Consider the following 72,089-nt stretch of genomic DNA (forward strand, 5'->3'; position numbering starts at 1 on the left):
TGCTAGCACGCGCGCGCGCACACACACACACACACAAATAAAGCAATCCTCAAAGATGGAAAATAACGGGCTCACCTCTTATTGGTAGCTAGTCACTTTAGAGACAGTGGTGGATCTGCCAATACATCAACCTCGAGCCATGTTTTTACCTAGGGGCATGTGAAAGGGTACCAACCCTTGGCCGACAATGGTCCCAAGAGACTCCTAACAGACTTCAAGCATAAAACTCAGAGGAAAAAAATTAAGTCTTGAGGATAGTCCCATGGAGCAGAGATGACACCACGAGTTTGGTATAACTTGAATAAATAAAAAAATAAACTAGAAATACATTACTTATATACATTATATGATAAAAATGTTAAAGAAAGGCACATGTTGTATTCAAGCATGTTGGTGAAAAAGTGAAACTAGTCTTCAAAAGAGCCCATGTGTCCATCCTAATGATTTGCTTAAGACGAACCTGATCTCGAGAAATAGGTCCAATCGAATAGAAGTATTCCACCTACCTCAGATCACTCTCAAAGGCATCCCCAGCCGCAAAAAAACCACATTGCAATGACTTAGCCAACTCTTTAAAAAGAGAAAGATTCTCGTCACACATTGCACTTAGATCGTCCTTAGTTTTATTCTGCTTCTCCTGAGACTATTTTAAAGACTTCTCCAACTCTTCTATCTTTTCCTGGGAAAGCTCTAAAGACCGGTTCGTTTCTTCTAAATCTCACCTCTCTAAGTCTCCCCTTGAACAAGTTGCTTCACCTTTTCGACTAATGAGTCAGGATACTCACAAGGTTGCATGGTCGCGTCTATAGCTAGAAACAAATTTTAAGCACCACAAACTTCATCCAAGTATGAATTTGCTCAATGGTAAGATCATTAAACCATTTCTCAAACCTATTCATCTCTTAAGGAAGCAGTCAAGCCTCTGCCTCTATTAATGAAGGAGATCATATAAGAAAATCTCTCCCCGACCAGTGGCATGAAAGCTAGGACAGTTAATGCTCGACGGGCATGGTAAAACAATTCGACCAACTCCCTTTGACAGATTTCTTCAAAGAGCCTTGAGAAGTAAGAATAATCTTCATCAGACATTGAAGAACAAAGTTCTCCACCCATCCTCGGACTCGAACATGTCAGCAACACAGAGTTTGGATCCACCCGCATAGATGACCACCCAACGACGGGCCTAGTCCAGAGAAACTTACGAAGAGGTCTCCCAACTTGAACCTCTTCTAACTCAATAATGGATGTCATCCTTTCCCCATTCCCTGACTAGGAGATAATAAAGTTTCTTATGCCACGACATGGTTAGGGGAAACTCGGGTCTTCTCTCGAACGCAAAGAAGAGTAATTTATACAATTTGGCGTATAGTCGGGTCGGAAGGGGTACTAGTAGGTAGGAATGAGAATAGGTCAAGTTGACCTACAGGGGTCTATAGTTTGGCTTATTTAAGGTTTGAACTATTTAATAAAAAGACTAGACTGAGGCTTTTTCAAAATCCTATTTAATTAAACAGGCCAAGCTTAGGCTATTAAAAAACACTATGAAGCCTTATATGTCGGCCTGTATATGCATATATTTTAGAAAATAAGTTAAATAGTATATAAAGACCTTGTTGTCTGTGTAAAAAAATAGGTAAAATAGACTATTTGAAAGCGTTAATATGAAATAGGCTTTTAGACCAGAGTAGACTTTTAAAAAGTCCAGGCCAAGCAAAAAACTCTATAATAGGCCATAGACTAGGCTCGGGTCTTAAACATTTATTGTAGGCCAGGCCCAGGCCTTTTAAGGTCTTGTTTGACCTGGCCTATTTCCACCCTTATCGACTGACATGCTGAAGGTAGAAACTCTTCTGGTAGAAGGCGTATTCGGAATTCCGACCAAAGCAACAATGACCTTCATCTCCTTCCTTAATTGTCGCATGACGTCTTCATTCTTCATAGCATCTTCATAGACAAGGAAGATACTAGAAGATATTCAGCGGATAGAGGATAAAGGGATAAAATCCCAGGTCCACTTACCAAATTTTTTTTTTGTTTTTCTCGTCAGATTTAGTGTCTACCAGCTAGCGAGTCCGTACGCGCCTTTTTAACCGAGTTCTGGATGCCAAGACGAATGGAACAACTCTTTCTACATAAACAAGTTCCTGGTAGAAGTCCACCAACCAAGTTTTCAAGTATAATTTCTCCTAAGACAAGTCTTCCTCCCGATAGAGATGCATCCTGGCTCCTGCTAAGAAGTGGATTTAAGTCCAATATTTGTGAAAGGCATTCACACATGTAGATGAAACACCAGGCTCCATTTGTAAGATCTTCACATGAGCTTCCTAATTAAAATAAGCGGCCAAGTGGAAGTGTCCCTTGAAGTGTTTCATGCTGTTAGAGTGAGTCTAAAATTATTTAAACAATTTGCCTTAGAGAAAGCAGACGTGAACCATTTGCAAACTTGACACTATTTTGTACCTTGAAGACGTGGAAAAGTAAAGTCACAATTGGCAAAAACAAAATCAGTCTTAAGTTAATTTGTTCAATATTTGGATCAAGGGTTTTAATAATAAAAAGTGTAACGAGCTGTTACATTGATTTATAATGAAAAAAAATTGTGATTAGTTTTTCAATATGTTAATAACTTTAATAGTTAATGTTAACTAGAGAAGTTAACATAGTAAGAAACAATGACGTAGCTATTGAGAATAACCCAATTACATGTTTGTGGATAACAACAAAAACTCAATCTTAAGGAAAGAGATTGTTGCTACTATACACACATTAGTATATTATATCAATTTATGGATTTTAGCTTTTGCTAGGTTTGTCTACCATGAACATTAGAACAAAGATTTTAAAATATTACGTGTGTAAAAGAAATGACTTGACACTTAGTTTATCTTTGAAATCGAAGTCACGTAACCATTTTTGATTGATTTATTGTCACCCAACTTCCTCTAATATTTATATATTTTCCATGAGAGAGTGAACCATCATAAATATTATTGCCCAAACCCTTTTAGTATTATCTAACTCGACCCATTTACTTATGCAAGAATGATATAGACTTCAACTTAGGTTAGGTGATCTAGGTCACGAGTACGACACATGGACTAGGTCGCCATGTCTTGAGATAACTCTGTGTATGTGTAATCAACCACAATGCCTTGTGAATTTAGGTCACATTTTTAAAAGCCAGGAAAATAGTTTCAATACTCAGCGTTTCTCACTAGATCATGACAGAATATATATATAACAATCTCTAGGGTTGGGTTCAACATCATGTTCGTTACAAATCATTCACATACAACATTTGTTTGACTTATCTAATGCAAAGTCCATATTATTGTACTCACAGTAAATACATTTGATGTCCATCATAGGGATCTGATAAAACATTCTCGGGCCACATACTTTAAAGAGTTTTATTGACCTAGTCATCGTGCCCTTATGTTGGTATACGAATTTTCCCCGATTCCCAATGACCCAACCATCAAGATCTATTACAGAAGTTAATCAATCAATTTTCATCCAACAAACACAACAAGGTGTCCACCACAATCCTCTTAAACATGTATCAAGGGCATTCCTAATTCTTGTGATATTATTTAACATGTTTCAATGAAGTCACGATCAAGGTGGTGAGCCTTATTCAAGAGATGTTTTTAGGAGTGTTCCATAATGGACACATATCTGAACATTTCAACGAATCCCTCGTCCAAAAACCGGCAAAAGAAATTATAGAAAAGGCATAATGTTATGTAAATGGTGAGGAATGTAACAAAGAAAAAAGAGCTAACGATATGAAGGAGAAAAGCAATGGTGGATTTGACACCTTCAGACATTGCATGAATAATCATCCACATCTAATAGAGAGCAAGGGACGTTCAAACCTCCTAGATGGAATGTCCAAAACTACACTTCATCAAATACCGAACGAGAACAAATATGACTAGAAGTTTTTCACACCGAGTCTATTCCCCAACTAAGAAGAGATAAAGAGCCAAAAGAGACAAGAAGAGGATTTCATATTCATTACACTTCAATATTATAGCTGGAGGGTTTTTCATAGGATGAGAGTCAATTTCCTCACGCGAGAGGTATGCCCCTCCTAGTTATGCATGTCATTGATTTGCCTTCAAAGCCTATGCCATCTTATGCACCCAAGGTCACTTTCTCGCACAAAGTCATCACTTGAATTATATCTAATGAAGATGGCCTCATGGTCAACAATGCACAAATGTTCAAATGACACATAAAGCGAGTATTCATAAACATCTATAGTTATGTCGACATCCATTATGGAGACACCTTTGAAAGGTTGTAGATATATCCAAAGCATTTGAAACCCTTTAAAGGCTCATTGGTAGATTTATCAAGCAAGAATACATAAGTCTGATGATACATATCCATCAAAACCACTTTCAAAGTGGGAGAGAATGCCAAGACCATCAAAGTTAGATATCTTGTGGTAAACACCACTTCCCCGTACAACACAATCATAGAAAGCCTTGTACTCGATGTCTTCAAGGTGGTACCATAGACAACAAGAAGACTAAGAGGTGTCCAGGAAATACTATCAAGATAATCCAAAAATAAAGAAGGCGATAATGGCTTCAACCCCACTACCTAAACCAAACACCCACAAAATTAACTTTGTAAACCTGGACCCGAGGGAAGAATACGTGAAAGATAGAATGGTATGTATTCAAGACCTAAAAAGAGGTTCAAATAAGGCCTAAAAGTTTCAAAAACATAAAACTAGGCACTTTGCGTGAAGTTCTTCTGATATGTCTGGGATAGACACATATTATCAGTCATAACCTCGTTCTGAATTCCACCATCAAGCCATTCATACAGGAAAAAAAACTAAAATAGTGATGGTGAATAACTGTTGACGAGGAAGTGAAGGAGTTGAAAGAGGCAAGATTCATAAATGAGATTAAATATCCCACATGACTAGTTAACATAGTGATGGTGAATAAGTCCTCAACGAAGTGGATGATGTAAATAGACTCCAACGATCTCAATATGGCATGTCCAAAGTACCCATATCTCTTATCTAATTTAGACATGTTAATTGGTGGGGGCTTCAAGGTACAAAATGCTAAGTTTCGTGGATGTATACTAGAGGTACAACAAAATCAAGATGATTCCCTTGGACACGTCCAAGTCTTCCTTCATGACTAACACTTATAATTTTTATTACAAGGTGATGCAATTTGGCCTTAAAACACCATCTGCACCTACCAAAGACTAATGAATGTAGTGTTTTTTGAGCAGATAATGATGAATTTGGAGGTATACATTAATGACATGATAGTAAATACACCATGAAAAAAACCATAATTAGCATTTGGAAGAAATCTCGAGATTTTTTAGAAGGTATAACATGTGCCTGAATCTGGCTAATGCTCATTTGGAGTACAAGCAAGGAATTTCTTGGGCATAATGTTAAACATAAGGGGAATGGAATACAACCTATACAAATTCTAGGTTATCATTAACATGATAAGCCCAACAACAATAAAAAAAGGTTTGAGAGATGATAAGGAAGATAACTCCCTTATCTTGCTTCCTATCACGTGGAAACGACATTGCTTTCGACTACTTTTCCCGATAAATATATATTAAGCTTTACACAATAATCTAAGGTGTCACTAACAATAAAACCTTTAACAAAACAAGCATTGAACAAATACGCAACAGGAATATCAACGGCATACAAAACATGTCATTGCACGCTCACCTTCACTTAGGGTATCATTGTGGCGGTATCGAACTTATTTCAATTAAATAAAACAACATAACTTAGACATTTAGTCTCAACTTCAAAATTATATAAACTGATATCAAAATATAGAATTATCATGATCAACTCTAAACAACTTCAACATAAACCAAAATAAATAATTAAACTCCAACAAAACATAATAAACAAACAAACGTTCCCAACCCCAATGTTATAAGATCAGAGCAAGACTTCTAAAACAACGATGAAACTAAACGAAGTAACTCTAGGAGCTAACTTCCATTTACAACAGCAAACTCTACTCCTGAGTATCTGCAAGATGTCCATGATGGAAAAAATAAAATAAAAGGGGGTGAGAAACAACAAACCAATATAAACAATGTAAATAATGCTAAGGTAGAGAATACACAATAAACACACATCCATCAACAACATACTCTCATAGCTAAATCATGGCAACAATTACTTAATCACATCCAATCATCAACATCATGAACAATCAACTACATATGCAATCATGTATGCAAATGTACTCCACAACTGACTCATTATGCATGCGATACCATTTATGAATAGTCAGGTTTATCTTGCTCTTGATCCCCACCATAGGACCAAATAACACCAAATCGTTACCATCACCATAGGTAACACTTCATCGATTCTCACCTGAAACCGACTACTCGCTCCCGATCCCAATCATAGGACCAGAGCACACCAAATCATTCCCATCATAATAGGTAACGCTTCACCAATTCCCACCTAAAACCCGCTACTCGCTTCTGATCCCTACCATAGGACTAGAGTACACCAAAACTGGATTGAAGCCCGTACACTATGATGCATGACTTTCAATAACATGCATTATCATAAAAGGTTCACCAAAAGAATTCCCACACACATGTCACCATTTATGCATCACATCATTCATCATACAAAATAATCAATTCATGTTACAACATAAATAAACAACAACAAACAACAGAAACTCATCAAATGCAACTTCATACACATTCGTTCATGTTACTTCACCAAAACAACAACACATCATCGTATAACCATAACAATTCACTAACCGATCATACAAGTCAAAAAAACATTGCTACAGTAGACTAAGGTTTATAACTCAATTAATTCAGAAATCACCACCATTAGGCATCTATGTTTGTTAGCTTTCCAATGCTTCGAACGACGTCTCATTTGGACATACGTAACAAAAGTTAGGGCCAAAATCGTCGGACAATACAACAGATTACAAAACAGGTATTCTGCCAGTTTGGAGTCGACTTCATGCACGTATGTATCGATACATACTGCTGTTTTTCTCAAAAAAATCATATTCTATTGGTTTGGAGTTGACTCTAAACATGTATGGGTCGACTCCGACTGTTGTTTTTGCCACACAAAAAACCAGATTTCCATGCCCATGGAAGGTCTTTTACTGTTATGAAACTATCCAAACACTTCTTAACACAAAAATAACTTATTTCAAATATCTATTTTCTCATAATCAAAACCCCACTCTTGTTAAGCCCTAATTCTCCCAATTAACATATCAACTCAATCACCAATTCATGAACTCGTCATCAGTTAACATCTCTAAAACCTTCAGCATGGAAATTCTATCATCAAAATTAACAATAATTTTATCAATTCATGAATAACACTCAAACTTTCACACCTTCATCAATGGTAAAACTTTATACACACATATTTATGATAGTTCGTACATGGATTCATCATAGTAACACATATAAACACAATATCCATCAACAATTTCTAAAAATTCATCATAAACCACTAATAAGAAGAAAAACCTAAGAACCCTAATGAGGTTCAGGACTCCTCGTCTCTACCCCCATCATGCAATACACCTATTTGGTATCCCTTTCTCCTCCCTAACCTTAAATTTCTAGCAATTGATAATGAATCAAGAAACTTCTATGGCTTTCCTCTTCAAAATCCTAACTTTTGCTCTTCTCCCTTCAAAAGCTCTTTCTCTCCTTTTGCCTTTTTCTCAATTTTCACGTACTGATGAAACTAGGCTAGTTTTCTCTTATTCCCAATATATCCTTAGGGTTTTCTACACACTTCTTTCTGATTACCTCATTAACCCTTAACTTTCTTAATTCACACAATTCCCCCAACTCCCTAACTCCTTGCTCCCCTTTATTTATCCAAATTCTCACAAATAGCCAAATTCTATCACTTTACTATTTATTTAATTAATTCAAATAAAACATTATTTATTCTAATAATTAATTAAAATTCTAATTAATTTTAAACAACTATACCCAACTCTTACTCTCTTTATACCTCTACCTCAAGGACACTTACCCCTACAACCATATAACAACTAATTAAAACACCAATCAATCAAATAAAATTATAAATAATTAAATTTAATTAATTAATTGAATTTTGGGTGTTACAACTCTCCCCCACTTGGAAAAAAAATCGCCCTAAAAAATTACCTAAAGGAAATAGAGTCGGGTACGACTCTCTCATCTGACTCTTCAGCTCCCAAGTTATGCTTCCACCAGTTGGTCCTCCCTATATATACTACCTTCATAAAGGCAATATCCTTACCATGCAAATGTCTCACTTCCTGATCCTCTATCCGCATGGGCAATGTCTCAACATCCAGGTTCTCTCTCACCTGTATATCATCCACTTGAATCATATGAAACTGGTCTAGAATGCATCTCCTTAACTGAGACACATGAAACACATCATGAAGATGAACAAGCGGCGGTGGCAAGGAAATCCGATAGGCCACTTCTCACATCCTCTGCAGGATGTGGTATGAACCAATAAAATGCGGCGTAAGTTTTTGAGTTTTTAAAGCTCGACCAACACTAGTTACTGGAGTAACTCTTAAAAACACAATGTCTCCCTCTTGGAACTCAAGTGCCTTCCTCCTTTTATCATGTTAACTCTTATGGTGACTCTGCGAAGCCTTAATCTTCTCTTGGATCATCTTGATCTTCTCATAAGTTTTTTGCACAATCTCAGGTCCAATTGTCATACCCCAAATTTACCATACCTCTTATACAATTTTCATGGGCCTACTGCACATGCATGCATTCATTATTTCATCATCATAATTTCATTGAACATTCATAACCAAAGACATATTACACGGACTCAAGGCATGGTGTTTGCACCTGAGGAAAAAAACTGGGGTTTTCCGGTTAAAGCTCTAGAGAAAATACCAGTAAAATAAGAAAAATTCAATTTTTGGTCTGTGTAATCGATTAACCAAATCATGTTAATCGATTACACCTGCGCAGACAACATCAGTAACTTTTTTTTCACTCCAAAATGAATCATTTTTCACACATTTCAACCCCTTTGCTTCCCCTATAAATAGGGATACTATTTCCCATTATTTACCATGCTTTCTAGCCCCAAAAGGTTGTGTCCAAACATCATTCAAACCCTCTTCTCTAAACCTAAGTCAAAACAAAAAAAAAACATTCTCCCCCAAAAGTCACCTCCCGCCAACTTTTTTCCACTTCACTTTTTTCCCTCAAAACTTCTCACTCTCTAACACTCACAACTCAGCCCCTTCACTAAGTTTCCACCATAAATACTTTCATCCCAAACCTCTTGCTTCACATTCAAGCTCAATACCAGAACAACCTAGCTTTTTCATATTTTTGGATAATGATTGTAGCTTTAACTTTTTAACTTTTTAGGTTCTATTTTGTATTGAAAAATGGTTGGTTGTTCTTGGTTGGTCTTTTGAGAGGGTTTAGAGTCAAGCTTGCAAAAAAACGATTAAGTTTGGTTTACACATTTTTTTGAGATTTTTTTCTCTTACTATCTTTATGTTCACCTTTTTTAGTCTTACTTTGTGTTTGTTATCATTTGCTTTTTATTGTTGACTTGTTGTTACATTGGTTTGGTTGATGAAGTCTATTAGATCACGCTCATGGTTGCTTAGAGTTGATAAATCTTCCATGTTTCAAACCTATTAATGATTGATCAATAAATTATTCATGATACTTTGAATCATTGATAGATTGCCTATATTTCAACCATATTTGAGTCATTTGATGCATAGATGAAACCATTTTCTTTATATTAACTTGCTAATCCACTAACCATTAACTACTAACTACTAACTTCTAACATTTATATTATTGCACTTTGTTTCCTTGCTACTTATTTGCTCATAATTTATTTTATTGTTCATTTTATTTTATGTACTTTATGTTTATGTTCATTATTATCTCACCATATATCATTTACATTATGCTAATTTATTTACTCTTTTACTATCTTGCTAAATAAATAAAAAATGTAAAAACAAATCATAATTATTTGAGTGACATAATTTGTCAAAGTATTGATAGATGCACTTAGGATTGTATAATTTTCTTTGTTACAAATCTATTATTAGATGATTATTAATCATCTTCAATACTTTGCATTAATGATAAGTTATCCCTTAATGTGTCATATTTTGAGTTTTTGACCTATTGATAGATAATCCTCAAAATATTCATTTTACACATATTACTAACCACTAATTATACTTCACTAAATTTGTTTATCATTAACCTTTATTATTGTGATTTTTGGTACTATTAACTTATTATTTATTTTATGTCATTTATATTCACTAACCATTATTATTGTGATATTGTTATTTTTTATCTTGTAATTTACTTTTATGTCATTACCTTGTAATTTATATTCAAGTACTCATTATCATCATCATTGTACAAACCCACCATGCATGTTTATTTACTTGTTAATTATTTTATTGTCATCCAACATTAAAAACAACAAAAACATGATAAGACCAAAAATATTCACTCCACTCATTAATCACTTGGACTTAGAGGATTCCATTTAGGACCTTTGCTTGGAGACCTTCCTTTACTCTTTTGTGATACTTTGTAAACACATGGATTTTCATTCGCAACTTACATTCATGTTGTAAGAATGACATCATGACACCACCTTAGGGGGACATGTTTGTAAGACCATTATCCTCTGTTTAGCTTAGGTCACTTTTGCACACACAAGGCTTTCTCTTGGGCTACCTTACAATGAGACCCTTTATTTTTTTGTTGGTTACTTTGCATTCATGTTGCATAAGCCAAATTTCATAATCAAATAAACCAAACCCTTGATTCAATGTCAAGTGGCATTTTCATAATCAAATTCAAAAAATACAATAAAATTACGATTATTATTGTGCGCCACGAGTCTTAAGTGGTGGAGAATGAGTAACAATGGAGAATTCCTACCCTTACTCTGATTATTTTGGATGCAAGACGCTTGGATTGTTGTCTAGAATAATCGCCTCCACCCATAGACTTTAGTACAATATAATCACAAATATTCTTTTCATAAAACCCTTATTCAAGGTAAAAACAATACAACTCATCAAACTCATTTTTGTGCCTTAGGACATCATTCCGAAAACCTTTTTCTTAAAGGTAAAATCAGCCAACCCAGAAACATTTTCTATTACGAACTACAGTGCTCTGATTCCTCATCCCCGAATGAGTGATACGTAGGCACAAGGGCCCAAATCCTTAGCGAGCACTATAATAACAAAAACATCCCCTCTTTCACACATTCTTCTTTTGAAAAATAAAACAACAATGAGATAAATCCCCATGTATGTAAAACAACCCAAATGGTTCCCATGGAGTACCATGGACGTGAGGGGTGTTAATACCCTCCCCTTGTGTAACCGACTTCCGAACCCAAATCTCGGTTGTGAGACCGATTCTTTATCCCCTTTTAGTGCTTCATGTGCGCGTATCTTTTGAGGGTTTTATCGACTATTTCCCCTCGTATCTCCGATAGAGGCACACAATTTTGAGATCCTTATCTTTCATTTATTTATTTCACCTTTTTCAAAATGGCAATTTTCAATTTTCTTAAAAAAATCTTTTCAAATCATCTTTTCTTTCATATCAATAAAAGCATGAACCTTAAATCGTGCAGATCGCCCCTGACAACCACCAATGACAATTCTGTTATGGTCTCATACGACTTTTACAACCTGATTAATCAAGTCGATGAAGATTGTGAGGAAGAGGCCGAGCTCCCCGAAGAATTGGCAAGACTGCTCAAGCAAGAGGAAAAGGTCATCCAACAACACGAAGAATCAGCGGAAGTGATTAACCTTGGGACAAGCAAGGAAACAAAAAAATTCTAAATCGGCTCCGCTCTACAGGACGAGGTGAAGGCAAAATTGATCAAGCTCTTGAAGGAGTATAAAGATGTGTTTGCATGGTCATACCAAGACATGCCCGACCTCGATACTAACCACTGTAAAGTATAACTAATCTTAATATCTATGATATGAGCCAATTTAGTCAGTCTATCAGCATTCACCAAAATAGAATCACATCCCTTCACCGTCTTAGCAAACTTGTTACAAAATCCATGGAAATTCTATCCCACTTCCATGCCATAACACTCAATGGTTGCATCAGACCCAATGGCTTCTGATGCTCAATCTTTGACTTTTGACAAGTTAAACAAGCATAGACAAACTCAACTACTTCCTTTTTCATTCCTGGCCACCAAAACAATGTCTTCAAGTCTTGATACATCTTAGTGGAACCGGGATAAATACCCAACCTACTCCTGTGACCCTCCTAAAAAATATTCTTCTTAAGCTCAGGTGAATCTGGTTCACAAACCTTGTCTCTGAACCTCATCACACCATTCTCATCAATTTCGAAGTTACCACCATATTCTGATTGATTAACACAAGTCGATCAACCAATCCCACATCGATCTTCTGACCCTCTCTGATCTCTTCAAGAATACCACTTGTCAATTTCAACATACCCAACTTCACACTACTATGAGTCTCTTCACATATCAAACTCATGTCTCGGAATTTCTCAATAAACTCTAACTTTGGAACCATTAACATTGACATATGCAAAGACTTCCTTCTCAATGGGTCAACTGCAACATTAGCATTATCTGGATGGTAACTCAAGTCAAAATCATAATCTTTCAGAAACTCGAACTATCTCCTCTGCCTCTTATTCAACTCCTTCTGATCAAATAAATATTTCAAAATCTTGTGATCACTAAACACCTCAAATCTGAAGCCAAACATGTAGTGCCTCCAAATCTTCAACACGGATACCACTGCTGTCAACTCAAGATCATGCGTAGGATAATTCCTCTCATGAACTCTCAACTTTCTAGAAGTGTATGCTATCACTTGACCATTCTGCAACAACACAACTCCTAGACCCATCTTCGAAGCATAACAATATATAACAAAGGACTCACTTGGATTCGGAAAAATCAAAACTAGAGCAGACGTCAACTTCTTCTAGAGTTTTTGAAAACTCTCTTCACACTAAACATTCCACACATAGGCTTGACCCTTTCAAGTCAATTGAGTCAAAGGCAATGCCGGCTTTAAAAAACCTTTGATAAACCTTCTATAATAACCAGGCAAATCAAGAAAACCTCTTATCTCTGTAACAGACTTCAGAGTCTCCCACTGCAACACATCATTTATCTTTGATGGATAAAACATTATACCACCACTAGAAATCACATGACTAAGGAAAGTCATTTCCTTCAACCAAAACTCGCACTTAGACAATTTAGCATATAACTTCTTCTCTTGCAAAATCTCCAATACCAAACTCAAATGATATGTATGTTCTCCATCTTCCTTTGAATAAATCAGGATATCATCGACAAACATAACCACAAACTTGTCTAAATACTGATGAAAGATCATGTTCATATACTCTATGAATGCACCGGGAGCATTAGACATACCAAATGGCATCACTGAATACTCGTAATGACCATATCTCGTCTTGAAAGCAGTCTTTAGAATATTTGCAGGCTTCACACAAATCTGATAATAACCGGATCTCAAATCAATCTTGCTGAAAATACAAGCACCTACTAACTGGTCCATCAAGTCATCAATCTTCAGAAGTGGGTACTTTTTCTTAATAATTACTTTGTTCAGTTATCGGTAGTCGACACATAACCTCATACTACCATCTTTCTTTCTGACTAACAACACTGGTGCGCCTCACGTCGAAACACTAGGACAAATAAACTTCTTCTCAAGTAACTCCTTCAATTGCTTCTTCAGCTCGCCCAACTCTGAAGCAAACATTTGGTAAGGAGTCATTGACACCGGACTCGTACCTGGTACCGAATCTATAGAAAACTCAACATCGCGCTCTGACGCAAAATCACTAATGTCTTTAGGAAACACTTCTGAAAAATCACAAACAACCGGCATATCACAAACTACTCCATTTTCTTTGGCTTCTAACGAGGCTAACATCACCAACACTTGCTTAACCTATACAAAAATATCTTCATCTTCAACAAACTTCGAGAACATCACTGACTCACCAAACAACTTGCACTCTTGCAAACAGTGACACAACGAACAACCTCTCCACACCTGAAACATCTCAGAGAAGCAGAAGCTTCTCCCCAACTTGTTTCAATCTCGCTCCTATAGGCAAGCGGTTAAAGAAATTAACGAGTATGATAGTGTTGCACACACGTGTCACATACTAGGGAACAACAACATGAAAAAAAACTGGTCAGACGGACCGACCTACTCTGATACCACTATGTAACACCCTAAACCTCAATACTTATATATTAACCTTTACACAACAATCTAAGGTGTCACCAACGACAAAAACCTTTAACAAAACAAACATTTAACAAATAAGCATCGGAAATATCAACGTCATACAACACATGTCATCGCACACTCACCTTCACTTAGGGTATCATTGGGGCGGTATCGAACATATTTCAATTAAATAAAACAACATAACTTAGACATTTGGCCTCAACATCAAAATGACATAAACCGATATCAAAATATGGAGTTATCAAGATCAACTTTCAACAACTTCAACATAAACCAAAATAAACAATTAAACTCAAACAAAACATAATAAACAAACAAACGTTCTCAATCCCAATGTTACAGGACCAGAGCAAGACTTTTAAAATAACGATGAAACTAAACGAAGTAACTATAGGAGCTAACTTCCCCTTACAACAATAAACTCTACTTCTGGATTCAGTTGAATCAAGAAATGGTAGATTATGAAAATCGTAAGAATCAAATAATTATTTTCACAAACGGCGTCAATGTTCTGCTTCGGAACTAGATGATAATCAGATAGACTAAATTTACGGTATGTCATGGTGGTTCAAGATTTCTGATGCGGTGGAGAGGGATTGACCTGCAATGCTCGTTAATAGGCAAAAAAAGTGGAATTTTTATAGAGAAGATTTTTTGAATACCTTCATTAAAATAGCATAATTTCTTCTTTGAATACGACAAATAGTTAACAACTAAATATTTTGTTAAGTGGTATAAAATGCGGTCAATCGTCAGATTAATTTGAATGGTAAGAAAATTTTTTGTAAGAGAGTTCACCTGTTTAGTAGTAGAATGAAATCCACATCTTTAGCGCATGGTCTTTTACGATTCACCGATACTGGACTTCTATGTTTTTGGACCTTGCGACTGGTTATAACAAATTTTTATTAAGTTAACATGAACTATTTAAGTTATTAACATATCACTTAACAGGTTTTCATGATAAATCAATGTAACAGCGCGTTACAGTTGGATTATCAAAACCTTCATCCAAATCTTGAACAATTTGACTTAAAACTAATTTGTTTTTGTCAAAGTGAGTATAGTAATTTATTTTGACAGAAGGAGTGTAATAAATACAGATCCTAAAAACTTAATAGTATAGTAATTGCAATGGTGTCTGCAATAATAAATGAAGTCAAAGGAGAGTGAGTACTACTAATGATGAAGCCTGATCTTGTGGGCAACTACACAAATAATTAATCAACCAGCTACTATTTTGGACTTGTCAGATATCTTCTGGTATCACACCACTTTTATTGCATATTGTACTATACTTGCAAATTTTTCTTCCCCCTTTATTACTTGTTGTTTACTTTTACTCCTCTCTATGAACCAACCTTGCTTCCACTAATGCATACATATAAATAAAATGGGACCCTTGTGTAAATTTCCAAATGCATATTGCTAATAAAGAATCCTAGGAGGAGGGATGAGCTAAGGTAATTACAAATTGCAAAGGACAAAGTTAGGGTACAAAAACATTGCCAATTCACCTTGTTATGTTCTATGCATATATAGTGATCTATCTTTCAATCTACTATCACGAAATTGTTCAGTTCTATTACACTTTTGTACCATTGTTTTTGTGTATAGTCTTGTTGGTTATGAGGGTAGTTTGAAAAATGTAGACGAGAGAAACCAACTAAGATGCATTGGACCACTCACGTGACACAAAAACATGACCATTCTAGATGGAACCTACAATTAGAAAGGTTACAAAACAGAAAATGAGTCGGTAGTGTGACATTAAATATACATATTTAATTGAGCAGTGGCAGTAGGTGAAAGCAAGTAGAGAGAAGACATGGATGGAGCCTAGACCAAAATGCACGACCCTACTACACTGTTCTCTATATAATTGGTAAAAGTTTTTTGTCGTTTTCGAAACCGATTAATCTCTCCTATCATGTCTTTCCATTTTCAACTTTCACGTTTCACTTGTGTGTTTCTGTCTACACAAATATAATTTGAATCTCAAAAGCCACATCAACGGGCTTGTTTTGCGCTTCAATTCAAGATTTTGGATTTACGTTGCCTCTATTACAAAACATTATACTAGTACTATGCTTGTTCTTGTGTTGTTGTCTCCATTGTGGAGACTGTATAGATTCTTTGGTCGAGTTTTTCGTGTTCCAATCTTACATTTCTCAATCATGGAGAGTAACAATAACATAGGAGTAACATTTAATGAACATAAAAGAGGACAGTGTATTAATGTTACAACCTTGTCACATTTCCATCATATAACTATTGTAACATATTAATAGGATGAACTTTTGACATAATAAATCTTAACCACTGCATTTGTTTGTTATCAAAACAGTGATTACTTTTTAACTTTAACATGATGTTAAATCCATTCACCTGTTATCATAAAACATGCCTAACTTCCTTCAATCGTGTGCTTATGACAATGTGGTGTACAGACAGAACCTCGCAAAAAAACAGCTGCATTACTGTGGTAGCAGGCAAGATTTGGCGGGCATTAGTTTTAGACATAAGATAAAGATGAATATCCTGCAACAAACCCCATATGTTAGATTTATATATTGATAGTTTAAGCGACTGTGAAACACTTAAATAGAAAATATAAGATGTTCTAGAAAATTTGAAAGAGTATCTCTTGTTATTCTGTTATAATCTTTTATAACAATTGTTAAAGAATAGGAAATTGAAGAGTTGCTCTTTGTCTCAAAATAAATTTGTTTGATCGAAGTGGATAAACAAATTTTTTTGTATAGATATTCTCGCTCATGTGAATTTGCTAACATTCTCTTGTGTGTACATTAATTTTGCTTAAGGTATTAATGTGGAAAGTGAAGATGCAAAAAAATATTAACTCGATAAGGGTGTGTAGAAGCATTAAAGGGTGAGGTATTGATGTTTGCACGCCCTACACAAACGGAGAAGATCAAGATGACTGATAAGGTCAGAAGTGTCATTACCTTTTGCCTTAGAGATACAGTTTTAAGGGAAGTAACTAGGGGAAAATTTGTGGTTCTGATGTGGATGAATTTTGAATCATTGTATATGATCAAGTCTTTAACTTATTAGTTGTGTTTGAAACAATAATTTTACTCATTTTGAATGGTAGAAAAAATTAATTGTGGATTGACAAAAGTTCACAAGATCGTTGATATATTAAAAAATATTGAGATGAAGATTGAGGAGGAGGATAAAACTCTACTATGGTTAATCTCATCATCCAGATCATTTAAGTCCTTCAAGAATGCTCTTTTTTATGGTAAGGACTGTACTATTACCTTGGATGAAGTCCAGGAGGATGCAAGGTCCAAAGAGTTTTCAACGATGAAAGAATTAAATATTAACGATAATGGTAAAGGCTCAAGTGTCTAGAGTAGGGAGTGAAAGTAGAGGAAAGTCCAAATCTAGAGGTTTTCATAAGTGAAGGTTAAAATTATTTATTTGTTTGAAAACTAGTCACTTACAAGAAGAATTCTCCCTATAGAGGATCATGTAACATTTGTTCAGATTGCAGTTGTCTTATATAAGGATATATGGTTATAAAGGTGTTGGTGCGCTAGTGTGACGAGTTTGGAGACTGAAAATATTTAGGTCATGGACATATAATGCTATTATCACATGTGCTCAAGAAAATAATACTTTGGAAATTTGGTGCTAAAAGAAGGTGGAGTTGTTCAACTTGGTGACAATAAAGCTTGCAAGGTTCATAGTGTTGGTATGATTAGACTAAAAATGTTTGATAACTATGAGTCCCTTCTACGCAGTGTACAATATGTTCTTGAGCTTGAGCAACAAAAATTTCCATAAGCATGTTTGGTGATATATACTATTGCACTAGAGTTGAACACGAGGTGTTCAAAATTTGCAAGGTGCATGGATCATGACTAAAAGGTCTAAAATACATGGGTAATATATTTTAGATGGTTCGACTATTATTGATCCTGCATCATTATCAAGTGAAGACTTTTATGACAAGAACAAATTGTGGGATTTGAGATCAGGGCATGTTAGTGAAAGATGAATTGACAAGGACTTGGAGGTTTTTTATAAAAAATTTAATGAAATTTGCATGAAACAATGTATAAAGAGGCATAGAGTCGTTGTTAACATGTTTTTTGGAGTTGGATTGCCAAGGAGTTTCTGGGGTAAGCTTGGTGGTAAAGTAACTTACCTGATCGACAAATGTTCATTCACATTAATAGATTTCGAGATGCCTATGAAGGCTTGGAATAGAAAACTGATAGACTACTCTAATTTGAAGGTCTTTAGAACTTTTATGTTTGCGCATATCAATATAAATCAGGTTGTTACTAAGGATGTGAATTATGTCTTCATTGGTTATCCAAAAGGTGATAAGGGTCACAAATTGTGGGATGTAAAACTTGGAGGATCAAAGTTCATAATAAACAAGTATATTACTTTTAGTGAGACACGTAAAGAAAGAAAGAGTATGTAGAAACGAAAGGATCATAAGCTATAATTGTGAAGACTCCATTTTAGGTGAAATTTCTTGTTATGGAGACTATGGATGATAAGGAAATCGAGACTCTTGATATTAGTTCTAGTGAATAAAAATTTATAGTGGCTCCTGATTTTGATTTGACTTGTGATAGGGTAGGGAGCGAAATTGTCTCATCTCGTGGATATGATTGTGATGATCTTGTTTGTTATTGTTTGAATGTGGCTGAAGGGTTGCAAGACTCAAAATCAATGATCTTCAAGGAGGCATTAGAAAGCAAAAGGAGTCAAAAATAGTTGAAGGCGGTGAATGGTAAAAGGAGTTCACTAAAAAAGAATCATAATTGTGGGTTTCCTAGACTACCTCAACATAATAGGATGGTTGAATGCAAGTGCTTAGATCAAGGTTCGAGTATTGTTTGAACTTGGTCAAATTCGTTGAATAATGATTCAAGATTTTAGGGAGAGCAACAAGGTGATTGATGGTTAGATCAGAATCATCATTGGTTTTAAATTCAATGTGGAGAACTATGGAGATTGGCTTAAAACCAATTTGGAATTTCACAAAAATGCATTGTGTTTGACATAAATGCAGTGTATTCTAAAACACAATGTGCCTTAGAGGAATACATTATGTTCTTGTGTTTTTTTATAAACACCCAACATCTCTCCTGGCACCTATAAATTTCGTTTTTCAACCTGTTTATGAGCAAGAAGGAATAAGTGTTACAATCCTAATGAGAAAAACTTAGAGAGAGAGAGGGGGTATCGATTCTTGGAATTGAAGGCTAAGAACTGGAAGATCTTTGAAGGTATCAAAAAGGATTGGAAAAAAAATTAAATACATTTGGTTTATGTGATTCAAATATTCACAATTTGAAATATTAAAAGACACTTTGATAAAAAGTAAGAAATACTATTGAGAATTTTAAAGACTATTTTCTTATTACTATATTGTAATCTCTTGTAATATCTTTTTAAATATAGTTAATGAATTTTAAGATAGTGAGAGATGTTTGAATAAATTGTGTGTTTAAAAGGCACTACAGAGACTGTATTATATATATATAGAGAGAGATTACAACAAATTACATGCTATAATCGATGTGGGACTATTTTATATACAAATATTCTTAACACCCCCCTCAAGCAGAATCCTATATGTCATATGATCTGAGCTTGTTACAAATGTAATCTACTCGAGAACCCCTAAGAGACTTCGTAAACATATTAGTTAATTGATCTTTAGATTTTACATAATCTATGGTGACTTCTTCTAATACTACCTTGTCCCTTACATAATGACATTCTATTTCTATGTGCTTGGTATGTTCTTGGAAAATCGGATTAGATGCAATGTGGAGTTTTGCTTGATCATCGCATATGAGTTTTGTGTTCTGAAGATCTCATATCCTAAGTTCTGAGAGTAAATTTTCCATCCATGCAAGCTCACTTGAGGCTGCTTTCATAGCATGGTATTCAGCTTCAACATTAGATAGTGAAATTGTATTTTGTTTCTTGCTTCCCCATGATATCATATTACCTCCAATTAGAATACAATAGCCAGATGTGGATCTCGTATCCAACGGTGATCCAGCCCAATTTGCGTCTGAATAAAAAATATATTAGCATCACCTTTATATTCATATAATAATCCTCTACATAGTGCATTTTTTTATATATCTAAGAATTCAAATGACTGCATCTCAATGACTATCACAATGAGCGTTCAGAAATTGGCTCACAATGCTCACCGCAAATGTAATATTTGGTTTGGTGACTGTAAGATAGTTGATTCTTCCCACAAGTCTTTGATATCTTCCCTTGTATTTCAATGGCTCCCCCTGACCCAAAAGAAGCTCTAAGTTTGGATCCATATGAGTATCAATAGGATGACAATCAAGCATACAAATTTTACTGAGAATGTCTAAGGTATACTTGTGATGGTTGATTGCAATTCCAGATGAGGAAATGGCAACTTCAATACCTAAGAAGTATCTGAGTGAACCCAAATCTTTTTTCTGGAATTTTTTGAAAATATGAGTTTTGAGTTGTTGGATACCCTCATTATTGTCTCTAGTGATAACAATGTCATCAACATAGACCACAAGAAAGATGCGTTCACTGGTGAAGGAATGAAGGAAGAAAACAGAGTGATATGCTTCACATCTAGTCATACTGAATTGTATCAAGGCAAAGCTGAAGCGACCAAATCAAGCATGTGGGGACTGTTTCAGCCCATAAAGAGAACGACGAAGCCGAAAAACAAGTTTAGAATTTCCAAGAACAGTAAAACTTAGAGGTTGATCCATATAAACTTCCTTCTCTAATTCTCCATGTAAAAAGGCATTTTTAATGTCCAACTGATGAAGCGGCCAATGATGAATAACAACCAATTCAAGAAAGATACAAACTGAACTAATCTTTGTCACCGAAGAAAAAATGTTAATGTAATCAAGACCAAATATTTATGTATATCATTTGGCTACCAAGCAGGTTTTGAAACGATCGATCTGACCCTCTAGTCCAACCTTCACTGTATAAAACCATTGACATCCCATTGTAGTTTCTCTGGAGGTAAAGTAATAATGTCCCAAGTGTTATTTGAATGAAATGCAGACATTTCTTCCATCATCGTCTGACGTAAATTGGGATTAGTCATAGCTTCATTTATAGACTTAGGAATAAACATAGAATCCAAAGTAGACACAAAAGAGACATAGGAAGTAGAGAGACGGTCAAAATTTAAAACACATACATATTTAGGATTAGGATGATGAGATCAAATACCTTTTCGTAGTGCTATTGGAAGGTCAAGTACATGTGAGGTAACTGGAGGAGCAGTTGGAGCAGGAGATAATGTTGGTGGATCAACATCATCTCTAATCTTTGATGCACAATGTATTTGTTGCTGGTAGACCTGTAATGGAGGTGTAATGGGTGTGGGAATGATGTAAGGGATATCTCTAACATATTAAGTACAATTTTTATCTGGTGACACAAAGCCAGAGAAGAACGGGGAACTTTCAAAGACTGTAACATAGGAGGAAACAATGTATCGTTGAAGTTGGGGACAAAAGAAACGATATCCTTTTTTGTATACTTGAGTAGCCTAGAAAAATACATTTGAGAGATTTGGCAGAAAGTTTGTCTTTACCTGGACTGAGGTCATGAACAAAGCATGTGCAACCAAAGACGCAGAGATGAATGAGGTAAAGATCATATTGCGGATTCAAGATAGAGTATAGAATCTGATCTTGAAGTACTGATGAAGGCATTTGGTTGATAAGGTGACAGGCTATTGTTCGCGAATATTATGAGTCTATCGGATTAACTAACTGCAAGTGTACAGTTTATCGTGTAGTTTTAAAAGATATCGACCCCACGGAGATCAATAGCCAAATCGATCGTTTCTAATTGTTACGGTGTTTATCTAAGGCAATTAAATTAAGAATAGAAAAAGATGAAATAATAAAATTTAATGAATGTGGATAAATAATACTAGAACGTGGGTCACATCAATTAACAGTACTCTTGATTGTTTCTAAATAGGATTACTGTAAGGAGCAATATTTTCTACCTTGAAAAGAATTCAATTAAACAGAAACTTTCGCTTCCACGTATTCAGAACTGGATTTTACTCCTTAATTTATACCGTCCATTGTCATATATAACTGGCGCTTATCGCGTTAAAGTAGTAAAACCTATTTTAAGGAATTAGACTCTTTACTCATTTGAAAAGTGATTTTGATTGGTAAGTTTAAATAAAAAGGAATTAGACTCTTTACCAATTTTAATCTTTAGTGTCAAACGACTTTCGATCTTACCTGACGTTATCACTATCCCACGTTCATAGTAACAAATCAGATTAAGTTCGGAAAATTTGCGTTAAAACCAAAATAGCCCACAGTTGTAATCCTAAAGAAATAACGGACAGAGTGTCATCAAATGACAGTCTTCATATTCTAGTACAGACAAATTAGCTAGACATAATTACGGTAAACAAATAGGCATCTGGTTTGGACTTAGAATTAAACACAACGACTGATTTAAATAAAACAGTTTTTAAAAGCAAAAGAGAGGGAATTAAATTAGGGAAAATAAAATGCGGGAAATAAAATGCGAGGAAAGTAAAGCAAGGAAACTAAATTGATAAGGCAATTAAAATGTAAATAAAGCTGAATAAAATAAGAACCTGCTGCAATCGGAGACTTGAATTTGGTACAATGCAAGCAGACGAAAATAAACTTCGACGGAATGTAAATGCGGGAAGATAAATAACCTCAAAATAAAGGTGCTACAAGCTTGATACACAAACAAAATGCGATAACCCTTTAATGTAAGGAGTTAAAGCTTCTAATGATACTAAGCTTTATGGCTTATGTTTGTGCTAAGCTTGGACGATTCAAAAAGCCAAATAAAATCACTATTTATAACATTTTAAAACCCTAAAATGTTATATGAAACTTTCTTAATTCGTGGGAGGAAATATAGGAAAACATGGGTTTAGTGGAAGACCAAGCAAGGCCCATTTTCAACTGCAGCATAAAACAAAGGATGGCGAATGTCACCCCTGCATGGAGAACGCCATCTTCACAACGTGGGCGTGACTGAGTCTTTCAACCGTTGAAGTGTGGGACACGTCATCCTTCTGGTGGCTACCCTCATGGCAAATGCCATGCATGTCGTCTTAAGTTCAAATTTCCATTTTTTCTTCGTTTTGCATCTGAATTGCTTCATTTCTTCGCACATAGCTCATATATGGTCAAATACCTGAAATGCAAACAAAGTACCCACATAACACTGGAAATAGAGGTAAAACGATAATAAAACATGTAAAAAAACGAGTCAAAATAATGGTATAATTTGGTGTTATCAGCTGTGAGGAGAGCATCACCCAAAAAACAAGAAGGCATATTGTGGTGAAGTAAAAAAGTATGTGTGGTTTCAACTAAATGATGATTCTTTCTTTCAGTGATACTGTTTTGTTATGGTGTATGAGCACATGATGATTGGTGAATAATTCCTTGTGATGTTAAAAAAGATTGAAATTGGGATGACATATCATCATGAGCATTATTAGTGCGTAAAATTTGAATGGAAGTGTTAAACTGGTTCTTAATTTCAGGATAAAACTCTTTGAATATATGGAAAACATCTGAACGATATTTCATTAGAAATAACCAAGTACATCGTGAGAAATCATCAATGAAAGTTACAAAGTAATAATATCCTAAAGTTGACATGACACGACTAGGACCCCAAATATCAGAATAAACTAAAGCAAAAAGTGATGCAACACTTTTATTTACTCGATGATAATAAGTCCTACGAGTATGTTTTCCTAATTGACACGACTGACACTCAAATGATGAAAGCTTAGAAAACTAGGAGTTAAAAGACGCATTTTATTAAGGCTTGGGTGACCCAGACGTTGATGAGAATCAATAGAAACACATGCCACTAGTGGAGATATATTATATAAACCTATGAACTCACTAACTGCTCTAATTGTTCGTCATGTACGTCGATCCTGGACATAAACATAATTATCATTAAAAATGATTGAACAATCAAGAGTGCGAATGAGTTTGTTAATAAATATTAGATTAAAAGGAAAACTAGGAATGTAAAGGACGATTTAAAGACAAGTTTGGAAATGGGTGTGTCTGACCAAGGCCTTGAACTTTGATTTTAGAGTCATCTGCCATAATGACAAAAGGAAAAGAATCAGAATAAGACAAGTGAGACAAAAGAGATTTATTACCATTCATATGATCAGAGGCACCAGAGTCAGGGACCCACTGACCAATAGAGAATGTAGAGACAAAGGCTACAGGATTACCAATCTGAGCAACAGCGGCAGATGATGAGGGTCGATGGGTTGTTTTGTATTGAAGGAATCATTGTAATCAGTGGCGGGAATAATAATGTCTTTGGTGATAGTCGGTTGAGTAATAGCAACAACCTGTGGTTGTCATTGTTGTTCTCTTGCCTTTGTAAGACATTCATCTTCAATGTGACCGTAATAATTGCAATAGTTACAACGAACACCATGACATTGACCACCATGTCCTCTGGTTCGTCAACCACTACCCTGGTAATGGAAAGCAAGAGCAGATGATTCAGTGGGAGATAGAGTAGAGACAGGTCCAAAAGCATGAGGTGTAGCCAAGCACAACAGTTGTTCACTAACTGCTTCATAGTTAGGAATAGTGGATCCTGATAAAATCTGGTTACGAATAAAATCAAGTTCTGGTGGTAGTCTGACAAGTGCCATAATCATGAAATACTTACTGCGTTGTTCGGCATGAGTTGTTGCATGTTTTGTAAAAGGCATTAGGGTTGTGAAATTTGCCTTCAATGCATCAAGCATACTCAAATCGCTTGGAACGAAAAACTGAATACAAATCTGGAAAGAGGTTAGTACGACGACGTCAATGATGGAAACTGCAACGGGAAGGGTTGTCGTACGCGGTGTCACACGTTGTTGGAGCAGTGAAGCGTGAGATCCATGTGCTGAAAGAGAAGTGGCGTGTGGGAAGGTGGGCAGCGAGATTTTGGGGACTCGCCGATCTAGAATAGGAGATTCTGATAGTATAAGTATCTCGCCGGAAGGACGTCAAGAGCGGCGGCAATGCCAATTGTGGTCGGAAAAACGATGGTATGGTGGTGATTGGAATGAGTCAACCCAAAAAATTTCTCATCGAAAGACAGTGGATCGACCAGTTAAAGCATGGCGAATAGTTGAATCTCAACAAATTTTAAATACCATCTTGAAGTACAAGAAAGTGAGAAACATTTGAATAAATAGTATGTTTAAAAGACACTACGAAGATTTGTATTATATATAAAAAAGTTACAGGTAATTATATGTTATAGTCGATGTGAAACTATTTTATATTCAAATATTCTTAATAATAGTAAATTGATGAACGATAAACAAATTTTGTGTCCTCACTTTATCTTATTCTTCTTACTTAAGTGAATTTGCTAATATTCTCTTGTTTATACATTAATTAATTTTGCTTGAAATCTTTTATTTTGATTATTATTATTCTTTATCCCCACATATCAACATTAGTGTGATTATTATCCTTTCAATTTTACATCAATAAGTCCATTCATATGTTATCTCAAGCATTGTGACTACTACTATTTACTAAACTTAAATAAATGAATTCAAATAGTTTAGTTTCATAGTTACACATTCACATTTTCTCAAATTATTATGGATATGGATAACACAATGTTAGCATTGTGTCCAATGTGTGTTTTCAAGACAATGTGACAACTGAACTCACAAGCCATAACAAACTAATGCTATTTTGTTGCATGTGTCACGTGTATACCTCTCACCTATCACTCTGAGTCAATTTAGATATAAATTTTGAGACCGTGATTCTTTCTTTTTCACCCTTAGTTAATTTATCTACTTAAAAAATTGTGCTTCTAGACGACATAAAGACATACTTAATAAAGTCTCATTTCATTTCATTTTCATGCCAATGAATGACTCTACTACTAGTAGTCACTACTTATGAGATCCTGAGCCTCTAGGCACTGATCACTGATCACAGCTCATTCTGAGCCAATCCACTCAGTTTTCATCAGTCACATTACCCAACCCATTTGTGTGTTATTGTTGTGTGTCCCTTTCACTCTACCTGTCATGGATCCTCTAAGAAACCAATACTATCCCTTGATGTTAACATTGCTCCCCTCTGCAGCCTCAGAATAACAACAGCCATGATACAATAATTAAAAGCAGTACTAGATGTAGATAACGACTTCATAAGAAGAAAAAACACCCCATTTCCCTACAACCAATCCAACTGTACAAAACCCTTTTGAAAAATCCAAACATTAATTAACCTTAAAGTTAGAACCCCCATCCCCAAATAAAAACATAGAAAATAAATGCATATTAAGTAGAAAACACCCCGAACTAAACCAATGCGTGACTTTAAATGCTTAAGAGATCGGGCGGTGGAGATTGCGGAGGATGTTGATCATCTTTCGAGGCTGAAGTTGGAGATTCTAAAGCATTTGATGGTGACAAAGAGGATTCTGTAATTGTTGAGTCTCCTAGTTTAGACTCCGGTGACTTTGGAAGCTCTGTCAGAATTTGAACAACTTCGCGCATGGTTGGTCTTTCTACTGCTTGTTCTTCGACACACAGAATGGCTACATAGAAAACATGCATGACCTCATGAAGTGGAACTGATGAAAGTCTAGGATCTAGGACTTTTAGAACTCCTTCTTTGTTGGAGTCTGTCATTTTTCTCACCCATTGCACAATGTCCACACCGTCGCCGAATTCTCCTACTGGTTTCCTTCCAGTTACAAGCTCTAAAAGAACAACACCAAAGCTGTATACATCGCTTTTCTCATCAACTTTCAATGTATATGCGTACTCTGCAATCAAATATCAAACTCATAAATACATCATACTATCAAACTCAATTATAGCAACCATGTTAATGTTAATAACAAACCATGTGCAAAACAAAGTATACGGAAAAGCAATAGACTAGACATTTAGCCAACCATCAATGGTGGGGGCTATGAAAAAAAAATCAAATAATGCAGTGCTACCTACCATTTATGTTTGATCAAATAGTCAAAATATAGAGTCTACACCTAAACCATTATGTTTGGTCGATTAGTCAAAATTATGAGCAGTGATTAAATGTACAATTATGATTTTGGAAAAAAATTCAATGATAATTTATCAATTAAGTTGAACTTGAACAATACCTGGAGCTATGTATCCATATGAACCAGCAATAGCCGACATGCATTCGGATGTTCCAGAATCTTGCAGGAACTTGGCCAGCCCAAAATCAGCAACATGGGCTTCATAATTAGAATCAAGAAGTATGTTGTTTGATTTTACATCTCGATGAACAATAAGTGGAGAACAATCATGGTGTAAATAGCAAAGTCCCTTTGCAGCCTCGACAGCAATTTTATACCTGGTATCCCAATACAAATGACCCCCTTTCTTTCCATGAAGAACTTCACCTAAACTTCCATTAGGCATGTACTCATAAACCAAAAGATTTGTCTCATGGCTTGAACAGAAACCCAATAGCCTAACAATGTGCCTATGTCGGATTCTCCCCAATGTCTGAATCTCAGCATTGAATCCATGATCATGAGACGAACCTCTGCTCATAACCGGAAGCCTTTTAACAGCAACAAGTTCCCCATTCGGCATCGTCCCTTTGTAAACAATGCCAGCACCTCCTTTTCCTATGATATTATCCTCCTTCAAGGAAACCAAAATATCATCAGCAGTGAACTCCAACCGTTGAAATGAGGTCAATTTCCACGCACGGGCCTCGCTAGCCTTCTTCAAAGACCGGGCCTTGAATATCGCTGCAATAGCAAATACAATGGAGCATGCAAGCAACCCAATAACAAGTAGCAGCTTCACAGTAGAAGAAATATGACCCTTATCATGATGAGTCTGATTAGCATCATTTACAACACCATCTTTACAAGCACCCAAATAAGGTCCACAAAGATCAGGGTTTCCCAAGAAAGACGTGTAGTTAAAGTAACTGAATTGACCGGTACCAGGAACCAAACCAGATAGATTGTTATACGAAAAATCAACAGAAGTTAAGCTTTGCATCGAAGCTATAGAACCAGGAATGCTACCAACTAAATGATTTCTCGAAATATTCAAGTAATTCAATATCCTCATACCAGTAATCTCATTTGGAATAACCCCCGCTAACTCGTTATGACTAAGATCAACGAAGGTTAAAAGCTTGCATTGACTAATCTCAGGGGCAATTGGACCAGAAAACTTGTTATGACTAAAATCAATCTTTGAAAGCTGTTGCAACCTTCCAATCTGTGATGGAATCTTACCAGAAAACATGTTGCCATCAAGAAGAAGCTTCTGCATGCTAGAAAAATCACCAATAGAAGGCGGCAATGGTCCCGAAAGTTGATTGTTTGAGAGAGTAATCTGACCAAGGTTAACAGATACAGAATGAGTCTCAGGAAAATTTCCAGATAGATAATTATCTTGAAGCTCAACCTGAGTTAGTTTCGGAAGTCCAAAAAGACCTTTAGGAATTGAACCATTCAGAAAATTATCACCCATTCGAATCCTATTCAAAGATTCACAACTTCCAAGAGATTCAGGAATTGGACCAAACAGAAAATTCCCAAGAGTTATCAGTGTTTGAAGATGATTCCCAGAACACAAATAAGGTGGAAGTGTACCAGTTAACTTGTTTGAAGAAAGATCCAGAAGAGTTAATCTTCCATTTCTTCCCAAACTCATCGGAATGTTACCGGTGAAGTTATTCTCCCACAACTGAACAACCTCCAACGCCGGCATATCTCCCACAAACTCCGGAATAGCTCCGTGAAGTTTGTTTCTAAAAAGGTTAAGAAGCGTGAGATTCTTCAGTTCACCGAAACTCGTGGGAATCTCACCGGTTAACATGTTGTTAGACAAATCCATGGATTTCAAGCTTTTCAAATTTCCAAGCTCCCATGTAAGAGAACCTGAAAGTCCATTTACTTGAAGAAACAGTGTGTCTAGGTTTTGAAGTTTCCCCATCTCCGGCGGTAACTCGCCGGATAAACCGCAGTAAGCTGCGTCAAGACGGATAAGCTCAGTCAAGTTTCCAATCTCCGGAGGAATGCCACCGGTGTACGTGTTGAAATATCCGATGTAAAGCTCACGGAGACTGGTTAAGTTTCCGATCTCCGGCGGGATAGTTCCGGCAAGTTCGTTACCGGAAACAGCTAAATACTCCAAGTGTTGCCATAGTCCAAACTCCGGCGGGATCTGACCGGTAAAGTAGTTACCACCGAGATGCAAATGACGGAGATTCGGCAACTCGGTAACAGCAAGAGGAAGTGTTCCTGTCATGTTGTTGTTGTACAGGTCAAGAATCTCGAGGCTCTTGAGCTGAGAAAGCTCGGTCGGAAAAGTTCCGTTGAAGACATTGTTGGAGAGGTTAAGTAGCCGGAGACCAGATACGGCGGAGAGCGACGGAGGGATGGGACCGGAGAATTTGTTATCAGCTAAGGAAAGGTTAGAGAGAAACGGAAGATGAGCGAGATTATCGGAGAGTGTGCCGGAGAGGTTAAGTCCGGTGAGGTTAAGAGCGGTAACGTGGCGGCGTGCGTCGCACGTGACACCTAACCAGATACAGTGTGTGGTTGAGATGTTCCATGAAGAGAGAACGGGAGGGGTAGAATCGGTAATTGTTTCACGGAGGGAAAGAAGTGCGCGGTATTCTGAGATTGGAGATGGAAGAACATTCTGAAAACGGAAATGGAAGAGAGAGAAAAAGAGAAGAAAGAAACGCATTTTTGGATGAAGAAAGAAAGAATGAAACTAAGTACTACTATATGAAAGAAAAGAACACACAATGAGTGTGTTTGTGTTGGTTGAGGTTAGGAAGGAAGAGAAGAAGAACCAACCACTGAGGTTGAGATTGAGGATTGAAACTTTAGTTAGAATTAAGAAAGTGTGTTTTTCTACTTATTTCTTTTTCTTTTTTATATAACTTTATGGTTGAATATTTAGGACAATGTCTCCTTAGAATAGAGGGAATTTTTATGAATATGATTTGAACTTTTTGGTCTTTATTAGTTGGAAAAGAAGTAGGGGGAGAAAATGGAAAAGAAAAGAAAAAGAAGAATTGGACCAATCATTTGAATGGACTCGTTGTCGTTTTGATTTTTGAGGGATGAGTTGGTGAATAATTCGTTTACCCATTACCAAATCTGTTTTTATTTATTTATTTGTTGGTAATAGATAATTGAACCTACATGATAGTGGAACTTTACTATTTTTTGTTTGTGTGTTTAATGTACGTTTGTTTTATGGGAAACCATTTTGATGTAATTTCATGTTGCTTAGACATTAGTTTAATAAAGTTAGTGGAAAGAATGGGTTTTACTTTTTAAAATGTCTAATGTCATTAAGTAGAGATTTTGATCTCTAAAGCGTACTAGAGATGTAACGTATCCCAAGTGAATTTTTATCTTAATATATCATTTTATAGCATTATTAATATATACACTTAAGTATCTATCGAGTTTTATTAGATACCATGATTTAGATAAGTCCATATATATATATATATATATATATATATATATATATATATATATATATATATATATATATATATATATATATATATATGAGATTAATTACTATACACTGTCAGTTTAAAAAAATTTACACCGTCGGTTCATCACCATCACCCGTTTGTATTACTTTATAGATTTTTAAAATAAAAGTCAAACTTTTTTTAATATCCAACGTCTATAATTAAGTGATGGTGTAAAACCGTTTTACACCGACAGTGTATTTCAATTAATCTCTCTATATATATATATGATTGTAAGATTTATTTAAATAGAAGTTTTCTTAATTAGTTATTTAATTACAAAATATTTTATTTATGTTAAAAAAGTTATACTAATGAACTAATTGTATTATTATTATTATTATTATTATTATTATTATTATTATTATTATTATTATTATTATTATTATTATTATTATTATGGTAATATCAAATTCCTCTGACCATGTTATTATTATTATTATTGTATGTGTGGGTAATTGAACATGAAGTTCTAACCCTAGTCTCTTAAAAGGTATACTAAATTGATAGAGTTAGTAAAGTTAAAAGAGAGATTACTAACTTTTAATCTAATCCTAAAGCTTCAATTAGTGATGAGTGGCAATGCTAGTAGATAACTTTAAGTACTATAGGCATTAAGGTAATTCAATATATATATATATATATATATATATATATATATATATATATATATATATATATATATATATATATATATATATATATATATATGTGTGTGTTCTTTTTTTTTTCACATGTCGGTTTGGTTTAGTTTTGAAAGATTCTGATGTCTAGATCGATAAAAAATATATGGATTAATTTGGATTGAATTTGTACTTTTTGTGATAAAACTAAAATTGAACCAAATCGAAAAAATAACGGGTTTATTTGAATTATTTGGGGAGTTTTTCGCTAGGGAGCATTGAACATTGTGAGACTTCTTTTTGGAGTAACACTTTTGTGAGAGACACACCGCATATTCACCCAAAACCTTAAGGTGATAGGTGGGTGGGTTCTCTCACTTATAAATGTTCAAATCTCCACATTTCTAAATGTGGGATTATTATCCACACTACTCACACTTGATACATTCTCAACATGGATGAGATTGTTCGAATACATTAAAAACAAATGTCAAAAAATATTTTTAAAAAATACTTAAATAGTCTTTTAGTCCACGTAAATTTGTGCGTTTTTGTCCCTGTATCTTCTTTTTTTTGGATAAAATCCTTAAATGTTGAATTTCATTTGATTGTAGTCCCTAAAATTAAAATTCGCAAGTTTCCTGCGGATTTTAACTTTATGACTAAAACCAAAAGGATTTTAACATTAAGAGATTATTTTAACAAAAAAAATACAGGGACGAAAATAAAAAACACTTCAATTTACAGGGATCAAAAGACTATTTAACCCTTTAAAAATATCTAATTTGCATCCACTAAATTTACATAATAATATAAAATTCCTAATTTTCTTCGTTTCTCCATATATGTTGTGAATGTCACAAATGGCATTTCATTTTTATTTCTTGAAGTTGAATATCTTATATTAGTTTCCATGATAATGATAATATAAATTATATGGTTGGTTCGTGTAGGCGGGTTCGCGGATAGAGTTTTGAAAATCTGATGTCCGATCCAATTAACATCGGATTTTGTTGGCTTGGTTCGCCTTTTGCTCGAACTAAAAAAGTGCTCGACCTAAACACCAAGGTTTAGTTTGGATTTCCGTTTGGTTTGGATTTGCCTGAACGAATGAACACCCCTTGTATATATGCCAAAAACTTAGTGAAATCATCATTCTTCCTATTCAATTTTCCCTTGTTCCAAATCAGAAAATAAGAGAATGAGAGAGAGAGAGAGAGAGAGAGAGAGAGAGAGAGAGAGAGAGAGAGAGGGCGAGTGAACAAGAAGAAAAGAATGGGGAGAATTGCTTGATCATCTTGGAAAACTCTTTCATGTTAAAACCTTGATAAACATTGAATAAGGGTCAAGATAGAAGCATTTGATCATCACGATCTATCATTATCTCATCTCACTTTTCTCCAATTCAAGTTTCTCTTGATAAAAGGTGGGGTTCTATTAAGTTTTGATTGGGATTTTAAAACCTTTGAGAGAAATGCATGAGGGGTTAGGATTAGAAGTTATGAATTCATGTTGTCTTGTGTGAAATGTGTTAAAAAAACATGTTTATAACTTTCATAATTTGTGTTTGATTTTCTATAGGTTTTCCTAATGTGTTTCTGGAATTTTCACTTAGTTAAACCATTATTACATTTGATGAGATTTGAAGGAACATTGAGAAACATGTGAGAAACTTAAGAGGGAGATTGATGAGTATCTCTCATAGCGTGTGATTGTTTGAATGATGCATGTCCTTGTTGATTCATTGCCTAGTCTTTTCTTATGTTGAAACATGTTTTCTTTGAGTTGGATTGAAATCCAAGTGACAAAAATCAAAGACTTGAGAATCCAAGTTATTGGGCACAGCTACGGTTTGTAGCATCTGTTATGGGTGGTCATAGTCGGCCATAACTTGTGTGTGAAAGGGGACCTAGGCACTTCTACGGGCCGTAGTACCAGCTACACATGGTCGGGGAAAACCCCTGGAAAATGTATGGGGAAAGGTCATGGGCTCTACTACAAACCATAGTAGCCACTACATGTGACCGTAGCCTACCTATTACCCATTTGTCCATTTTGAAAACCCTGGTTTGTGTAATTGATGTTTTACTCTTTTGCCTTGCTTGTGTGTAATGTTTTGTTGATTAGTAGATAAGAATTAGTATGCTTTTCATCAAATATTGAGTGGAATCACTAATTAAAATGAATCTTATTAATATTCTAAGTTCCTAGTCAACTAAAGAAAAAGGCAAAACATGAAGTGAGGAAAATCTTAGGTCGATAGAGGTCGCCTAGTGTTGAGTTATTTGGATATGTAGCCTTACTTTTAGTTGGTGTGTTTAGTGAATTATAGGTTTGGAAGGAACCCAAGCCTATGTATATGTGGGGAATATCAAGGCTCTTTATGGATACCTGAGAATTTGTTACCAATAATGGGAGAATAATCTACTTTTTAAGGTAGGTGGTATTATAAATATGACCATAATAGAAAGGCAAGTCGGAAGTATGTGACCCATGATCGGGCTCATATGAGGAGCGGTGGTCGGGGATATATGTTCCATATAGCAAAGGAAGTTTGTGACCTGTGACCAGGCTTATGTGAAAAGCGATGGTCGGGGAGAGACGTGCCCAAACTTGTATGAGAATTGTGGTCGGGGAGAGGTATCCCAGTTAGTCGTCATCTTTCGAGGTAGAAATGGGTTGTTTAAAACTCAATAATGATATTCGCACACCGACGAAATCAATTGGATCTTGATTTCCCGTGCTTCCATGAGCGTAAGATATGCAAAGTTGAGAAAATAAATTCTTTAGCATAATAGGGTATGAAAACACCTTGACCGGGAGAGCTTATGGTGTAGTTAGAACTCCACTGAGACAGTCGTATCTCACCTCATGTTTAATATTTCAGGTAGCCCGGGACAAGACAAAGGAAAATGCAAAATGGTATAAAGGATCTAAAGACGTCATCATCCATTTCTTGTGTTTCCGTTGTGTTTCTCTACTTAGTATTTTGTATCGATATCTATTTTGTATATGTATTATGTTAGGAACTTTGATTTTACATGTATGAGATGTCATTTAGACGTTTTGGATTGTAATTATTACCATGTTATAACGCTTTGAGTAATATGATCACAGATGCATATTATTCAAGGTGTTATATTTGGTATCAGAGCATGTCGATTCTCGACTCATCCATGAGACATCATTAGGAAATCTTTGCTTCCTCATATGTGTCTATTCCCTGAATGGTATATACCATCATGGTATGTAGAATTAGGTATGATAAACGTGAAATGTGTGTGTGTGTGTGTGTGTGTGCACGCGTATGTTGTATGTGTGTGTGTGTGTGTGACAAGCAGAATCATGGATGAGCGACCATGAGGATGCGCAAGACCGAGGGTGAATCGTGCCTAGAATGTGAGACTTTAATCCCGGGCTAATCTCGAACCTAACTAAGATTTTAATATTGGGTTAAACTTTAAACTTAACTTGGTTTTACCATGGGCTAAGCTTTAACCTAAAAAAGGGTTTGATCACACAATCCCCAAACCAAAGTTTTTTAGGGGTTTAGCTTCTAACGCAAACAATCCCTAATATGATACAATGTTCAACCAAGGTATAAACAAAAATTCCTTGGTGAACTTGCAAATCAACCCTTCCAAAATTACACTTTTCCTCACTCACAAAAGAACTTTCTCAAAAAAGCACTTCGACTAAATTTTTAGTGTGAAAAGTAAAAGAAAATTTTAGAGATAGAGAATTATGAAACACGGTTCTGGATGATTTGAAATGAGGGAAGGGATCTCTATTTATAGGCCAGAGGTTGGCTAAAAAAGGAAATAGTTTTTAATGCATTTTATAACTTGTGAATTGATTGACAACTTGTTACAATCAATTGGTAGGTTTATAAACAATTGATTATTAAGTTATAAATGGTAAGAAAATATACATAGTTATTACCCATCATTAAGATGTTGTCTTAATTGTTTATGGCACACCTTTGAACTCTCCCAATCAACTGGGATGGTGTCAATCGATTGGCTAAGACAAAAATTTGCCCAGAGCCTTTCAGACAGCTTCCAACTTATCTGCAATGACTTCAAGACTTTTTTGAAAAAAAGTTCTTGAGAAAAATTAGTTTGAATTTTTTTTTAGCGCGTGTGTTTGTCGGATTTATCCATGCACTTTTACGAGAATGCCCTCGTGCTTTGCAATGAATTGACTCAGACTAATTGAGATAGGGCTTTCTTGTACTTAAAGACTTTGCTCGATGCTTTATTTCTCGTAGACACTTGCTTGAGTTTATTTGAGATGAGGCTTGATTTAACTTCCATTTGGTTTCTATCATCGGATAATCAAGTCCAACAAACCCTAATCCTTTGGTTTGTATTTTTAACCGCTTAATCGCTTATGTTTGACTTGTCACTAAGGACTAGTTCTCATCATTAGACATTAGTTATCATCATCAAAAGTTTTTGTCTTTGTTAAAATAATATCACCTACAAAATAAGGTTCCACAAGCAATACATGCTATATTCTTAATGATCTTGAACAAAGAAAAAGTTTGATCCAAAGAGTGATGTAGGCATTTTTCTAGGATATTTCATTAACATCTAGGTGTATCAAATGTTTAACATGCATACAAAATCTATGATGGAATCCATCAATGTTACTGTTATTGACAAACAAACTGAAGGGATCCCCGACAAAGACGAAAACCATGGTCTCACTAGTCAAAATAATGAGCAGGATGTTTGAGACAATATGGAGAAAAAATTGCAGTATGCTGAGGAAGATGAAAATTTAAATGATGATGAGAATATTTCTTCTAAAAGTAAAAACACACATTCTTCAAAGATCAAGAAGAATCATCTTAACAAAAGTAGTATAGGAAATCTAGATGAATGAGTCACTACACAAATAAAATAACTAGACTATTATAAAGAGATGATATATAATATGTGATTTATTTCAAAAAAAAACGCAAGAATGTGAAAGAAGCCCGCAATGATGAATTCTAGGTCAATGTTATGCAGGAAGAGCTTGTTCAGTTTGAAAGAAATGAAGTATATGAACTCTTTTCTAGACCAAATTCTACAAATATCATTGGAAAATAATGGATTTACAAGAATAAGTTTTATGAGAATAGATATGTTACTAGAAATAAAGCTTATATTATGGTGCAAGTCTACACTCATATCGAAGGGATTGACTTCAATCAAACATTCGCTCATGTTTATATTCTCGACGCTATCAGACTATTACTTGGTTTGTCTTGTCTCCTTAGGTTTAAAATATATTATATGGATTTGAAAAGTGCCTTCCTTAATGGGTACTTGAATGAGTAAGTTTACATTGAGCATCCAAAGGTATTTATTTCTCCATGTCTTCCCAATCATGTATACAAACTAATCAATGCTCTTTATGGCCTTAAACAAACACTTGGGGTTTGGTATAGGAAATTCACATAATTTTCTACTATGCATGGTTATGTTCTGGGTGGAATTTACAAGACTCTGTTTTGAAGGATAATGGGAATATATTTACGGCTCAGATATATGTTAATACTACTGTGTTTGGAGGGATTTCAAGTAGTATGGTAGGTCATTTTGTCCAACAAATGCATGTTGATTTGAGATGAACATGGTTGGGAGCTTACCTATTATCTTGGCTTTCAAGTGAAATAAATGAAATTTGACATCTTTATTTCCTAAAGTAAAAATGCTAAGAAGATTGTGAAGAAATTTGGCTTGAAGAATGCATGAGACAAACACACACATGTTACCAATCATGTCAAGTTATCAAAAGATGAACAAGAAGTATATGTTGATCAAAGCCTTTACATGAGTATAATTGGAAGTCTATTATATCTCATTGTATGCTAACCTGGTGTTACTTTTTAAGTGAGAGTATGTGCTCATTATCAATCCAATTCGACGGTTAGTCATCTCACTCGGGTCAAGCATATCATTAAATACATAAGTGGAACATCTTACTATAGACTTTTGTACTCCTTTGATACAAACTCCTCAATGGTGGGACATTATGATGATGATTGGGTAGGTAATGCTGAAGATATAAACATCATATTTGGTGGATGTTTCTTTCTAGGGAACAATTTAATTTATTGGTTTAGTAAAAAGTTGAATTGTGCCTCCCTTTCAACTACGGGGGCAGAAATATATTATTGTTGGAAGTAGTTGCACTCAATTGTCGTGGATGAAACAAATGCTCAAAGAATATAATATGACACAAGATATTATGACATTATACTTTGACAACTAGAGTTTTATCAATATCTCTAAAACTCATGTCCAACAAATTAGAACCAAACATATTGACAGTCACCATCATTTCATTCAGGGACTATTTGAAGATAAAAAGATCACCCTTAAACATATTTGACAAACAAACAATTGGCTTATATATTCACAAAATTTCTTGATGTTATCAAATTCGAGAATCTCCTATCAGTTTTAGGCCTTTACATTATCAACTTATAACAATTATTGAAAGTGTGATTGAATGGTTTTTCTTGGCCTTACTAGGATTTTTCTTGGCCTGCACATCTCAATAATGATGTCACTTGTATGTTTCAGTCCAACAAGGAAATTATTTATTTAAATATTCAAAAAAAACTTTATTCTTGATTTTTTGCTTCTACACCTCAAACCTATATTTGACCCTTCAGTTTCCTCTACAAATTTACTAAATCACTTTGAAAGCATGGTAGGAACAAGGAGAGAGAAAAACACTTTGAAAATGAAAAGAAGACATTGAAGAAGAAAAGCTCTGAAAAGGACTTCACAGCTACAAATTCTCATGGATTTCAAATGAATGACATAAAGATTAGAGGAAAGGTTTATGGTAAGTTCAGAGGTATTTCTCCTCTCACCAAGACTAATAAATTCAAACATAAGACTCTAAATAAGGTAGTTGATTATATCCCTCTTCCCATGTACAACCTAATTGGTGTTGTCTATGCACCTCTTGGGAACATTGAAGTGAACAAGGATTTTGAAGCAACTCACAGTCCTTTATCACTTGCTGTCAAGATTGAGAGATCTCTAATTGAATGTCCTCATAAGGCTGTTCAAGGTAAATGTTATGAAACTGTTATTGTTTTTTTTTTTTTGCAAAGAGAGGGCTGAAGCCCAAACAACAACAACACTAACCAATTCCAACAACATCTCACTGCATAAACCCAAGCAAGAAGGTTGGACAAAATTCAAAAGAATAATCATAAATTTTAGAATTTAGGCTAGCCTTAGCTAGCTGATCTGCACAGGAATTGGCTTCGCGGAGAATAATCTTAAAACGATAATTAACAACACTCTTGAGCTCATCTTGGATAGAATAAACCAAGTGAAGACCATATTTTCGATGAGGCTTATCGCTCAAAATATCTTTGACAACGTTCACATTATCAACCTGAAACTCAACCTTTGGAAGCTTAAGACACTTAACCAAACAGATTCTTTCAAGAACTCCTCACACCTTAGAAATATAGTTATTATAGACTCCAAGAAACTTTAAAAAATATTTGATCCAACCTCCAAATTTTTTCCTAACTATCATTTCACGTCCATCTTTACACCAAACCTAGATACCAATAACGTTAACCTTGCGACTCACTGCTCCATCAACATTCAGTGTCACCTAATCATCGATAACAGGGGACCACTTCTCAATTATCCTAGGATGGTTGCTACTAAAGACCTTCTTTTGGAGCAACATCACTCTTCTGTAACACTCATGGGAATACAGGGTATAATCACCTAAGGATAAAGGAAAAGCAAAATCTGGATTATGAATACTCTGATTATGCCACTGGCACAACTTAAAACAGGTCGTGGCCCAAAGCACGGTCCAATCCTGATTCCAACATCTAAGCTTAGATGTAATATTAAAGTCTAGCCACTCTTCCAACCTAGTGGAGAAGAAGGTAGATTGATGATTATGTGGAACCAAAACTAACCACACTTTCAAAGTAGCCTGACTGTCATGCATAACATGAAGAGGTCACTCCTCCGTATTAATACACAAATCACAAAAAGGATCCAAAATTTTAGGATGGTAAAACAACAAATTAGTTTTCAAACGTTTGGGCAAATAACATCCACACATGATAGTAAACTCTCTCTGAGACAACAATTTTCCAAATACGACTCCATTGCCTAGAATGGGGGGGGGGGGGCTATCGCAGGAATAAGGGGAGTTATCGTACGAATTTGATGCACATACTACTTAGGCAAAAGGGACTCAAAAACCTTCCAATTCAAGTTTCCATGCATATCAACCAAGTCGATGAGCACGATATCTGCAACACACAAATCAGGATTGTTCGCAACAATGCGTAATCTGAGCCCAGCTTGCACCCAACAACCTGAAGCTAGCGGAAATATACTCGAATGCGTTGCACGTTCAAACATACAACAAAGACGCCATCGAAATTTATCTATTCCCGAAGGAAAGGGAAAACACCGATAAAACCCGGGGAAAAGAGATAAAGTGGTAAGGAAGTCGGTTATACAAGGGGAAGTTATTAGCACCCCTAACATCTGGTGTACTCATCGAGAATCGTTTTGATTATTCTAAGCTCGAACGGGTGTGATACCTAAGGGCTACACATGAAAGAATAAGGGAAATAATGGAATAGATATAGTGCTCATAGAGGATTAGGGCTCTCATGCCTATGTATCCTTATAGTGCAATAAGGAATTCAGAGCTCCGTAGTTCATAGAACCAAAGGTGGGAGATGAAAGAAGAGTGATAACAAATATGGTTTGAACCAAAGAATAATGAGGTTTGACTCCAAAAAAGGGATGAAATATGAACCAGAGAGTAAAACTGGCATGAACAAATAAGTGAGGGGCCTAAGGCATGATATCATTGTATATGGTCCGGCTGAAAACAAAGAGAATTAAGTGTTTGGCATCAAGGCAAACATCTCTCGGTTCAAAAGAAGATATTGAATGAAGCACAAAGAAATAGTGTATTTGGCTCAAAGATAATAGTATATCACATGAAGTGAAATGAAGGTAGAAGATATTGAATTAATTTAGTGAATAATGATCCATGGAAATGAATGGAATGACAGAGAAAAGTAAACAAAGTCAAAGAAATGAAGGATTTGGTAAAAGTGAGTGAAGCAGTATGATTTGGAACCGAGTATAAGGGTATATTGGAATCCATAAGAGAAATGGTATTTGAAACCACAGAGTAAAGGTGGAATGAACCAACATGTGAAGGGCCCAAGGCATAGTATCACTATATATGGTTGGGCAGAAAACAAGGAATTACGTGCTTGGCATCAAGGCAAACATCTCTTGGCACAAAGGTGGACAATTGTCCTAAAAGGGTATATATGGAATTCCAAAGAAAAGTGGTATTTGGTTCCAAAGAAAGGTAGTATGTCACTGAGGTGAATGGTTATGATTGAAGGTAGATGATGTGGATCATGAAATATATGGATGGTGCCCTAAGGAAGAAGAAGGAATAATTATGGTTGTGCTCGCCAAGGGTTCAAAGCCTTGTGCCTATGTATTCTCATCGTTCAATGAGAAAGTCAAAGCTTCGTAGTTCGTGGAACTACGAAAACAAAGGAAAGACAAAGATTGGAAGTGATGAAAAGTATAACTTACACCAAAAGGAAATGGTAGCATGGGAAACCATAAATGCAATTGAACTTTTAACCAAAGAGTAAAGGAGGTACAAACTAAGATATGGGGCCAGAGGCATCATACCATTGTATTATCATAGACAAAAACAAAGGAATTAAGTGTTTGACATCAAGGCGAACATCTCTTGGTTCACAAGGTGGATAAGTGTCCTAAAATGATAGGTATGGAACCAAAAGGATAATGATACTTGGTACAAGGAACACTATATCACTCGAGGGAACAAACAATTTGAAACCAAAGAATGGTATATTGAATCCGTGAAGGAAATAAACTTTGAACCGAAGAGTAAATGAGGTACAGACTAAGATGTGGGAGGCCATATGCATCATACTACTGTATTATCATAACCAAAAACAAGGGAATTAAGTGTTTGGCGTCAAGACAAACATATCTCGATTCACAAGATGGACAATTGGAATTTCCCTAAAAGGATATGAATGAAATCCAAAAGGATAAAGTATTTGGTTTCAAAAAGATGGAATTGATTGATGAAGAATGAATAATTAATAAATAGGGTAGCTCGCGGAGAATCGGAATCCCCGTGCCTACGTATTCTCACCGTGCAATGAGAAAGTCAGAGCTTTGTAGTTTGGCTCACTACAACTGGAACAAAGACAACAAGAAACTAAGGCAATAGAGATAATATGTGATAATGAAAGAAGAAGAACACTTGGCAGTCATTGAATATGAACCACACTAAAGTCTATGAGTAAAGGTGAATACGATGAGCAATTGGGTCATTCGTCTCGTATCCAAAGATATTCAGAATGAGTTAATGGAATTCTCCACTCTCATTCATTCTTTACTACTTAAGGCTCGTGGCATGTGATCGTCATCATAACTTTTAAGTTGCTGAAGAGGAATCCTTGCTGCTCCTTGTGATGATGAAGACTTTGTCAATCACTTGATTCGAATTGCACTAAAGTCTATGAACAAAGGCGAATACCTTGAGCAACTGGTTCATTTGTCCGGTACCCAAGGATATCCTCGAAAAGGATAGGAATGTTCTACTCTCATAATTATTTGTTACTTAAGGCTCATGGCATACAACTTGAATCATGATTGATAAGTTGGTGATATAGGCTTATGATTATTGAACTATTGCTTTGTGAAGGAAAACTTGACAATCACTTGATCTAAACTATGTTAAAGTCTATGAATATAGGTGAATACTATGAGCAACTGGGTTATTCATCCCATACCCAAAGATGTTCAGAATGAGTTAATGAAATTCTCCACTCTCATTCATTCTCTATTTCTTAAGGCTCATGTCACATAATTTGAATCTTGATTAACAAGCTCTTGAAGAAATAACTTTGATGTGCTTTACATAGTAGTCCACTGCTTGATTTGTCTGGGATGTCTTGATTAAAAGTATGAACTTGGGGCCTTGAGATCCACAGCATTACAAGAACTAGTCCTATCAAGTGATCAAGGGACTTTTGATCACTTGAATAGAGTGAGGGATTAAACACAAATTAAAGGATTTAGTTGATCAATACTTTTTTTTGATCAACTTAAATCCAAGGGATTAAATTAATGGTTAATTATATATAAATCCTAATATAAAGGTTAATCAAATGATATGTATGAAACCTAAGCTAAGGGATCATGCAACAATAGGATCAAATTAATCATCTATCTGTAAGACCCTAATTTTGACCCTAATATCCCTCATGGCATCATATCATTGCTCATTGCATTGCCTCAAGGATCATAGCATGTGTGGCTCCTTAACCCTTGGGTTGGGATTTGCGTGAGTTGGTTTGAGACCACCAAGCATGCTTGAATTGTATATTATTGCTTTTCTTATTTTGACTACTAACCAAAAGCACAAAAATATGTCACTAACTTATTTTATTTTGAAGCTCAAGTGATCACATGTGCTCACCTTGCTCCTAGGAGGCTCATATGCTCAATGAAGTGGCTAGATGAAGATGAAAGCAAGTATGGAAATGGTTCCCAAAGCTCTCGATCATCATATATGTCTCCCAAGTATTTTAATTTTCCAATTTGATCAAGATAAACCAAAGGGCTTGAGGCTTGTTTCCCAAGGAAACCCTAATTCAATTGTGCATTGACTGTGCCTTGCTCATAAAGCAACCTCAACCTATGATAAAATTCAATCAAGGTAAGTTCTTTCGCTCATTATTTTATGCATATATGAGCCTACGTTAGTATCCTAAATCATTCATTCATCAAGATTTGAAGTTTGGCCTTGAGGAGTTGACCAACCAAGTCATCTGACTAATTTGAGATCCACTGAGACCTAACTTTTGATGTGTTTATAAAATTAAGATGACCCCAAGATCAAAAATGTTCTTAAGACCCATATCAAAAACTTTCATGTTCATCAAAAATCCATTTGAAACTTGGAAGATTATCATTCATTTCAAAACATTATAGGTCATTTTGACTGAAACCCTAATTTTGGGTCAACTTCCCAAGGACCTAACTTCTTAATTTTTTATGATTTTAATGTTAGACCAATTTCATTGGAAAGCTTAAGATGTCTACTTCAAATGTTATGTAGGACAAAATTTCATAATCCTAAAATAAACACATGTGATAATACAAAACATTATAGGTCACTTTGGACCAAAACCATTGAATCTTGAAAAAGTACAACTTCAAGTTCCCATAACTTTCTCATAAAAAATCTAAATGATTCAAAATGTAAGTCCAAATTGATCATCTTGAAAAGATCTACAATTTTGATGTTGGAGGTTTTTCCATTTGAGGCTTTCATCAATGAAACAAAAGGGCTTGAAGTTGGTCACTTTTGAGAAAAAATTTCAAAGGGAACTTATACATGTTTTGTACCTCAAGCTTCAAGGCCAGTTTTCACAAATTTCCAAACTCCAAATGGATTTTTTCCCAACATAACTTTTGTTCCTTATGTCAATACCTTTCCAACCATTACTCACATGCCTATGTTTGGATTTTCTATGTGTGACTTTCGAAGAGGTGAACATTTAGGCCCAATTATGCATTTCACTTTGAATCTTCATGCACAAGCCATTGTAGTTCAAATTGCACCTCCAAACCCTCTTCAAATGAGCTCAACATTTATTTCCATCCAAGTTTGGGCCTCACATGCGCCTGTACAGGCCCATGCATGGAGGACCCAATGATCATGCACACGAGTTTGGCACTTGCTTGCTTGCATCTCAGCTATAAATACAATGCTTGCCTCATTCAAATTTCAACCTTAAGGCAACCTGAAACTCTGCAGAAGTGAAAACCCAACCATACCAAAGGAATTCTGATTTTCATTTTTCTCAATTCAAGCTTGAATTTCAACAAAATCAGTTGATCTTCAAGTCTTATTCCTTAGTCTTGCATTCATATCACATCTGGAGATCAAATTGGAAGCAAAAGATTAAGTAGATCGTGCTGCATAAAGCTGCTCTTCGAAGGTAGATGTTCAAACTGTTTTGATCTAAATCTCATCATATAATGTGAATTGCTTGTGTTCAAATGGTTTTCTGAAGTCCTCGTGCAAGAGGCAAGCTAGTGGTGGCTTTGATTTTATGTTTTGAGAAGTTTCAGTTTGCACACCTGGATTTTCAAGCTCAGATTTCTCCTTACATAGAGATCTTGAGAACAATCCAGGGTTACATGGGTGATGTACATCACCCCATCTTCATTTTGGTACCACGTTTGTGCATTTTGGTTGAGGTTCAAAAACCTGCAACTGGTGGTCGGAATCAGTTGGTCTACCGGAGAAGACGGTGGTTTCCACCACCGTCCCCACGTGGATGAGTCTGAGCCATTGGATGATGTTTAAATGATCTAATCATGGCCTTTGTTTCTGTTGACTTTTTTAATTCGTTTTATTTCGCGTTTGACTAATGCCTACCATGGAAGCGCGCCTCTGAGCCATTAGATATGTCCACGTCAATTAATGAAGTGGATCCAGCACTCCTTGTTTTTTCATATTTTTCTAATTTCTGTTTTATTTTCTTTTATTCCACTTTATTTCAAAAATTTATAACTATTTTATTTGGAATCACAAAAATATGAGACCAACACTAAAAATTTTCTTGAAAAATCTAGTTTCATAATCTGATTTTTAATTATTTTTGTGATTCCATTTAATATTTTTTGTGAATTATTTTGCTTTTAATAGTTTTTAATTACTTTTTGATATTCAAAAATTCCAAAAATATTTTCTTAACACATATGGATCATGATAAGTCTATGAAAAATAGTCTCATCAATTTCTTAATTGATTTGAGATTTATTTGAGATTTTAATTCATATTGTGTTATTTTTATTGTTTTTAATTATTTTAAAATAGTTTTTGTTTTAAAAAAATATTGAGAAAATTTGTCAAACCTTGTTTGACCATGTTAGACTTATGATGATTCAATTGGACTTATTGAAGTTGATTTGAATTGAATTTGAAGTTTGACCATATTTTGTTCATTTTATTTTATGTATTATTTTAATTTCAAAAAATACCAAAAAATATGCTTGACTTTATTGACTTCTAATCTTCATTTCTCTCCTGTTTTACATTGGTTGATGATGACTTAGTTCACATTTGATCATTATGTTTTGATTATGTCATTTGAATTCTCATTTTTTATTCATTTCATTTCATCTTCATCTTCTTCTTTTTATTTTGGCCAATGAGTTAATGATTTGTGGTTGGTCTTGACATATGAGAGGCTTAACCTTCTTTGATCTAAATCAAACTCAACTTGATCAAGGATCAAGTGAGTTGCTTTGTGTCCAAGATAGGTTGCTTCTTGGTCAAACAAAAAGCCCAAAATCCATACAAGGTCTTCCTTCTTTTCTTTTGGCATGGCAAGTTGTAGGAGCTTGGCTTACTAGTTATGATCTCTAACTTGTGTTTATTTGCCTATAGTTTTATTGACCGACCTCAGATAGGTGTGACTACTACATTAGTCCACTTACGATTGCTTAGCATAGCGCTAAATTGTCTTATGACACACTAACATTAACTATTAACTACTAACTTTAATTCAAGCATTTAATTCTTGCAATTTACTTTAATGCAATTTAATTTCTTGCTCATTTATTCATATTGCTTTTCCCTTTGCTCACTTGAGCACATATTTTATGTTTATGTCATTTTCCTTTTGCTCATTTGAGCTCATTATTGTTTATAAATATATTGTTGCTTTGTGTTTGTTTTGTCTTTGTTTGTGTGAACCCAATGCAAAAAGGAGAAAGGACTTAGAATTAGGACCTCACCTATGCTTAAAGGAGTTCAAGAGCAACTAGGCCTCATGCCTTTAGAATGCTAAACTTGTTGAAGAGCAACTAGGCCTCATGCCTATAGAATGCTAAATCTTAAAGATTGACTTCAAAGGACCCCTAATCTAAACTCACTCTTTGTCTATTTCTCTTATTTGTGTTGTGAACCTTTTGATTGTTTGTTCTTGTGTGATAGGGATTCCAAACTTGAGATAGTAAGGAGGACCATTGTCATGAATAGCCAAGTTAAGGGAGACAAGCCAAATGGAGATCCTAGGAGCTTGAATATAATATTTGTTTGATTGTTTGAGTGATTGCTTGCTAAGTCCAAAGGAAAGGAGCATCTTGAATCATCTTTATGATCTCAAGAAAAGGAACTCCAAGGGTTTTATCTCTTCTCTTATCTTTGCATGTTTAGGACTAGCCATTCTCTTCTTCTCTCCATTCTAACCCAAGCCAAACTCATCTTGTGCAAACTTTGACATTGTTTTCAAAACTAGAAACCTAGGCCTCATGCCTTTGGTTTTTCAAACTCTTTTCATTAATACTTATTTTGAATGAACCTTAAATCAACTTTGACTTCATTTTGTGAATACTTCTAATTGGTAAATACAACTCACTTCAAGTTGTTTTTGTGGTTCCAATGGCCACCTTTGTTAAAACTTTTTTCATAAACATTAGCTATAGGTTTGAGTTATCATAGTGGTTGATGTAAACCTCACCTCATCCTTAGTGATTGGACTATAAGTCTTCCATACTTATTATAAGGTGGATCCCTCACTAGTATGTTGAAGCTCTCCTCACGTGGTGGATTGTTGGTTTAGGTTGAGTTTTCTCCCTTTGATAACAAAAGACCTTAAGGCTTTTGACCAAATCAATTCACCAATCTTTTGAGATTTTTACCCCGAACTACGAGGTTTTGATCCTACCTTTGTGATGGTACGTAGGCAATGGATTCATTCATTCAAACAACAAAATTGTAAATATATGTATATTCTTTTCTCATATCCCCAATCATGTTTGCACAAATATTTTCACAAATACCAACCTACAATATACACTTGCAAAAATGGCTCCCTTAGAGTACTAAGGATGTTTTGGGTGCTTAAAACCTTCCCATTTCATAACCAACCCCCTTACCCAGATCTCTGACATTTTTATTAGTTTTTGATTTGATAAAACTTCTTACTTGGTTTTTGTTCGCTTTCTAACATTTCCTTTGGATAAATAGAAGTGCGGTGACGACTCGAATTGTATGCTTACTTTTGATTTAGTCAATAAATCATAAGGTAACGAATACCCCGCTACACTATCATCAAATATCACATGAAAAACAATGATCGATTAATCTAAATCAAACTTTAATCTAAGGGAATATGAAATTCTATGACTAAACCTTAAGGTTAAAAGAGTCAATTTAAATGGATGATCAATTAGAAAATTAATTCTAAAATTAAAATCTATTTAAAAATCAATTATTCTAATTATTTCTAATTTTCTAATTAAAAACAATTAATTCTAATTAATATCCTAATTCTAATTTTCCTAAAATTATAATTAATAATTAAACTAATCTTTAATTAAAACTTTCTAATTATCCTAATTAACAAAAAATTAAAAAGCTAAAAAAAACAATTAACAAGAAAATCACAAAAACAATAATAAAAATGTGCTCCAAGGGGGTGCATGCCCTGAACTAGGGGGCTAAGCAACAAACACGCTTGGGCCTTGAGTTGTTGGCCCAAACAAAACTCTAATCAGAGAGGGGAGGTGTAGCCAAAATGCAGGTGGTGTGCTCATCCATTTTGCCTAAGCCCATTAACAAATCCCATATGCAGCAACCTCACAATGCATAAGGAAATGGATAAGGACAAAGTTGCATCAATTAGTCAATGTTCATGGAGCCACATGACTCATTAATCACTTGCTAAATGCACACTGATACTTTGCAATGGATAAATGCACGTGTATTCCAACAAGAGGCTCAACATAATTGAACTCAAACATTTCCCTCTCTCTCTCTCTCACTCACCACCTTCGTCTCTGTCGCGCCTGAGGTTTCCTCGACGGCAGAGATTTTTCATAAAACAAAATCAAAGCCACTATAATCTTCCTCTTCTCAAGCTAAACACATAAGTTCCATTGATTTTCCTTAAAACCTAACCTCAAGCTCTAATCGAACCAAATAGTGGAAGAACCCTAGGTCCTCAATCTGAAATTAAATGGATATCTGGTGGAATTGGAGCCCAAAAGGTCGGGGTTCTAATACCTTAACCTCTAAGCTACACTCTGGTAACAAAAGTGAAGATAAATGAAGAAAAAGATCTAGCAATTTATCGGAGAAGACGAAGTTGGAGACGGTGACAGCAATGGCATCCACGTATGCTCTGATTCTTTGATTCCTTCCTTCTGTTCTTCTTCTTCTTCTTCTTCTATGTGTTGATGTGTTTCTTGCTTTGTGTGAGATGAGAGTGGCTAGGTTTAGATGTTGTTCTTTCAGAGCTTGAAGATGAGGCTTTGAGCAACAATGGAGGAAAAGAGATTTGCAATGAGGTTGAGAGAGAGAGAGAGAGAGAGGGTGATTTTGTTATAGACTGAGTTTCTGTTAGAAACTCAGTTGAAATGCATTCCAAATGAAACTCACATATGAAAGTTAGTTAGCTGAGCAAAAAGTTAGTTAGGGTTGAATCTGAAATGAATTTGGTTGGAATTTGAGGTTAATGAATTTGTGCATTTGAGATCAATTTCATTTGAATTTAAAGTTAATTCCATCTGAGGTTAATCTATTTCCTACAGAATGTAATTCAACTCAATGTTCTGTTAATGCAAGACCTGTTAGGAAAGGTGAATTAGCTGAGTTAGCATTATTAGCCTTGTTTTATAAATGTTAGTTTGGTTAACTGTTGATGTGAAACCAGTTGAGCAAAATTCATTGAGTTAAACTGAATCCATATGGAATTCCACTTTGCAATTTCTTGAGTTTCTTGTTAATGCATGTTCTGACTTGGACTGTTGGGTATGTAGGGTTTATATTCCTGGTTTAGTTTAAAGGTTTGTGAGTTATGGCAAGTTGTGGATGTTGAATTATTGGCCTGATTTCGTGGCAGGTTGTGTTATGACGCATGACTGCAATTGTCATGCTTGATGAACACTTTGGTCGTGGTTTGCATGGATTCAAGGGGTATTTTGTCTTGTTCTTGGTTTTGCAGCTATTGTTTGTCAACATTGCTTCAATTCTGACCTTGGTATAACCTCATATGACATGGTTTTATATGCTGCAACATGGCTTTGTTTTGTTAGGTTTACTTGCTCAAGCTAAGTTCATGGTATGATGGCATTAGAGTTGAAAATCGTGTCCAAATGGCCAAATCAAGATCAAGATGGAATCGGAAAATGGGATTAGAACTAGGATTGGAGATTTAGTGGTTTAGGATGGAAGATGATTTTGAGTTGACTTTTGTCAAAGTTAACGAAAAAGTCAACTATTTGACCAAAGTCAACATTTGGTCAACATGTATTTTTTGCATTTTTGTATGTAATGAAACATTTTATGGATGAAAATGAATGGAATTGGTTATTTGAATAAGAGTGGATTGATTTAGTACATGAACATGTTACTTGAAATGGTTTGAATTTGGACTTGAATAATCATGACTTGTAATTAGGTACGAATGGACATGACTTGTATGAAATGAACTAATTTGAAATGGATTGAAATGACTTGTATAAACCCGAACCAAGAAGCCAAAAATATACATGAAAGAAAGACACCAAGACCTTAGCAAGGCCAATAAAATACAATGCATTAGGGCCTAAACAAAACCTATGGACTAAGCAATGATGGAATGACAATGATCATATGAATGAAAGGAAGTAGATGAAGGTTGTGAGACCAAGAACTTGGGATATGACTAATGGGATTAAGCACAAATGAATGGAATCATAACCATGGAAACAAAATGAATGAACCACGAATAAAAGGTTGAATGAAACACACAATGGGTGAATAATCACATGAAACTAGGGTTAGAAGGCCATATAGTGAATAAGAGACGACAACATTGGGGTCTTAATGCCCTGAGGCATGCCATAATGGGGTCCTCTTGAATCCAAGATCAAGAAGTTAGGGTTTCCAATTCCACCAGATGAAAAGTCAAGCCACAATGAACCTTAGGACCATATCCTCCCTGATTAGGGTTTCAATGAGGCATACCCTTCAATCAAGGTCTTTGGATCAATAGAGATGCTTCACAAGAAAATATCCAGTATATTAGCCCTCAATTAGGTTTTAGCTAGCCAATACAAGGCCCAAGGAACACCCACAAGGTCCCATAACCATATCATCAAGAAATTAGGGTTTAAATGACCTAAGGAGTGCCATGATAAAGTCTTCTTGAATCCACATCCCAAGGATCAGGAAAATTAGGGTTTCACTTCCCCTATGATTAGATGAAGAGCCAAGTCACACCTTTAAGGTTTGATCCACATACAAAACCTAGCTTTGCAAGCCATAGAGATTTGAATCTATAGTGATCAACTATCAAGTATCCATGAATTAATGATGCACATGAATGTGTGCAGATGAATCTTAAGTCAAAGGTTGAGTGAAAAGATAAAAAAGGGAGGGAAAATTTTGGGGTATGACACAACCATCCCAAGCTTTAATCCTAGTGCCATCTCCAATTTCCGACTAAACATACTTGTTATTATAAATCCACTTTTAGCCAAGTTTTTCCACAAACTAGAGTCATAAGTGTTAACCTCCAATATGTTACCCGTAATACCTTTCCTGTAATATTTATCCTTAAGTAAATTGCACCAAAAAACCTCCTCGCTGCTTTGAAGTTTCCATCTCAGATTGTACAGGCACACCTCATTCATCTTAATGAGGTTCTTAAGGCCCAAACCCCCAAAACGCTTAGGTTTACACAAATCCTGCCATCAGACTGTGTGCATCTTCTTTTCCTTCCCAATGTGCCCCCAAATGAAATTACGTTGTAGCCGGTGAATTTTATTAAGGCGGTCCTGAAATTGTTATTGTTAGTGAGACTATTTTTTCTAATAAGAACCAAGATATAACTGGTCAAATAGAGGTAAGAAATGATGTTATAAATGAGTCTGATAACTTGGTTCAGACAATATAGGAATTTAATGAGTGTAATAATCATGTTAGTGAGAATATGATTGATCTTATTCTGAATGTTGAGGTTCCCACCATTGAAACTGAACTTAATAACCCCATGCATGATTCCCACATTCACTCTAATTCTAAAGAGGTTAATTATTATGTCTATACATATATCACTAAAGATGTTAGTGAAGATATTAGTAAAGATGTCAAACATAATGTCAATAAAGATGTCAATGAAGAAGTAAGCCAAGATTTTCAATGAGGATATATGGAGAGTTAATAAGGATGTATGTGAATATGAATAATGTTTTCAATGAGGCTGTCAAGGATGAAGTTACTCGTGAAATCATTGGTGTAAGAAATCCCCCCCAAAACCGAAGGAGGTGTCTGAATAAGAAGTCTCATTGTCTTATTTAGTAGATTCCAAAAATAAAATAAAGAAGAATAATGATGATAAGAAAAGGAATAAAAGTGAATAGGATAAGAAGAAGAAGAAGAAGAAGAAAAGTGTTGAAAAGAATAAGAAGAGTGCTGAAAATAATAAATCTAAGAAGGATAAGAAGAAGTCTGATAAAAATAGGTCTATGGAAAAAAAGACTACTCCTAGCATCACAAAGAATAATGTTGAGGAACATGTATCTAACATCATGGATGACTTTAAAGATGACCAGGATATTGATGAGTATGATGCAAAGCGTGTTAAAATTATAAAATATATATTAGAGTAAAAAAGATTTCGAGGAACATTCCATTATTTCCTCTTGATAATGCATCATTCCATTTTGAGGAAAATGTAGCCAAGTGGGTGTTTGTTTATCATAGGAGATTGACACCTAAAGTAGATCTCCCTATCGATGCACATAAATGTAGCAATATTATGGAGCTCCTTCGTGGTGCTCAGTTGTTGAAGATTATGATTTATGTTGGGCTCTATCATCCTAAGCATGTGAAAGAATTTATAGATAATATTCCTAATGGGTATAATAAAGCTAAGCGTAGAGAATATAGGAAATTCCATGTGAGAGAACATTGTTTTACTTTCTCCCATGCAATCATAAATTGGCATCTTTGTCATGGAAGAGTGATAACTATTAACCATAATCCCTTTTTGAAGACCATAGATGCATAAATTAGTTGTATTATTCATGAGGGACTAACCTTAGAAAGGTCCTTTGGTAGCTTCTAACATGAGTGTGAAGTATGACATCTTGTACAAGATTATAATGGCTAACTAGACTTCTTCCTCTCATGCATCAGGTATCACCCATAATCACATTGGTCTTCTATACCAAGTAGGAACTCGTGATCCCTTTAGTTTTGTAGAATATGTTTCTGATCAATAAATTAAACATGTTAAGTCTTATGTTGTCAAGATGCCTATTAGTTTTCCATCTTTAATGTTGTTACTTATGATGTGAGATTGGTGTTTGCCCGAGTGTGTTAAATTTTAGTTCCAAGTTGTTTGTTGAGAAACATGTAGTTGACATTGTGATACACATTATTGCTTTTGTTGATGAAATTGGTTAAGGTTCTGGGGAAGACATGCTAGATAATGTTCCTCTTTTAGGGCATGTGAGAATTCACATTCTCAAGGCATTGATTCATGAGGCAAATGATTTTCAAGAGATCATAACAACGTTAATTGCCTAGACAAATATATAAGAATGCATTATCAAAATATTGACTCCCTAATCTAATAAAGCTTATTTATCTCAAGATAATGTCCCTAGTATTGAAAATATAGAGCACACATTTATTAGATTGAGGGTGTGTCCAACTCTGGAAATGAAGAGGTGATGATGACATGAATTAAGACGCCATTGACAATGAATCTGCTACTCCATCTCTTTGATTCTCTTTGTTGTTTCGTTGGTTTGTTGTTGCTATGTAGATTGGATTGTTTAGTTAGATCTGTTATCTATTTGTTGATTGCTTTTTGTAGGCTCTGGTTTCTAGTTTTTTTGCCCTTGTCCCTTTTGAGGAAAATAGGGGGAAAATGCATACTTATATACTTATGAACCTAGTTTTGTTTAAAATTTGCATTTTGAATTAATCGGTTGTGCTAGAAAAAGTGTTTTGATTTATCTTCTTGTGCTAGAAGTGTCTATCTGGGATAAAATTGTTCAATATTTGTTTTTCCTAACAATATTGTTATTACATATGGATTAATGTGTTTTTATAGGAACAATGTTAAGCAAGATGTCTTGAAAGTTGTTGAGACGTCATGGATGAATTATCCAATAGTGCATAATTTTTGGAAAGATTTATTTTGGCTATACTTGATTCCAGATTATGTATTTCAGTTAGTGGTTGATTTACTTCAGAAAGATTAATTTCGTCTAAGATTCAGCTGATTTGTTTTGAAAATATTTCGGTTGAAAAATAGTTGATTATCAAAATCTACTTAAAAATATTTAATTTGATTTACTGAGTAAACAAGTCAGTTTGTTGAAGATTGGATTTGGTTTGAATGTATTTGTACCCTAATGTTTTTTTACTAGATCTCCATCTCTATATAAAGAGACCGTTTACCATGTTGCAGACACACATCAAAAGAGTATTCATGTATCCTAGGAGATAGCTATTTGTGTTTTGTAGTATGTCTTGCTTGTGTAAAACTCTATCATTTATTATTCTTTTATGCTTAGGAAAGATAGAGTTTTTGGTATGTACTCGTGAAATTTTTCATGCCTGAAATATTGTTTCTTACAAACACTTAAAAGAGTGTTTGTATGAAAGTGAGTGGATCTCATATTTAGGGAGAGTTTTAGTTGAAATTCAAGGTGTTAGGTCTGTGATTTTATGATTGGCAACAATTTTGGTAAAACATGTTTCATTTGGGAAAACATGTATCACAACCTAATGTTGAATAGGGTGTCATGACATCTTGATCAACTGTGCAGCAGGTGCTGCTTATGTTCCTTGCAGACTGATATCCTGACAAATCTTATGACATCTTACACCAGTACACTTGTACAGGTCTGCAAGTGTGAATCCTTGAAGATTTGATTTTAAAATGTGAGATTCTGGATGATTCTAGTTCTCCTATATGCGCAACAAGTCAAGGATGTTTTAGGAACAATGTAAATTTGATTTGATTTCATAAAAAGGATCTTTTGAGACTTTTTACAAAATATTATAGATTTGTTCCCATTATTATGGAGAAGATCATGCAGCTGATTTATAAGAGAATATTGGATCTGATTTGAATAGTCCAAGCCCATACTGCAAGAGTCTATTTACAAGGACTACTTAAACATAAATTTTCAAGCAATTCACATTGAAGAAACCGTGTGCACAAATAAGGGTTTAGGGTTTTGAGAGGTCCTTTGGTTTTAGTGTTTGTTTGTACATCCCTCATGTATCTTTTTGATGCATAAAGGTTGACTGATTGTACTTGATTGTATATCGAGTTATTATTCTCACTCATGAGCTTTTAAGCAAAGAGTTGGGTATTGTTCTTGGTCAAAGCTTTTAATCAAAACCAAGTATTATTTATTGGAAGTGTAATCTTCTGTTTTGGGTTATTATCACTCGTTTGTGACTTAGGATATCACTGTGGTTATTGGAAGTGAGAGGGGGATTCTCATATCTAGAAGGGTTCCAGGTAGAAATCACATGGGTAATGATTAGGCGATAAGTTGTAAACTAGGATTGTTTAGGCTTTGAACTAATACTATTAGTGGATTTCCTTCCTGGCTTGGTATCCCCCAGATGTAGGTGACGTTGCACCAAACTGGGTTAACAATTGATTGTGTCTTTTACCTTCTGCATAATTACTATTTTGGTAAAAGTGTTTTTGTCAGCAGATGATATCTTAACATCTGTCTTGACATTGTGTTGTGTGTTGGGACACGAGTCTTAACATCTGTGTTTAAGTGCCAGAATTTCATTTGGTATCAGAGCAAACATCCTGCTCTATTTCTGGGTGAGATCCAGGGAAGATACTTTCAGGTACCATGGAAGGAGGGTTTGTTAACAGACCACCAATCTTAGATGGCACCAACTATGACTATTGGAAGGCACGTAGGGTGGCAGTCCTAAAAGCTATGAATAGAAAGACTTGGAAAGCTGTCATCAAGGGTTGGGAACATCCTGTTATGAAAGACAAATATGGGAAGGCTACGACTAACTTGAAGCCTGAAGAGGATTGGTCTAAGGAAGAAGATGAATTGGATCTTGGAAACTCCAAAGCTTTGAATGCTTTATTCAATGGAGTTGACAAAAACATATTTAGGTTAATAAACACATATACTGTGGCCAAAGATGCATGGGAAATTCTTATAACCACCCATGAAGGCACATCTAAAGTGAAGATGTCTAGACTTCAGCTTCTCACTACCAGATTTGAGAATCTAAAGATGAAAGGTGATGAGAGTATTTATGATTTTCACATGAATGTTGTTGAAATTGAAAATTCATCTAGTGCCTTGGGAGAGAAGATGTCAGAAGAAAAGCTTGTTAGAACAATTCTCAGGTCCCTACCTAAGAAATTTTACATGAAGGTTATAGCTATTAAAGAAGCCCAAGACATCAACAACATGAGATTAGATGAACTTGTTGGGTCACTCCAAACTTTTGAATTGGGTATTAGTGATAGATCTGAAAAAAAGAACAATAGCATAGCGTTTGTATCCAACACTGAAGATAAAGAGGACCAATGTGACTTGGATACTGGTGAGGGAATGTATAATGCTATTGTACTGCTTAAAAGATAATTTAACAAGGTGCTGAAGGGAATGGACAGGAAGTCGAGACCAAATGTCAAGAACATCTCAGAGAAAAGCAAGAATAGAAGAAAATCACAATCAAGGAAAAGGTATTCATGGTCATGAATGTGAGGGTTATGGTCGCATTAGATCAAAATGTACCACGTATCTCAAGAAACAAAAGAAGGGCTTGTCTGTTTCTTCGTCTGATGATTCTGAAGGTGAAACTGATGATGAAACTGCTAAGCACTTTACACTTTCACTGGTAGATATGAATCTGATGAAGATTATTGTGATGAGGATGTCTCTTATGAAGAATTGGTTGCTTCCTATAAAGATCTTTGTGTTATAAGTGAAGAGGTGTGTAAGACAAGAAAAGAGCAAAAGTTAATCATAGCTCAACTACAAGCTGAAAAAGAGAAAATTTTATCTACTGTAACTGGTCTTAAAAATGAGGTAACTCTGTTATCTTCTAAACTTGGAAACATGACCAAATCCATAAGATGTTGAACAATAGGTCTAATATGCTAGATGAAATTCTTCAAGTTGGAAAAGAGACTGGAAACTTAAAAGGTATAGGTTTTAATTACCAATATCAAAATAAACAAGGAAAAAACCCTGTGACAAAATCTATTCCTCTAGAAAGGAAGTATGAGCCCATGATGTCCGACCAAATGTTACAACATCCTGCCAGACATCAGGAAACTCAAACTAAAGTCAAGTTTTTGCCTTGGAAATGTCATTACTATGGTAAATATGGACATATAAAGCCTTTCTGCTACAGACTGCATGGTTATCCAAAATATCCAACACATCCTAGGGCTAATCATGTAATGATTAAAACTAGAAATGAATAGAAACCTAAGGTTGTTCCATATGAAACTACTTGTTCTTCCACATGCCTAATGTCCAAGGAAGATGAAGTCAAGTTGTGGCACCAGAATCTTGGACATGAGAATCTCAAAGAGATATCTTTTGGTTACTCTATAAGTAATAAAGCTTACAGAGTATTTAATTCCATAACCAAGGGCGTGATGGAGTACATTAATGTTGTTGTTGATGATTCAATTATTGAAAACGGGACTGATATTGATGAAGATGTTGGAACATCATCTCAGCAGACTGATGCTTCAGAAAATATGGAAAACATTGAGTTAAACATTGAGCCAGCAAGGAATGAATCAAATGCTTCTACTGACATCTGAGCTGTTTCTTTTTCTGGTTTATTTTGCATGTTTTTTTGTGGGCCTTTTCCCTGAGTATTGCACCTCTATGTGCCATGGTTTGTACCTCTAACTCACATGTTCTGCTACTGATTTACTCTACTGTTTTGTTGCCATTGATGAATGTATGCTTGGTTTGTCATATTCTGGCTAAAAAGAGGGAGTAAATAGTGAAGAGTTGTGCTAGTTGTGCTCTTGATGTTTATTTTATTCTCTATGTGAAGGTTGTTTCTTTGATGGGGAGTATGTTTCCTGTGTGACAGTGGGAGTTATTTCTGTGTTGTTGATCATGATATTCAAGAGGAATTTGATTTGTTTGTACCAAGGTTGTTGTGTACTTGCTGTGATGTCAGACAAAATGTCTTGACATTTTGTTTCAGAGAATTTTGTTTGTGCTTAGGCTGTTGTGTACTTGCTATGATGTCAGACAGAATGTTCTAACATTTTCTTTTAGAGAATTCTATTTGTGCTTAGGCTGTTGTGTGCTTGCTGTGATGTCAGACATAAGGTTTTGACATTTTATTTTTTAAAGAGGCTTGGAGTATGAGAGTTTATTTCTCTCTATGTCTTTTCTGTGTGGATGGGTTTCTACTACTTTTTTTTTTGTGCCTCTGATATGTCTTGGTATTATACCAAGTGTTTAGTTTTTGTGCTTGTGATTATTGATGTTGTTTTATCTTTTCTCCATCTATGATGTCACGCCCAATGATGTCACACCCAATGTTGCAACATCAGACTTATTCTAAAATGTTGGAACTTCTTCATATGGACTTAATGGAACCAATGCATATAGAGAGATTGGGTGGAAAGAGGTATGTCTTTATGGTTATAGATGATTTTTTTGGATATACTTGGATGAACTTTCTTAAAGAAAAATCAGACAGCTTTGAAGTCTTCAAAGACTTGTGTCAAAGCATTCAAGGCGAGAAGAAGAGTGTGATTGTCAAGATCAAAAATGAGCATGACAAAAAGTTTAAGAATGAAAAATTCTCTAAATTCTATGCTTCTAAAAAGTATTAGCTATGAGTTTTCCATTTCTTCTCAACAAAAGGGATTTGTTGAGCAAAAGATAAGAGTTATACAAGAATTGGCCAGAGTAACACTTCATGGTAAGAACTTGTCATTTTGGGGGTGAAGCTATGAATACTTCCTGCTACATCTATAATAGGGTCACCTTGAGATGAGGCGCTTCATCCACTCTCTATGAGCTATGGAAAGGAAGGAAATCTACAGTCAAATACTTTCATGTCTTTGGAAGTAAATGCCATATCTTGATTCACCAAGAACAAGATGGTAAGATGGATCAGATTAGTGATGAAGGGATATTTCAGGGTTACTCTTCAAGAAGCATAACTTATAGAATTTTTAACTCCATAGCTGGAATGTTAATAGAATATATCAATGTGGTAATTGATGATTCAATCACTGAACAAAGGATGGATATTGAAGACAATGTTGGAACATCTTTTGTGCAGATTGATGAAACAGTAAGAGAGTTGATGTGTGAATTCACAAGCACTGAATCAGTGAGTTCTCAAGCCAGCAAAGGTATCCCTACTGAAGGGAAGATAGAAAAATCCAAGGAATTGATCACAAGACTCCCTAATAAAGAAGAAATCACTGAATCCAATAAGAAAATCTCAAATGATGATAAATGTTATTCCTTAAGGAGCCGTATGTTTTTATGGATCAATAAGAAGCAAGCATGTGCTTCTTGGTGTACTACTGAAGATGAATTTAGATAAAGTTTCTCTACACTATGTTGAAGGAATATGATGTCAAACAGGATGTCATAACATTATATGGTGAAGTTTTGAATTCTATCAGATATCTTATTCAACATGGCTGGAACAAGAACCTTGATAGTTATAGTCAACTAATTAAGAATCTTGTTGAAGGAACATTCGTTACTTTGGGCTTATGGACAACAAGGAACATATTATTGTTATGTTTAAAGCAAATAAAATTGAAAACATAAATAGTGGGATTGAAACTTGCACTATTGAGGAGTTATATCAATTACAGACGGGGAGGAATGCAACAAAGCAAAATGCTATGGTGAAACCTGTCGAAAGATGGAATAAACGATCTATGTAAAATACTGGTTTCAGGAAGACATGTTATGAAGTGGTGACAAGGAAGTTCTATGTCAACACTCCTAAAACATGTGACATGTGCAAGGAATGCAAAAGGCTCTTTGACAGGGGCAAGAGATGGAAGACCACTTGAATATGTTCAATTTGTGTGTTTCCACATGCTATTGTGTGCAATATGTATGCTTTTGTTTGTGTTTACATTTACTATATTTTTTTTTGTCAATTTTTGGCTAAAAAGGGGGAGTAAAGTGTTAGTATGTTTTTTGTTTGTCCTGGTGTTATGACACATGTATTGACATGTTGATTAACATGTTGTGATAGGATTGTACTATTGCTAAGAGGAGAGTAGTTATTGTGGTTGCTAGTTGTATGCAACTATTTAGGGGGAGCATGATAAGTTGTCATGCTTGTTAGTGTTTCTGTTGCTGCTGCTGCTGGAGTTCTGTGTGTGCATGATTATTTGTCATACCTATTTTTGTTGTAGTGGATGTTGCTATTACTGCTCATGCTTGTGCATATGTCAAACCGAATGTTTTGACATCTTGCCTGAAGTTTTTTTTTGGAGAACTTTGGTTTCTATTATTTGTGAGGCTTATTTTTCTTTTGCTGCATATGCCTCTGATGTTCAAACTTAAATAATTTATATTGTTTTTGATGTTCCCTTGAAGGGGAGTCCCGACTATGTGTGACAGGGGGGGGGGGGGTATAAAACCAGTCTGTTATGTAATTGCATGATTATCTCTGATATATTTTATTTTGCAGTTTGTACAAAGTTCACATGTTTTCCATGTAACTTATGTTTGTGGTTTTATTCTTCTCCTTAGATTTATTGTGTTATGGTTGTTTTAGCCAAAATTTGCTAAAGGGGAAGATTGTTAGGTCTGTGATTTCATGATTGGCAACAATTTTGGTAAAACATGTTTCATTTGGTAAAACATGTATCACAACCTAATGTTGAATAGGGTGTCATGACATCTTGATCAACTGTGCAGCAGGTGCTGCTTATGTGCCTTGCAGACTGATATCCTGACAAATGTTATGACATCTTACACCAGTACACTTTTACAGGTCTGCAAGTGCGAATCCTTGAAGATTTGATTTTAAAATGTGAGATTCTGGATGATTCTAGTTCTCCTATATGCGCAACAAATCAAGGATGTTTTAGGAACAATGTAAATTTGATTTGATTTCATAAAAAGGATCTTTTGAGACTTTTTACGAAATATTATAGATTTGTTCCCATTATTGTGGAGAAGATCTTGCAGCTGATTTACAAGAGAATATTGGATCTGATTTGAATAGTCCAAGCCCATACTGGAAGAGTCTATGTATAAGGTCTGCTTAAACATAAATTTTCAAGCAATTCACATTGAAGAAATCGTGTGCACAAATAAGGGTTTAGGGTTTTGAGAGGTCCTTTGGTTTTAGTGTTTGTTTATACATCCCTCATGTATCTTTTTGATGCATAGAGGTTGACTGATTATACTTGATTGTATATCGAGTTATTATTCTCACTCATGAGCTTTTAAGCAAAGAGTTGGGTATTGTTCTTGGTCGAAGCTTTTAATCAAAACCAAGTATTGTTTATTGGAAGTGTAATCTTCTGTTTTGGGTTATTATCACTGGTTTGTGACTTAGGATATCACTGTGGTTATTGGAAGTGAGAGGGGGATTCTCATATCTAGAAGGGTTCCAGGTAGAAATCGCATGGGTAATGATTAGGCGATAAGTTGTAAACTGGGATTGTTTAGGCTTTTAACTAATACTATTAGTGGATTTCCATTCTGGCTTGGTAGCCCCCAGATGTAGGTGACGTTGCACCGAACTGGGTTAACAATTGATTATGTCTTTTACCTTCTGCAATTTAATTCTACATAATTAGTATTTTGGTAAAAGTGTTTTTGTCAGTAGATAATGTCTTAACATTTGTCTTCATATTGTGTTGTGTGTTGGGACATCAGTCTTGACATCTGTGTTTAAGTGCCAAAATTTCACAAGGGTAGTATTAGGAAAATGGAACATAAATTAGGTGAGTTCAGATAAGACCTCCATGTACTGTTGACTACTTCTAATTAGTGAATTTCCTTTCCACTGGGCTACAACCCTCCAAATATAGTTAACATTTGCACCAAACTGGGTTATCAATTTCATGTGTCTTTTATTTATTATATTTTGAACTATCACTACTACAAATAACTTCATTTCACCTCGGACGCGAAGGGATATAACCTCTGATACACAGACGAGATAAAAAAGGGCAACATAAAAATCTGTCACTTTACCCCTCGGTTTTTAAATAACTGTGGGGGAAAGTGGCACTGGTCATGAGTTCGATCCCTGACAACTTTTTTTGGATTTTCAAAACTGTGCTATTTTTTATCTCGGTTTTTAACAATAACCGAGGGGTAAAGTCCTGTTTACAAAATTTTATTTTAAACTTGTTTTTTTTTCGTTTTAATCTGCAAAGCATCAAATTTGTTGACAAATTCTAAATCTTCTTCGCCATCCTTATCAACAACACCAATAACAACAACAAAAACAAAATCAATAGAATCCTTAAACATTAAATCAACAACAAAAACAACAACAACAATAACAACAAATAAACAAAATCAATAGAATCGTTAAATACTAAGTTTCAACAACAACAATAATATTAAACATTTTACTTGATACGACTATAACTAACATTAATAGACCACTTTCATATTTTCTTAACTAACATTAAACATTTTTAACAAGAATTACTAGAGAAAAAAATATGTTAAGAAACTAACCATGAAATATTTTCTTACTCTTGCTTTCATTATCATTGTTTTCAATATGTTAAGTTTAAATTTTAACACTTTGCATTCAAGATGGATAGTTGTGGTATTCAGGTTTTGATTGGCTAGTGAGTATTTCATGCGGGTCACTAATATTTCATATGGATTAATGATTTGGAATTTTTTTGACCATTATTATTTTATAAATGGACGGCAAAGATTTGCTCCTTAATATTTTCATCAAGTTGGTCATAAATAAATAAAAGATATGCTACTTTACCCCTCGGTTTTCAGCAAAATCGAGGTAATAGGTCATAAAAATAAAAATAAAAATAAAAGGTGATAAAATGTAGTTACTGTGATTCAAAGAGGTGTCCTCTAAATACTTTATTCCTTGATTTTAATAAAAACTGAGGTAATAAGTCATAAAAAAAATTTAATTTTTTTTAAAAGTGATAAAATCTAGTTGCTGGGATTCAAATGTGTGTCCTCTAAATACTTTTTACCCATTGGTTTCCACATAAATTGAGGGAATATATGGTATTTAAAAAAAAATATGACACGTCTATGATTTACACCTTGATTTTTTATTGGGTGGGGTAAAAGTTTCGTCATGAAAAGTATTATTTGTAGCAGTGTATTCATCGATTAATTCAGATTATCTTGTCTTGCACATTGTTTCAATATTGTGTGTGATATCTTATTAGTTATCAAACACAATTTCATCCATATTTGCTCGAGAACGCATCTAAGTAGGTGCCCAATGAATCACGAAAAACTCCTCCACATGTTGCAAGTAGAGGGTTCCCTCGAGACACCTCATATGTGTTACATTTAACCTATTAAGGTTATGGATATTCTAATTGATTTTCTTAATGCAAGGTGCAATGGGACAATATTTTATATCAAAGTGTTTTAGAACAGTGAATTCATGCATCAATGAGTACATATGCACTTTAAGTGAAGTAGATGCATTGTGAATCAAATTTTCATATCTCTAAGTTTCATACCAAAGTTTATATGAGCTTCATTAAATTTGAGTTGATTTCTGGTGTGCCAAGTTTTCTAGATGATTAAGGTAATGATTAGAATAATAAGATTCTTGATTTATGGACACCAACCTAGATTATAAATTTTGTATAGGTTCACAAAGATAGTTCGATCAAGTAGTATGCATAATAACGACAATTGTAATGTGTGATAGTAATTCAAGAAAATGAATCGATGAGTTTTTAAGTCTTGAGCATATAGGGAACATCTAAAAACCAATGCAATTTTTCTCCTTCTAAGATTGTGATTTGTGGCAACGACACGAGGCACGAGTCTCCAAGAGATGAGAGATTTTGTTTGTGAAATGTAGGGTTTCCAGATGGTTCTAAACCAACTAGCTTATTCAGGTTCATTCTGTGCCATTTATATGCATCTTTGAATGTAAGTATTTCATTGCTTTAACTTTCCAAATTCGAGTGTCTTCATTAGTATTTCATATATATATATATATAGATATATATATATATATATATATATATATATATATATATATATATATATATATATATATATATATATATATATATATATATATATATATATATAATTTTTTTATAGAGTATCATTTGTTATCTTTGGTGCAAAAGTGATGAAATTATTAGAAATGTTCAAAATACACGTTGAATTAGTTATTGGGTAGTAGTAGTTTCTAGGTACTTAAGTTGATTTGGAATGACAATAAGTCTTTGATTTTATAACATAACTAGTTGTCATGCCATAGAAAAATGTCTTAGACATTCTCTATTTCCCATATGCTATAATCTTTAATAATGTTCATAGCATGCTTTAAACCAAGCCATATTGAGTTGAATTTGTGATGTTTAATAGGTTGCTTGTCATTAAAGTGAATTTGTGATATTTAATAGGTTGTTTGTCATTAAAGTGAATTTGTGATGTAATAGGTTGCTTGTGTATATGTTTCAAAGGGTAGTGGCCCATTGTTTGTAGGTCGTGACCATGTTTCATCAAAGAGTGAGGCACCCTACTTTACTTTTGGATTTCTCTTTGATACAAGACCTTTTTGTATTTTTAAGAGAAAATATAAAGAAAAATTTACAACAAATGGCCACTGACGTAAGGTATCATGATGCTAGAAGTGAGATTTAATAAAACAAAGCTTAAAATAAGCATGTCCTTCTGCCTAAATTATAGTCCAAAATGAAAGAAATGAACAAAGAGCCAGAGGTCCCACTTTTTGTAAGTGTAATAATACATATGGACCCGTTGGCCCTGGATTTATAACCCTTCATTGTTTTAGTCTATTTATGAACTTTGTCATGTTATTATTCTTTCTTTTTCTCTTCTTAAATAAATAAGAAAAATAGTCATTTTTACAAAAAAAAAAAATCTATCACTTTTTATTTGATTGATTGTGTTGAGGTTAGATTTCACATCCAGCAAGCAAGAGTAGTACATGAATTGGTTAAGTATGAGGTATACTATGAAATTTTTCATTAAAAGGAAACTTAAAATAAACATGCTCTTTTGTTTAGATTCTAGTCTAAAATTGTGAGTGAAAACAAGGAAATAGGATAAGAAGAGTTGTTTAATAATCACTATCTCTTTAAAAAGAACAAAGACGAATTTGGCTAAGATTTTTTTTAAAAAAAAAAAAGGAAATTTGGCATAGAAATTAACTGCTATTTCTACAGACATAAGGTAAGATTAAGATGCCTTTCGACCAAATATTTTGGAAGAATAAATAACAACATTCGACGTCGAAGAGTCTGGTTTTGTACTTAGTGAAATTTTAAGAAGTTTGGTCATTCATCAAGTTCGACAGGTCAAACGAGTTCGACTAGAGGCAGATTCAAATTTCAAACTGAAGTAATTGTCTTTTTGTCTTACCCAAAATATCAAGGACACGTGGAGATCAATCAAAGGCTAGTCAAGCATGCAAAGATGACGTATCGGACAAAAAGGCATTTGAACATTGGAAAACTGTTGGTTTCATGGCATTATAAATAAGACATTTCCTTGCCATGGGCAGAGCTTTGATTGATGTGGAAATAGGAGATAATTGATCCTTCGATTTAATAAAGAGCAAGTAATATTTAATGTGTTTGAATCCATGAAACATGCTCATGAAGGTTTAGAGTGCCATCAAATTGATTTGATTAACGAATTGATAGAAAATGTTTCGAAAGAAGAAAATATTTCATCTCCAATAGAATTTTTTTTAGTACGATCTATTGAGGGAACATGCAAAGATGATGATGTTGAGGTAAATGAGTTGGTTCTACAATTGCAAGCAGCTCAGCTGGATCGTGCTTATAAAATATTTAAAGAATTAGGAGAAAGTAGTGAGGAGAAACCAACTGAATCTGAACTAAAAGAAATTCCCGAGCATCCGAAATATGTTTTTCTAAGTTAAGGAAATAGACACCCCGCAATTATTAGTAGTACTCTATTAAAAGTTGAAGAAGAAAAGTTGATATTAGTGCTAAAAGAAAACAAAAGAGCATTAAGGTGGAATGTCATATTTGAAAGGGATTAGTCCAGCATACTACATGCATAAAATCAAACTGGAGTAAGCATTTAAACCGATCGTTCAACCTCAACGACGATTAAATCTAGCCATGAAAGAAGTGGTAAGAAAAGAAGTCCTTAAGTTACTTGAAGCAGGTATGACTTATCGTATTTCCGATAGTTGGTGGGTAAGTCCAGTGTATGTAGTTCCAAAAAAAGGGGGCACCACTGTTATTCGTAATGAAAAAACTGAATTAATCCCAACTCGTACTGTTATGGGATGGAGAATGTGTATTGACTATCAAAGGTTAAATCTAGCTACACGGAAGGATTGTTTTCCGTTGCCATTTATGGCCAAATGCTTGAGAGATTAACTAGACAAGCTTACTACTGTTTTCTGGATGGATATTCGGGATTTAACCAAATTGTTTTAGATCCCATTGATCAAGAGAAAACCGCATTCACATGCCCCTTCAGAGTCTTTATGTATCGGAAAATGCCTTCTGGACTATGTAATGCGCCATCAACGTTCCAAAGGTGCATGATGTCTATTTTTTATGACATGGTTGAAAACTCAACAGTGGTATTTATGGATGATTTTTCTGTTTTTGGTAAATCATTCGATTGTTGTCTTGATTGATTGAATGATATCCTTAAGAGATGTATCGAGACAAACTTGGTCTTGAATTGGGAAAAATGTCATTTTATGGTGACTGAAGACATTGTGCTTGGCAATAAAATCTATGCTAAAAGCATAAAGGTTGATCAAGAAAACATTGAAGTGATAGAAAACCTTCCACCCCTGATAAATGTTAAAGGAGTGAGAATTTTTCTAGGTCATGTAGGTTTTTATAGGAGGTTCATCAAGGACTTTTCAAAATTTTCAAAACCCTTGTGTAACCTGTTTATTAACGAAACTGAATACAACTTTGATAGAGATTTCCTAAACTCTTTTTCTGTCATAAAAATAAATTGGCAATCACTCGTGTAATTGTGTCCCCTAATTGGGAGCTTCCTTTGGAAATTATGTGTGATGTCAGCGATTATGCGGTTGGCGCGGTTCTTGGCCAAAGACACGCAAATTTTTTCCATGCAATTTACTATGCTAACAAGGTTTTAAAAGATAATCAAGTTAATTACACCCCCACTAAAAAAGAGCTGTTAGCAGTAGTATTTTCTTTGGAAAAATTCTTCCCTTATTTAATTGGTTCAAAGGTTATTGTTTTTACAGATCATGCAACTTTAAAGTATTTATTCAATAAGAGTGACTCCAAACCATGATTTCTAAGATGAGTGCTTTTGTTGCAAGAATTTGATCTGAAAATTAAAGATAAGAAAGGAATATAAAATATGGTGGCAGATCACCTTTCAATGTTAGAAAATGTTGAAGTAACTACAAATAAGCAAGGTATTACACAAACATTTCCGGACGAGAAACTCATGATGATTAGTGAAAGACCATGGTTTGCAGATATGGCAAATTATAAAGCGACAAATGTCGTGCCAGAAGAATACACTTGGAAGCAAAGGAAACTCTTTTACAAAGAGGTGAATTATTATCTATGGGATGATCCATATTTGTTTAAGAGAAGTCCCGATGGTTTACTTCACAGGTGTATTACAGGTAGAGAAGCGGATAACATTATGTGGCACTGTCATAACTCAACATATAAGGGACACCATAATAAAGAGAGGACAAAATCTAAGATACTGCAAAATGGGTTTTATTGGCCTACTCTATTTAATGATTGTAAGTTATATGTGTCTACATGCCCTGAATGTAACAAAATAGGTAACATCTCAAAACGAGATGAAATGCCTTTGAATATTATGCTTGAAGTAGAACCATTTGATTATTGGGGAATTAATTTCATGGGTCCACTTATCCAATCAAATATGTATCTTTATATTCTGGCATGTGTTGATTATGTCACTAAATGGGTGGAAGTCATTGCGTGTAGTGCTAATGATGCCTGAACTGTTACTATTTTTTTGAAAAGAATATTTTCACCAGGCTCAGTGTACCCAGGGTGCTAATGAGGGATGGAGGAACATACTTTTGCAATAGGTATTTGGAATGATTGTTGGAGAAATATAATGTTAAACATAAGGTGTCAACACCATATCATCCTCATACATGCAGTCAAGTGGAAGTATCAAACATACAACTAAAGTAAATTCTGGAGAAAATTGTGGCTGCGTCGAGAAAGGATTGGTCAACAAAATTGAATGACGCCCTATGGGCATGCATAACAACTTTCAAAACACATTTGGCTTTCTCTCCGTATCAACTGGTGTATGGGAAAGCATGTCATCTTCCTGTCAATTTGGAGCATAAAGCATATTGGGTAGTAAAATTCCAAAATTTTGATAAAAAGTTGGTTGGTAGGAAGAGGTTATTGAAATCGGATGAATTGGAGGAGATGTGATTGTCTGCATATGAAAATTTGTTGATTTATAAGGAAAGGACCAAAAGATATCATGACAAGAAACTTGTACGGAGGAACTTCCAAGTAGGCCAACAAGTATTATTGTTTAACTCACGTTTGAGATTATTTCCAGGAAAAGCTGAAGTCCAAGTGGTCAGGGCCATTTGTGGTTACCGAGGTTTGTTAAAGCGGTGCTATTGAAATTCAAAATCCTGGGGATATGAGAAAATTTAAAGTGAATGGACAACGTCTAAAGCATTATCATGGAGGTGAGATTCCAAGTGAAAAAGCCTCCCTAATATTGTCAGACCCCTGATTTCTATCGTCAAGCTAATGACGAAAAGAAGCGTTGGATGAGAGGCAACCCATCAATTATGACCAGTTTTTGTTTTGCATAATTTACTTTTTTTTATTCGAGACCGTTTAAAAGAGGAATTATCCACTCGAGCGTTACCCTTCCATAACGATCTATGCTTTCTTTAATAAACAAGTTTGTAGTTTTTTTTCTTCCGAATTTGTAAGTTTATCACTTTAGCATTAAACATATGATCTTGATCATCACAATAGTAACTAGCAACTTGAAGGTAAAGGATGAGAAAAGAATCAACAAACTTGTACTCAACCTATAAATACCTCATCTATTAAGGTTTGAGCTAAATAAATTCCATTGTTCACTTTTCTTTCTTTATGAGTATATCCATGCATTATTATTTTATCTAATTTGATCTATTTCCGATTAAGTTCATCTGGTTTGACTGACACACACCGAGGAAGTTTTTTGTTTATAACTTTGAGCCTTTTTAAACCACCATATAGTAATAGGTATATCCATTGCTAACCACTTTGAGCTTTAGCCTTTCTTTCGGTGACGTAGCCTAAAATTCTTAGCCATATGACTTGAAAGATCTTTTCTTTCCACTCTATCTTTGGAGTTAGGTAGAAGTATAGTTCCTAGAGTGTATGAGAAAGTTTAAGATTGGGATCGCTCTTGGAAGTGAGCAAATTTTTAATTTTTGGGTTGGGGTACTAGAGAATATTGGCATAAAATTTAAAAATTTATGAGAAAAAAGAAGTGGAAAAATACACTTCTTCAAAAACAAGTGAAAAGAAAAAGAATGAAAGTATAAGAAGGACCAAAGGTATCTAGTACTGCCAAAAAGAAAATAAGAGGTATGCTGATCGGAGGAGAACTAGGTATCTAACTCCAAAGATTTAAACCTACTTTACTAAAAAAAATATCCTACCCAAACATAAGCCAAGTTACAACCTGAAAAGGCCTCTAATGTGTGTGTTGTGATTTCTGTGATGAACTATATTAGAACATGATCAAGATAAGCATAATTAATTTTGCATGTTGATTGAGAGAGAACACTATTTATTGAGTGAGTCAAAGTGAGCCGAAAGACAAGTTAAGTATTCGTTAATGTTGAGGACGTCTTCCGAATTTTTCGGATAAAAGTTGGAAGCTAGAATGATGGTCAAGTAAAAAAAATATTTAATTTGGTGATGTTTGATTGTTATTGTGTGACTTGTTTTCTATTGAAATGTGCAGTTGTAGGCGAGTTACTTGAGGACAAGCAACAATTCAAGTTTTGGGTTGTGATGACAGTCCGTCATTACATGAATTTTATCGAAGAATCGAATTAAAATAAGTGAAAGATGAGACAAAATTAATAAGAAATACCAAAGAATGAGGAAGAATAGCTAATTATGAAGATTGTGGACTTATTAAAAATTTGGGTGAAAAGGGAGCAAAAAGAGTGTCGCTTTTGGAAAAATCACATGCAACATCGCGTGCGTGATAAGGGCCATAAAAGTTGAGTCGCACGCACGATTGAAGTCATCATGCACGTTGTAACGGTTAAAATTTTGAGATTAAGCTATTTATTTACTTAACTCATAAAGCAAGAGTTGCCGCCATGCTTTTATTGTTTCCAAAGGAAAGGGAAAAAGAACGAACAAAACCCAAAGAAGTTTTAAAAGAAAACTAATAAAAAGAGATAAGGGTTCGGGGGTTGGTTATGCAAAGGAATAGTATTAACACCCTAAACATCTATAGTAATTTATAGGAACCTATTTGAAAATTTGTACATTTTAGCTTTAAAAATGGTGTTGTTTGCAAAAGATTGTGGAGATGAGAAGAGAAACGTATTTTTTAATTATGTGTTAGCCAAAACTTCCTGAGTCTCATGCCTACATACCAACAAAGTGCAATGGAGGATCAAAACCTCGTAGTTTGTGGTAAAAATAACAAGGATGTTTGTTTTGATTTGTTTTTAATGAAAAGATATTTGGTAATTTTAAGGAGAGTACTCAACTAGTCCCCCACAAGTATGAAAACTTTGCATCACCACAGAGAAGGGCTCCGACTTAGATAAATATCAACAAGTATGTCACTAGCTCTCTTAGGTGAAAAAGAATTATCATCAGTACTATAGGGATAAGAGAATTATATCTCAACTATGGAAATGACTCATTTCTAAACTTTTGAGAAAAGTTTTTAAAAGAAGAAGTGCATGAAGGGGACAAAATGGTTTGAATGGGTTATTTATTTTTTAGTCTTTTAAATTGGTTTGAATATGCTTAAGATGTGTTAGCATTTATTAAGAAAAAAGTTTTGAAAATCACTTGACAAAAGTCAAGGTTTATTGAGAAAATTATTCAAGTTTGAAAACAAGAAGGTTTTTGAAAAGAGAGATGAGATTTTGAAAATTAAAGAAATGGAGGAGAAGAAGAGACTATCCTAGATAAATAAGTAGAAGTTAGGGAGGAAAGATCTAGCCAAAATAGAATGTTTTATGACATAAGTCAAGGAAGAATTCCCTCCTTTAAGAGAAATCCAAAGTCAAAGAATAATCTATGTGTCAGATGAAACCAAAGTAACCAAGCAAAGTCTTCAAGAGAAATCCAAAGTCAAAGGTACCAGATGAATCTGAATGTCTCAAAATCGCAAGCTTCCAAAGTAAGGATCAAGGTTCTAGTTCTAAGTCCATAACTCCACACCAATACTAAGGATAGTAACCATAAGTCCATCAATCAAGAAAACCAAAATGTTTAAGATTTTTTCCCTTATTAATGTCTTTAAAAGAAAAAGAAGTCCAAATGGCCAATGGAAAAAGAAAGAGCATAAACATAAACAAAGGTTCAAGTGGATAAAGAGCAAATAACATAAGCACAAACAATATGATATGAGATGCTAAAATAAAAGTATAAATTAAATGACATAAAATAAATGATATTAAAATAGAGTTAATGCAATGAAATGTTTATGAGTGATGTTAGTAATCAAAAAAGAGAAAGGAAATTTGTCATTTTTAAGAGAACACTCAATTATTCACTGACAAGCATGAAAATGACCTTTACATCACCATGAGAAGGGATCCAACTTGGATAAAATCAACAAGTATGCCAATAGCTCTCATAAATGAAAAAGGAGAAGTATATTTCACACAATAATATAAAGAGTATGATACTTACAATCTCACTTATAAAAATGACTTTCTTTCGGGACAAATTTAGAGTCATGTTAAGCAGTCGTAATTAAAATTATGTAGAAGTCATAACTATCTGAGGCCGATCAATAAATATTTGTGTCAATAAATGCTAGAGAAATGATATGTAAATCATGTTGGTGTAAACCCTATAGGTCAATACTTTTGGTACTTGTATCGAATTATTTATTAATAATAAAAGGCTT

General features: G+C 34.7%; 1 protein-coding gene across 1 annotated transcript; it reads right to left on the reverse strand.

Moving 5' to 3' along the window:
• Window positions 1-26,606: 26,606 nt before the first annotated feature.
• LOC127120518 (leucine-rich repeat receptor-like serine/threonine-protein kinase BAM1) lies at window positions 26,607-30,442 on the reverse strand. The gene is made up of 2 exons (XM_051050969.1): window positions 27,606-30,442; window positions 26,607-27,263 (listed from the first exon to the last, which is right to left on the reverse strand). Exons 1-2 carry the CDS (start codon window positions 30,190-30,192, stop codon window positions 26,812-26,814), a joined length of 3,039 nt encoding a protein of 1,012 aa, XP_050906926.1. The 5' UTR covers window positions 30,193-30,442; the 3' UTR covers window positions 26,607-26,811.
• Window positions 30,443-72,089: the final 41,647 nt, after the last annotated feature.

Source organism: Lathyrus oleraceus, chromosome 2 (assembly GCF_024323335.1).
Source record: "Lathyrus oleraceus cultivar Zhongwan6 chromosome 2, CAAS_Psat_ZW6_1.0, whole genome shotgun sequence".
Lineage (NCBI taxonomy): Eukaryota > Viridiplantae > Streptophyta > Magnoliopsida > Fabales > Fabaceae > Lathyrus > Lathyrus oleraceus.

Coding starts and splice junctions, on each gene's coding strand:
- LOC127120518 (XM_051050969.1), bottom strand. CDS start 30,192: ATGCGTTTCTTTCTTCTCTTTTTCTCTCTCTTCCATTTCCGTTTTCAG. Junction 27,264..27,605: donor ATATGGATACATAGCTCCAG/GTATTGTTCAAG, acceptor ATTTGATTGCAG/AGTACGCATATACATTGAAA.